Consider the following 72,089-nt stretch of genomic DNA (forward strand, 5'->3'; position numbering starts at 1 on the left):
TTAAAAATACTGTGTTCTACTAACTTCCAAACTAACTGTCCCCATCTCTTTCTAGAAAGGCAACAAAATGGTTCAGAAGACAGCAGTCACATCCCGCACACCTACGCCCACAGGCACACACAGCAGCAGTGCATATACTTAAGCTGTCTCTGACACATAATTTTCCTCTTTACTAAGTGCTCAGCTCTTCCCTTTTCAGCGCCTTTAAAATAAAAGATTTATATGTGCTTATGTACATGTAGGAGAAGCAAGGGAGGGAAGAAGTGTGGGAATTGATTTGTCTGCCTCCAGATCCCCCAAATGCATCTTGAGCAATCTCACCAGATTTGGGTCCAAATCCAAAGCCTGTGGAGGTTGTCGGTTACTGGTGTGGTGCACAGAATATTTTGGAGAGTAATAGCTGCCTGGATTTCTAGAGGGTTTAATGTACATCCGTAACAAGTGTGTCATGTGGCACAGGCATCTCCGTGAGGAGGTGCTTTACAGTTTGTCATGCAAACTGTGACATAGTTTTCTTCAGAAGGATGCATCCTATTTAACACATAAGCTAATAAAATTTACATTTCTCTGAAAAAAATGTATGCTGTTCTTTAGAGTTGTTATTTCTTTTTGCATGCAGTAATACCACCAAATCTTCAAGGAATATTAATCAATTCTTTTTCACGTAGTACCTTATGTCAAGTCCACGTGCTTTTCCCAACATGTGCTCTATCAAAACACCGGGTACTGAGTACGACCCGTGGTTTCTTTTTGTGTGTTTGTGTCAGCCTGGAAAACTGTAACCAGCTCTTTTGAGTATACAGTTGGTGAGTTTATGCTAATGTTGGGAAGCATCAACATCCTAAAGGCTTTACGGTTATTTCAGATAATCCTCCCTGATGTTATTTAGGTCTTTCTTTTTTTTTTCGTTTCTCACTGCTGACATCAGGCCAGGTATTTAATGAAGACAGTTTTTATGTACTCTTTATTACATTACTTATGTATTTTGTTCTGTTGAGGAATAATATTCAGGTATACTTTTGGGAGATTATTTTGATATTTCTATTTCTAGGAAAGGAGGGGAAAGCATGATATGAAAGAAGTTGTTAATTGTGCGCTTACTGAGCTCAACAGAGTCTGTATTACAGTTGGGCTTCAGTTTCAATTTAAGCAAGATTTTAAGTAATCCAGTTGGGTACTTCATTCAGCTATGGCATTTGAGAATATGAAAAAACAAACAAACAACATGAACATGAAAATTTGGCCGTGTTGTGCACAAACGTTTCATGAAATTGCATTGCAAGCTTACAATTAAATGATGGTTAATGGTTTTTTCAAGCGCCTTCATTCTTTCTTGTATCAAATTCGGCCTTCCAGATGGCACTCATACTACAGCAAAAGAAATTGCTGATCCGAAAATATATCCTGGTCAAAGGGACATTTCTTGCTGGTAAAAGATGGCTTTACCTTTGAGAAAAAAATCGGTATGTTTTGTTTCTGCAGTCAGCGTGACCTCTTTATCTTGCGGGAGCAAGATAAAGACCGTCCCCTCCCTCACAGGGAGCCCTGCCACTCCAGCAGGCAGACGTGGGGGAAGCCTGCATTGTACCATGGGGCAGCCGATCCCCCAGGGATGTGGCGTGTCAGAAACTTAATGAATGGAAATGGATTGGTCTAGGAGCAAACTGCGAAAGATCGAAGCTTTCTTTGAATTGTTTCAAGAACAATTAATCCTACAAAAGTCAATTCCAAAAACATCAGAGGAATGCAATGTATTACATTTACTTATTTAAGCCATTTCCAGCCATCTCCTCAGAGACCCCGCATACAGTGGGAGAGGATATGAAGATGAATGCAATTTAACATTCCAATATTTCTGTGCTTTAAACTTTGTTTGGCAAAAAACTCCAATAGCTTGGTTTTTCATCTTTGTTTGAGACTAAAACAGATGTCAAACCGTAGCGATTTCCTTCACTGCAACAGCTTATATTTTTGAGCAGCCAAAACATACTTTGGAAGTCTATTTTTCTACAGATATGGTGCTTTCATCATGCAGATGAGAGTACCTCTATTAAAATAATCATTGCATCCTTATATTTTCCTTACCCTTTTCAAATACCCTTGTATTTTTATGTTCTCATATCGACATGTTCTCCAGTACGATTACTGCCCTCCTTTCAGTAGTCTTTGACTGTGCAGAATGAGAGCGCTGTCACAAATACTGGAATCCCTGAATGAACAGAAATGGCCAGCAGATTAACAATATTTGTTTGAAGTTTACTCTTTGGTTTGAAGTAGTGGGGGAAAATATTTACATAAATGAATTTTTAATAGATGCTAAAAATAAAAAGCTGCTAAAGAAAATACAGCTTGTGTATACATTATCATGTGATTTTAATTATGCTAGCATTTATGTGATTTGTATATTTTGACTTAGGGCCATGTGAAACGCATGAGTGAACTGTCACTTGTGTAGAGTTAATTATAATTTGTCCATATAGGGGAAAAAAATAGGAAAATATGATAACACTTTTCATTGGCAGTAAGCATTAGTTGTTGTTAGTCCTTTGAGAAAATTATTCTTAGCAGACTGTATGAACTCTGTAGTTCAAAGTGTTCCCTGAAAAGGAGTATATTAACATGTGGCTGGATCCACTACAGGAATGAATTTTATTGACTAAAGAACTGTACCCTTTTGCACCACATCATTTATTTCATTTTCCTTTCCCTTGAACAAGAAAATATATTTTGATTCAGTGTTTGGCAATCCAAGCCAGGTTATTTAAAATAATATTCATTTTGTACTTAGTGAAAAATGCTATTTTTAGACAAGATACTTTTCCTCTTATACAGTATTGCAAACAGAAATTTCTCATAAAATTCTCATACAAAACCAGTTTGTAGAGAGTCTTTAGACCTCCTTGTGCTTCTCCTTTTCCCAGTAAGTGACAAATAACTGGGTCTCACTGACACGTAGAGTAACAAATGGATAAAGCAAGCGTGGATTCTGAGATCTATAATTTTTAATAATTTTTAAACTAGCTACAAAATGTCAATCACTTCACAAACTGACAGGAGACATAAGGAATTTCATATTACATGCTGTAAATGATATTTATCTCACAGTTTATCTAGAGTTCATTCATTTAGGTTTTTTATTATTTTTTAATTAAGTCAGCTACTAAACATCTCAGCGATTTGGTGTGCATAGCTCTAGGTAAGCAACAGAGAACTGTACCGATAACAAACCACATGGGGATAGCGACTAGTAAGAGAGAGCCTTATAAAAATTACATTTCTTTGCACCATTTCATATGGTAGTCGTTTCCTCCAAAAGATAGTCTTCAAAAGCAGCAGACAAACCCAATATATTACACTTATTTCTTTTTGTCTTTGACATATTTTCAGCCAAGCTTCTTTTGCTGGCAATGGCTAAATGGTGAGTGCCAAATCCCTCTTTTTTTCGTAATTAAAAAATAAATAAATGATCATGATTAATAACTATATATATCAACAAGAAAAAAGTGGCACGACTGCAAACTTGCTGGTATAACATAGTCCCAAAAGAGTCCGAATACTGAGCATGCTTTTGTTGTCATTGTTGGTGTGCTACTGCCATGGGAAAAAGTCTTGTTTAAGTAGGAGTCTAAAAGTCTATTTATTCCTCATGCATAAATGCATAAATCACATCACTTTGTAGTGCAATGCTTGTTATAGTAATATAATTCCACATTGTCTAATCATGAAATCATAACAACGGATAATGGCAATGAAGAACCGAAGACAGCAGGTTTAAGTGCTTAAACATCATGATACCCAAAGACAGGAGCATGGCAGTAGCTCTGTGGAATGTCACAGTTTTACAAGAACAATACTGTATATTTAAAGGTTAACAGCACGTTTAGCATTCCAACAATGTTGTCATTCAGCAAACATCATTTAAAAAAAAAAAAAAAAAAAAAAGAGGAGAGGAAAAAAGAAAAGGAATCCAAACAGAAACAAGGAAAGGAAAAATCCCAGAAAACATCATAGTGAGCTATAGCCATCAAATCAGCACTATGTACAACCTTTGGAAAGAAAGATATCTAGAAAAAAATAATTACAAGTATCATTTTTGGAAAGCTGACAAACTACACAGGACAACATTTACAATGGGGTTGATATGTGCATGTGTGCAAACCTAGTAGGTAAATACCATGATAAAAGCATGAAGGTACTGCCCTCTTGGACAGCATTAAAAGGAAATGCACTTTGCTGCATTTAACCACTGCCAAGCATCTTTGTTGCACGCTGGTTGGCTTCATCAATCCTGGTTTTATTGGAATCGGCCTAGGGAAAGACACAGGAGACAAATTAGTACGTGTCAGAGAGCAAATGTGTACAATGCTTTGAGGACACTCCTCTGGTGTTGGCTGCGTCAGCAGGAAAGAGAAGAGAAGAGAAGAGAAGAGAAGAGAAGAGAAGAGAAGAGAAGAGAAGAGAAGAGAAGAGAAGAGAAGAGAAGAGAAGAGAAGAGAAGAGAAGAGAAGAGAAGAGAAGAGAAGAGAAGAGAAGAGAAGAGAAGAGAAGAGAAGAGAAGAGAAGAGAAGAGAAGAGAAGAGAAGAGAAGAGAAGAGAAGAGAAGAGAAGAGAAGAGAAGAGAAGAGAAGAGAAGAGAAGAATAAAACAGAAGAAAACACCTTGCCAGCTCTGTAGCTGGTGCTAATTGCTTGCACCATTAACAGTGATGGCATGTAAACTGATGATGTGCCATGTGGACTTCACCAGTGAAAAGCTGCCAGTGCTCTGTAAGACTTAGATTCAGTGGACATGGGCTCCGTCTGGATCTCGTGGTTGCACACATGACAAGAAAGGAGTAGGTAGGAGTGGTGCCATTACTGCTTTCTCTCAACAATAAGCTCGGCCAGCGTAGTTGCAAAACAGTAACCTCTCATCAGGCAGCAGCACAGACAGGGATTAAGCAAAGGAAGGGAGTCTATCACCATTTGGGATTCTACCATTATTTGAAAGAATCAAACTGGAATTTAGTCCAGCACGGGCTGAGCTGTTAATTTAGCCGTCTTCCTTGTTGTAACACTTCCCATGCTTAAAAAACGCCGCTAATGAAGCAGCACACCTTGGAGGTTTAGGAGTGCTCTTCCAGTGGACAGAGCACTTTTCACCGTGGCTTTCTGTTGCTCTGCAGAAGGTAGTTTTGGAGACAAAGACATTGCTGCAGCTGACAAAAACTGGCAAAGCTCCCTTCAAGCCCATGTTGCTATGCCAATTTATGCTAGCAGAGGGACTAGACAGAAAATGCTTTCACTGTTTGAAATCAGACCTGTGGGAAAGGTGAGAGTTGTGTTACTGCTTTAAAAGCATGACATCAAACAGCAAGCTCTTTTCTGTGGTTTGATGTCTTCATTTTTTTAAACTTTGATGGTTATTCCCCCTTCTCTGGGGTGTATCCAAATTGTACAGATTTATTTTAAATCTCCAATTTGCCAAGGCAGAATGGTGAAGCAACTTTCCCACATACATTTCAAAACCTTTTAAAAATGGTTATACTGATGTGCAATAAATCATTCTTAAGCATCTTGGGCTTTTCTCCATAATAGATCTGGCAAATGCTATGTAGATGTGTATTTTTAGTACAGCAGCATGTGCCAGATCCTCAGCAAGCGTAAATCAGCATAACTACTCATTATGAACCACACTCCTTTATTTTAGCTATGAATTTGACCTTGTCTGTCATGGAATAGCTTCATGTGCTTTTGCCAAAAGACTATCTAAAAAATAACTTAATGGCTTGGAAGCAGTTAAGTTTGTCATGAAATGCATGCACATTGATTAGTAGTAAGTATTGATGAAACATAATGTTTCTAAATGGGAATCCTAAAGCCTAACTTTGCTGGATGATGTTTGGTCCAAGGCGGTGGGAGTCCTTGCCCAGACCTTCCCACCTGGGTCAACACAAAATGTTCTCAGACCCTTCTGCTTTCCTCCCAGCCTCCCAATAATGGCTTGTTTTAGGGGCCAGGTTGTCTTCTGGTGATGATGTCTGGCCCATTTGACCTACTTACCACATCATCATTTTAGTTTTTGTCTTTTTCTCTCCGATCTGAGGGAAGGATAAAGCCTTTCATTTACTGTGTCCCCCCGATTACCGTGGATAGATCAGATTACCTCTCTGCGTTATGACATTGCTCTGGTTTGGATGCACGCATCCAGTTTAACAATAAGTGCTTTAGAGGCATTTGGGCTAGCTTTGTGATGTACCCCAGCCTTTGCAATGTGTGCCAGTCTTTCTAATGATCACGGCTGATCAAAAGCACAGTGCTCCAGCTGGTCAGAAAAAGGAAGCCTCTCCGTCAGTGCCCCTATTGCCCGCCACCATATCGCACTGCAAAGTGGATGTGTATGCACTTGTCGCTTCAATATTACCCAGATATCATTCCTGTCTTTTATAGGAGGTTTTCCTAATTGTGTTTCTTTTTCTAGTATCTCATTACTGCTCAGGCCACATGTCCTTACTCGGAGAAATTCGGCATATCTTCATAGAGACTGAAGGCTGTCTTGTTTTTGTGCTGCTCTGTGTACACTGCCCGTCTTACAGAACTGTGTCACTGGTCTTCAATTCAACAAATGGCAATAGCTTGCAGTTTCCCTATGGCTGCATGAAATGCTGTACACGTGACGCTGCAGGAACACCACACAGATGTGGAAGGCCAGTCCCTCCGTTAGCCAGCTGCTCTCAGCATGCACTGCCTCGAGATTGAGCCCATGCGCTTCATGTGGGGGACCACAAAGGGCCTGGTCAGTGATTTCAATACCGAGATGTTTACAAGCACGAATTGATAGGAGAATTCAGGACGGCTGCATTCATGCATACACAAAGCTGTGTACTCTTCTGTGCTGTGTGAGATGAGTTTCCTGCCTTTAAGACAACTTATACTTCACCCAATTATTATTATTAGTAGTAGTAGTAATTATTATTACTCTTTGGTATCAAACCCCAGCAAGGAAAGTTATCTGAGTGAATCCCTGACTGCAATATTTTCTTTATTTTTTTTTTTGGTTTGCCAGGCTCTGATATAATTACTTGACATGAAAAACAGGCGTGGACATCCTGCTCATGTAAGAAGGTTTGCATGTGTCAGAAGGCTCAGGAGTAAAAGCTCTACCCCTTAAGGTCAGCATTAAGTCTAAGCAGCACATGTAAGTCCTTGGGTTAGATCCTCAGGTTGTGTAAATCTCAGCTGAAATCAAGTGTTGTATTGATTTTACACCAGATGAAGATCTAGCCTCTTATATCACTTCAGCCTGGCTGTGCCTGTGCCTGGAGCTCTGCCAGTGTGAATGCAGATGGCTTGCAGATCTTGGGATGTGAGGCCGGCAGTGAGTTCCCAGCCGGGTTTGGAGGGTGCTGCTATCTGCTTCAGAAATCTGCAGTGCAGCCTGGCACTGGCATGGTGCTCTCTGCCTTTTCAAATGGTGATTTCATGATAGAAAGACTGAGCTTTTGGACTTCATGGGGCCCGTGTAGGGTCCCGGTATGTGTAGTATGCTGAGAGAGCTGGTGGCTGCACCATTACCTTACCGCCTTGCTTAATATGTCCCCATTGTCTTTTTGGGACTGGTCCTCTAAACAAGTGATCCCCTTCTGAAACTCTTGGGGAGTTTCTGAGGGAAGTAAAGTCCAGGAAGGTTTAAAACTTGCCAGGAAGTGCCAGGGTCCAACCTCCACAGTTCTGCACAACTCAGGGTACTTCTCCTTTCCCAAAGCCCTTGCAGAAAGAGACTTTATTTGGAAGAGGTCTCGCCAGCTGCTGTCTTGCAAAGCCAACAATGCGGGTTCAACCCAGCCTGCAGGGAAGGTTACTGAAGATCCATAGCAGCAAGCTCTGCTTCGGCCCAGAGATAGGGAAGGAGAAGGGAAAGGAGCTCTAGGAGCTATTTCCATCCCCAGTCCTCCTCCAAGCTGAATTAAAACTACTACTCTGTGAGGGCAGGCTGGAAGACACACCTTCTGCCCCTCTTGGGCACAGCCTGTGCTTGCAGAAGGGAAAACACAGCACCTTTTGGGGTTCCCTAAGTTCTTACCTTCTCCATGATCCTGTCAATCTGGCGATTCTGTGTGTCGATCTCGTTGCCCATGTCCAGGGCCATGTGACGTAAGTTGCCAATGATGCCGCTGACCTGCTCGAGGTTTTCATCCATTTCGTTTTCCCGGGCATCATTTGTTACCCTGGGAACAAAAACCAATTATTTGAAGCAAAGAGAGAGGAAGTTCCCCCGAAAGTCTGATTCACCCAGAACCTCCTCTGCATCCTCCTTCGCTTGTCACCTGTGGAGCATGCTGCTATGCTCAGCTGTGAAGAAAAGGGATTAATAAGCAGCTAGCCTGAAAACCTTCACATGCTTATTTTTTAGATGCGGGGATTAATTGTCTCGGTTTGTCACTACTCATTCCTTCTGTTCCTAGACGTGTTTTTGTCTGAGTTTCTCTGTTCCACTTATTACACCTCTCTGCTAGCAATGGTCCTTCTCAAAGGATGAGGAAGAGTGGAAGGATGCTTCACATGGACCCGTGTGTGGTTCGAGCATGTGGAAGCGCCAGAGCATGATGGAATTGAAGCCGTACCAGCTCCCTGCGTTGACCTACACAGGATACCGTCCAGTCCTCGCAGACTTGGGGCTCACTGAAATATTGGGCAAGGACAGCCTCTTTTCTCTCTCCTCTTAGCCCTGTCTTTTACAGTTGCTTGTTTTTTAAAAGAAAAACTCACACGTGGACCAGGGCACAGTCCAGTGCTCCAGCAACTGGAGAGGCTTGTGGTGACTGGCACTTGAACAAGCAAGGCCATGGACCCCACTCAGAAAATCACTACTTTGAGCCTCTTGTGTAATTTGTGTTCATAGAGGTGCCAAGAGTGTGCTACAAGCTGGTCGTGAAAGAATTATGGGATGGCATAACTTTTCGTCACTTCTATTCTGTTAGCATGTCCCAGCCTTTGGTTTGATGGGGCTGCCATCCAGAAATTAAAAAAAAAAAAAAGTGACTGGCAGACCCAGCAAACTTAAATGGCAACTCCATCCCACGCTCCAGATTGCATGACAGCATTGTTTCTATCACACTGATTTCCCTTTATCACAGCAGCCAAAAAAATAAGTGGATAATAGTTTTTGGAAAGATAATTACTTATTAATCCAGTGTCCTTAATCTTCAGAGATCAAAGCTTTGCCTACTGGTATGCCTTTATCCATTCAGCTGATGGCATTGTCATCTAAATACATGCTCTATACACACTGTAATCGGTACGTGCTTATTGCGGGATCCCTACATGTTGCTGGAAGTTTACAGCTTGGTTGCCATTAGTATAGCTGTGTGTTTCAAACTGGCTTTCATCTGAGTGCACAGGGGTTGCCACTGAGGTGTTGATGTTTCCCCACAGTTGTGATTTTACAGCAGCTGAGGAATAGATCATCGTTCCCTGGTCAGTGAGGTTTTCTGGATAGTCATGAGCAGGGAAGTGGCTTTCTCAAAAACTATGTACCTCTGGTAGAAAGTGTGCTTCAGGTGCTGCGCTTGGCTCTGCTTTGGCAGAGAGCCCGAGGCTCTTCTCTTTTTGAAAAGGAAGAGGTGCTGGATGCTTTGGTACATTTTCTAGCAAGGATGGATAATGAGCTCTATGTATCTTGAGGCAGTAATCATAAACCAGTATTTATCTGGCACTTCATTTCTGAGATATTTGACAACTGTACATTGTTGCCTCCAGGGAGCTGGAGTGCAGCAGACAGGGCTGACCAGCTGTGAGAGTCTGCACCCTAACATTGCTGCTGTGCAGTATGCAACTAGGTATGATTTCTATTTTATTATTGCCCAGATCTGGTCAGTCTCAAGCAGGAAGTTTTAAGACTGCTTTTTGAAGCATCTTCTGATTCTTAGGGCTGAAACTCTGATATCCAGGACTCACGGCACATCACCACCCTCTGCGCTACCTCAAGTGCCAGCAGGGCTGGGGGGAGTCACTGGATGCAGTGGGTCCTCAGCACCTGTCCCAGTGTGTGTTGACCTGTATCTAAGTACCCACCACTCAGCGGAAAACACTGGCTGCACCTCATTACCCAGCACTGCTGAAGGAGTTAACGAGCATCACAGAACTCATGACCATATGGAAGAAATCTAAATATATCACTGACAAGGAAAATCGAGAGAAAACGGTGGAGAAAAAGGCTCACCTGCGGATAAAGCCACCACTGATGGCCATCTGCTCCCGTTCATCTACGACACGTGCAGGCTGGCTGGCTACAACACCGTCCTGATTATTGCCCCAGGCTTTTTTGTAAGCATCACTTGATTTAAGCCTATGCAAAAAAGATGATGAGTAACAAAGCATCGAGTGGACAAGGACAAATGCAAAACTCTTTACTTCTCCAAGCTAAAAGCTGAATCAAGCAAATGAGTTTTCAGATAGAGGGTCATTGATTATATACCGATATATCATAACCCTGAATAAAAGGATTTTTTTTAACTTTACTGCCACAGCAACTGTGATGGTCAGAGGTTTTGTTTCCAATAGGGTGAATTGCAATTGTCAAGTCTACAACACTTCAGACAGGTTTTTAGATGTTGACTTGGTTTCCAGAAAGGAAGAAAAAAAAAAAAAAAGAAGAAGAAAAAAGAAAAAAAGAAGAAGAGAAGAAATACAGATAACTAGAAAACATTATTTCATTTCAGTGACACATACGTTGTGACATCAAACACAGAGAACGTACTGGCAGACAGACATCAAAACAAAACTGCCAAGTATAGTGTGTACATCACATCACAGCAACACACCCTCTTAGAGAAAAATGGATTTGGCTAGATTTTAACATTTACCATGCAGAAGATTGAGCTTTTGCTGTTAACATTTATGTGGCATAATAGGCATTTAAAGCCACTAACCTTTTCCACGGTGGTTTGGGGATGATTTTATCATAAAATTCATAGGGTTCATTAGATTTTCAAATAATATATCGGTACTTGAAAATAGTAATCATACATCGACAGTTGATGTACAAACCTTTGTCCACAGAGACAAAAAGTAAAATAGGCAGAAGTGAAATGAGTGCAGGAGAAAAGAAAAGATACAAGCAATCTAGCATCAGAAAGGGAAATTTTTCTACATTTTCTTCATGCACCAGCTACAGGCATGAATAAGAAGTAAAGCATTCTCACTAAGCACAGTTGCCCCAATAGTTCATCATACTCTTAATGCATCAGCAGTAACAGCCTTCACAATAAGCAAGACACAGGCAAAAATGGATCATCACTTCCTTCAGGAGCTTTAAACCACAGGACTTTAAAATAGCCTAGCATGTCACTACGTTTATTATTTATGACGGTTAGAGTAGCTTTCAGAGAGCCATTTTTGACTGAGCTGCCGTGGACAGAAAATTAAAATCCAGGCATACCTTCAGTGGCAGATTAGCATGTGCAGCATATTTAGGGTTGCTGTCACTGGGGATGTCAGACTAGACCGAACACTGTGACAGGAGAGGGTGAGCGTTTGGGGTCTGTAGCTGTGAATTCTTGGTTTTATTTGAGAAGTGGAGCAGTTTCCACCACAGCTGTTGGGAACTGCCAGTCTCCATGGTTCCCCTGTTCTTCAGTCATATACATGTAAACAGCCCTGTGGCTTGGATTTGGGGGGAGATACTTGGCATGCTTCTGGGGGCTTTGGGAAAGGACACAACAAACCCATCTCTGGTGTTATGTTCTCTCCATGCCCCCTGAGGCAGCTCAGCATCTGTTGAGCCTGAAGTTGTGTTGCATGCTTTGATGTAGAATTAAAATACAGATGCAAAGAGGATCTTTCCCAAATATTCATCTGTTTTGTTGCTGACTTCCTATTACAATTTGTGAAGAGTGCTTGGCTTCCTTTTTCTTAGTTCTCTGAAACTACACATTGACGTTGGCATTTCTAGAAATGAGTGAAAGTGGTTCTCTTGCTGCATGCACATTTACAGATATTTGTCTGTTTTCGACCTGCACAACTCAAAGTGACACAGTCTCTGCATTTAACGTGAATGATTTTATACACCCAGAGCTTAATCTCTGTTTTCTTGTGGACTTCCAGTTAAAACAGGTGAAGTCTGGGCTTGCTCATGGTCAGCAGCAGTTGTACTTTGACTGCAGTCTGGACAAAGTTTCATGCCATGGGCTTTCTGGGTCTTTTAAGAATGTAGGATCGAACTTTGCCTTTTGGTATGGCTCACCGAGTTTCATTTACAAGTAGCGGCATATAGTTATACATGAAATGGTCAATCTTTTTGAAATATATGCATTTAATTTACCACTAGCCAGAAGAGCATTAGGGGATCACAGTGATAGTGATGCCCAGAGCTGTATGGGTTTCTCGCCTTCCTACACTCCACTTCTCAGAATATCACCTTATTTGTACCAGCTGGTTCCTGGCACAGCTCAAGGAACAGTCTCTCATAGCATTGTTCATCCATACTTTTTTTTCTAAACATGTTCACTGATTAGCAGTGCTAGTTTATGAAATCTGGCTGCAGTCTGCAAAAGTCAGAATACTGCCTTAAAGCAGGGAGGAGACACCTCTAAAAATGAACGTCGAATGCATGCAGTATTTTTCTGTTCTTGCACCTATTGATTTGGTGATGCTGCAATCACTGTGTAGTGGTAAATGCTTTAGGGCCACATGTCAGGTAGTAACCCCATCCACGCCACAGGTCTGACTGTCAGCTTAGCCTTTCCTACAGTACAGAATATTAAATCTGTTTTAAAAAGATAATAATAATAAAAAATCCTGCAAAATGCATGGGGATTTTTTTTTGTGTGTGTGCTTCAAGGAAGAACTTTTGATGTATGCTAGATTTCTCCAGGAGAAGCAAGCCAACTGCGTTGGCTTGCTCCTCTCTAAGCCGCAGCAGCTTTTAGAGTGTGGGAGTGTCAAAGTTTCTGCTGCATGCTCTTCTGCCTGCACCTCTTCTGCTCTTGGTCAGCCTCCTGCCATGGTGCAGAGGGAGGGCAGGACGCAGCCTGTGCCAGAGCTCATACGGCTGCAAGCAGGTCCTCTGACCAGGGCTGGGTCTGTGCATAGCTCTTCCAATTCCTCCTCACCTCTCCCATTCTGCACACCAGGCAGTAGTACGCATATTCTGGGCAGAATGTTTATCCCAGCAATGTACGTATGGCTGTGAACACAGGAGCAAAATGGATTTTGAAATCTAAGGCAGTGTCTGCATTGGGTCCCAAGGGAATTCACTTCAAAAGAAATGCTGCCTGATAAGCCCAGTCCTGCCCTTCCTACTCCAGGCCAAACTCCTACCCAACTGCACAACTGCTCTCTTTCATTTGGTCTTGATAGCTGTGGTAAGATCGCCTGTGAACAAAGTTTCTGTGCCACGCAGAAAGGGCGGATGATACTGCAGGACCCCTGCACTCTGCGCTGTTGTCTCTGGCCAACCATGTGTAAATGTTTTCACTGACACCTAGGTGGTAGCTGACTCACTGCATACTGGATTTGCTGTTCCACGAAGACTTCTGGTCAGTCCACTTTGTCCCCTGTTTCCTACACCCACGTAACAGCACATCACATTTTCATTTGGCACTTAAAACAAGCTTTGCATTACTTGGAGGACGGTTTCGTTCAAGAGTGATGGCATGCAAGCAAATTCGATGCATTTCAACATTTCTGCTTAGTGTACATGCTACCCAAATGAGAGAAATTTGGCATGACGTGTTTGGGTTTTCTCAAATTTGGTTGTCTATGGCAGGATGAAAACCATTTCAAGTTGGCTTCCAATCGTGAAACGTCATGTTTCGTTCAGGCTCTCATCAAGGACAATTTCTGTTGAACAATGAAAAGAAGTATGGTTTTCATCCATAATTTTGAGTAATGTTTATTATTGGCTCTTCTGCATTTTTGAGCTACAAATTTTGTTGCTGTTGTTGTTTTTTAAACTGTTTTTTTTTTTTTTTTTTTTTTTTGTGAGAATATGTTTTAAAATTTAGGGCCTCCAGGAATAAAGTAGCCCCAGTGGTTTTGTTTGCTGGAAAATGGAACCTCTTAGTACACTTTGTGTAAAATGTTGAAACTTTTACCATTAAAAGGTGTCGACAGTGAAGCTTTCACTGCAGTATGCCTGATTTTAATGCATCTACAGTAATTCCCAGTCAGTTGTCTATGCTATGAGATGAATGCATTTGAACCAGAATCGTTCTTTCTGCATGCCACATGCTCATCCTGTCCATGTGCCTAGCAAGGATGAGCTTCACAAGGCCTTTGGGATCAGCCTTAAGTGCTCAAAGAGATGAGGCAGGCAGCACCTACTTGTTACATGGACAGACACAAAGACCACAGAATTTTCCTAGGTCCGTCAAATTCTTTTCTGCTTCTTTCATGTCCTTATTGATTTGGTCCATTCCCTCTTCGATGCGTTCCAGTTGTTCTGATTAAACACAAGTATTTTATCCCCACAGAATGAAGCAGATGGAAAAGGACAAAGAAAAAAAAGACAAAAACTTCAGACATTCACTGTGACAAAAAACTGGACACCACATAGCAGAGCCGGTACCCAGTACCTACTTGTTACAAGGACATATGAAAAGGCCACAGCATTTCCCTAAATCTTTTAAATTTTTCTCGGCCTCCTTCATGTCTTGGTTGATATGGTTCATGCCTTCTTCAACACGATCGAGTTGTTCTGGTCAGGACAAAGGGATGACAGTGTGGAATGAATTGTATTTTTGTTTGTTTTTGTCTTCAACAGAATGTGAAAAATGGCCATGTAGAACTGAATCAATAATGACATTACAATGCATTAATCTGAGCTGATGCATTGTTAAAAGGATGTAAGCCGTACTGGATGCCGAAGATGTTTTTTACTAATATGGAAAGAATAAAACAAAGGAGGAAGATGTTTGAAATATATTAATTTAAACAAGATGTAATGATGTAAAAAGGAAGGGTTATAAAATTTAAAGTCCATTAACATATTACAATACATCCACTTACTAAGACACCAATGACATCCAAGAGAAAGAAAGATAAAGTGTTATTATCTTGCATTTATGCATGTTAATACAAGAGAAAATGTATCCTTCCATGGAAAATACCACAGTTACTTACACTTACAACTGCCTTGGAATTAGGTGAGGTGTGGCAGTGTAACTGCTCGGGTTAGTGGGTGCCTGAGTGAGGGAGCTGGTAGTAATGGGACCAGAGATGGTGTGAGCTGTAAAGAGCCATTTCAAAGTACTCCTTCTTCCCAGAGGCTGAGGAACCTGGGACCTGCTGCTCTGATTGGCGTGGGAGGTTAATCTCTGATCTGAGTGTGGCTTTGGGGCTGATTTTCCTTCTCACGTGGATGCTGCAAATCAGGCGTAACCCCAGCAAACACAGAGGGATTACAGCCACCAGAGGAGCCTGATGCTCACTGAAAGAGGACCACTGTGTGTGATGTACATTATCTCTCTCCCCAGGCCATTTTATGAAAAAAAAAAAATAGGTGAAGACTAAGGTTTTTCATTGGGGTCACTTCTGATTTGCTCTAGGGCAAGTGACCAAAGCATCAAGCCCAGTAACCAGCCTGATACAGGCACTGCCTCTGCCTGCTGGCATCAAACAGAATTTGTCTTCTTCACCTGAGGCAGACAATGATGTAGGGTTTTCTTAGTGACTTGGTAGATCAGAATAATGCAGTGTGTTAGAGGAGCAGAACACCACAGTGTAAAATTGTAGGACCAGATCCTCACTGGTGTAAACAGATGTGGATCCCAGGGGATCAGGGATCCAAGTCTGTGGTAGCTATGGCATTTTACACTAGTGGAAAGCTTCACCATTTCTTCCATGAAGGACAAACTTAAATAAGTATTACATGGGATGAGAAAGTTACTTGGAACAGCAGTAAAAAATTGTAAAAAATATACCTAAGGAGTCTCAGTAAAGCAATCCCAGTAAAAAACAATTACATTCCTTTTCCCTATATTCAAGTAGGGAAAATATAAACACAGGATTAGACTTGAGAGGAAAGGTACTAAGACAGCACTAGTTATAGGAGAAACCTAATGTCGTGCCTGATATTAACTGAGCCCAGCCAAGAAAAAAAAAAGACATTTTAGAAAAAAAATCATTGACGTCAGTGTGAAACTCTTCTTAACCTGTTTGGGAACATGAATAGGCCTAATTTCTTACTTGGGTTTCTACTAACAATTGAGGCTTACATTTTCAAAGCTGTTCAGGGGATTTGGATGCCCAATTCCCATTAAAATTAATTAAATAGAATTAATTTTAATGGGAATTGGGCATCTCACCCCTAGAGGGCCTTGATAATCCTGTCCTAAATTATTCAAGCTGAAATAATTCAACTACTGGACTTGTGCTGTTGTTTAATTCTTGCATGATGCTGGGCTGGGAGAAGGAGAGGTGCCATGTCAGTACTGCCAGCCGCATCTGCTCTTCAGCTGTCAGTCCTCATTCTCCTCAGCTGGATGTGCCTGTCTCCTGATACCACGGGCATTACGGATCCCAAACCCAGGGAAGGTCAGAGTTACCCGGCAGTGTCCTCTAAAAGGAGCACGTACAATGTGAGCAAAGGACCAGGAACCTAATAATGAAACCTGAGAGATTCCTCGCACGTGTTTTGCCAGATAGATAAACTGCTGAGCAAAGAACCAGAAGTGCAAGGCTGCATTGTTTTACTGCACATGGTAATTCTACATTTTGGCCTGGAGGCTTGAGCAGAAGCTTCGGTTCATGTTTGTACCCACAGATTGTGCATCTCAACAGAAATGTGAGCACATGGAAAAAGGCGATATTCCTCTAAGTGCTTGTGCTCCTCACTAGCTCAGAGCCCTGCCTGATCCTGCAGAGTTGGGCGATGCTCACCCTTGCTCTGGGAAGCAGCTGTGGCAGTGTCAGCTGGCTTTTCTGCTGGCTTATGCAGTGTGATGGGAATTGCTAATTTCCATTGCAGATTCCCTCTTTCTGCTTGTGGGAACTGTGTTTGTAGAGCCTGGCTGGTTTTCCAGGCTCTCAGCTAAAAGAAGGCAGTTTCCACACACATATTTCAACACTGGGAGGGACAAGAGGAACTGACCTTCCTTCCACCAGCTGTGCCACCTGCATTTTCCTAACCTGGGCTGTGCAATAGGAAATGCCACCTAAGACTGCAGGGATCAGTCCTAGATCAAGTACCACCGGTTGGCTTTCAGTCCTGGCTTCCTTGCTCAGGTCTCTGAGGCCAGGTCTGTAATAGGGCCTTCTGAACTTTCTTTTCCTGTTTCCTATTCTGCCTGAGTAGGTAAGTGTTAACTGAGGAGTAGATTTGATGTGATTTAAAGACTTTAGTTTAAGTTATAGCTCTCTCCAGGAATCTGGCTTAATATTTCCCGCTTCAGGATTTTTCTGTGTTGCTTATGGTATTTCTGAAGATAAAAGTGATCAGCAACTAATTTATCTTTCCTTACAGGAAACCTCATCAGTGTAAAAAGCCCATGTCATGTTTGTAGCCCAGAAGTCTAGACAGCCCTTAAAACCATTTGCTAGCTGTTAATATAGTGGGCAGGATCGTTAATGTGTTTAAATCAGCGTAGTTATGTTGGCTTCATGGAGCAACACCAATTTATACCTGCCAAAGATCTGGTCCCACAGGCAAGTAAATAGATTCATGAGTCTAACCACAATTATTGAGGCATAAATATTATAGAGGAATTAACTTATTGAGGTCGCTCTGAATTTGTTTTGGTATGAATGATATTAAAACCTGGCCTAGAAGGAATCATTGCTGGTAAGAAATTAGATGGCTATCAAAAGCTTAATTTATTGTTTTCAAAGATTTTTCCAGCTTTGTGTATTGTATTAGAGGTTTTAGGACAGACAGTCTGCTGGCATATACTGCCATGAATCTCTGTAAATTCTCACCAGCAAAGATCAAGTCCTTTATCTCTAATTTACAGAAGCATTTCTGTGTCAGAGCTTAAACATCTTTTGACAGTTTGTTGCAGTGGTCTTTAAACATACTGCGTCTATATCTATGTTTATATACATATATACCTTACACTTATATATAGGATATAAGGTAACTGGCATTGCCTCAGTCTGGAGGCAGAATACACCCTAGGGGTATGTTGATTCAAATTTCCTTTTTCTTTTTTTTCTTTTTTTTTTTTTTCCAGGTGGGTCTGCAAATTAGTAGCCCCTTTTGCATATTGATGCCATTTATGTCTGAGAATGTCACTTGAATTCAAACGTAGTGGCCATATATCTGCTTGGAGTTCTTACAGCAAACCAATGGCATGTTTTAGGGTATAAGCAGGGATATTTTTTTACTTGTCAATTACTTCTGTGTTCACACCACAGGTGACTGAGGGACCATAAGCTTTCTCTGTTGGTTCCATGGTAGCATTGTGGCCCTTTGTCAGGGAGCTTCTGTGACAGCTTGGCAAATCCCTTCTCTGTGACTGATCCGGGGAAGTGGCTGGGAGGGGGCAGCTGTGGCAAGGGCACCCCTGAACTCCTCCTGTGGTCTCTTGAGCAAACACATCTGTAAAAGCATCTGAGCACAATGTGGGATGCAAGACTAGGACAGGGCAAGTGTGTGTGCTCCACCTTTGCAGCCCACCTGCAATTTATAAGAAATATTCTTCAGCTAGTGGCCAGTACTGGGGCCTGGGCTTCTTGAATGTCAGCAAAATGCCTTTGGAGAAGGGAACATGCCCTTTGCCTGGTGTATGGTGCAATGAAGCAATTTCCAACAAGGATAATATTAATTAAAAAAAAAAAAAAGGACATTTAAGAGTACATTGTAATCATAATTGCATACAAGAGGGCTGAGCTTGAAAGAGAATCAGCAGATTAACTATTTCAAATGATAGCTGGTGATCCCATTTTCCATAAAGGAGAATCATATCGGAGTGAAGTACGTTTCTAGGACAGACTTTTCAGAAAGCCTGAGTCCTGACCTAGCTCTGCTCTGAAAGGCATTGCCAAGCATGCATACGAGTGGAAGGAAGCTGGGGGGGAGCCCACATCTAGTGCCGCTAAAAATAACAGTAGACGAGGCACAACCTGCTTTTGTGAGGGATTCGTTTGTCTTTTGTTCTGCACTACACTTTCAACATAATTAATGCCATTTTCCCTGTAGAATCTGGAATGGTTGATACCCACCTTTTTTTTTTTCATTAATTAGCAAACCAGCTCTGACTGTAATCAACTCAGCTCATAGGTGTTGCTGGAGCGCCTTTAGCAGCTCTGCTTCTGACATCTCACTGCCTATCAATTTTCGTGGTAGGTGTTAAATAGGAGATAAGCTGGGGAAAGGGCCTGCACATGAGGCCATGGCTTTTCTCTCAGGCAGAAAGAATTTGTAATTATGTTTGTATTTGCTGCAGTCATTTTTCCAGTGCCATAGAAACAGGTCAGCCATAACTCATGGAAAGCTGGAAAACTCAAAACTCGCACAATAGCTGTAGAGAGCTCAGCTGGCAAGGGCACTGTCAGCTGAGTTTTACGTCTGGTTATTCCTCGTTATTCCAAAGTTTTACCTCCACACCTCAACTTGATCTGGAGTACAGATCTGTTGGGTAGATTAAGCTCCTCTCTGTGGTTGCTGGCACTGCTGGTTGTGCACTTGCAGTTTCTCTGGTGCAGGGAGAAAATTTCAGTTGCACTGACACTTTTTTTTTCAGTTCAGCAGTTTTGGATACTCCTCTCTCTCTTCTTGGATGAAAAAGGGCTGTGTGGCTACTGTTATTGGAAATGTTTCTCCCCACACCTCATTTTGAATACAAGAAAAAAATTCATTTGTAATAAGCTGTGTGGAGATAACATCACACACATACAAAAAAAAACATTCTTGAAGGTCCAGATTGCTCTGCTTGCTGATACTCCCATGGGAGCTGGTGATGGGAGTTTCTGAGAAGGATATTCCCTCCCACTGGAGGAAAAAAGCTGCTGTTCTGGGACCACACCAGTTTTGCAGTCCAGGTTTATCTTCATATCCTCTCTGTGTACTGTCAGTTTCATTTCTACACTCTGCTTTTTACCAACATGAATCCAAATGTTAACATTTTTCTAAGCAAGCATGTTTTAAAGAAATTTAAATAAGGACAGCAATTGTTACTCCTCGATAATCCTTTGCAGCATAACGTTTTTAGTGTAGAATATAAATATTTTAGTTTAAATTGTTATGTGTATATTTCAGTAATTCAACAGGGGAGTTGGACTCAAGGCCAGGTTTAAGAAAGGTAAGCATTATGGACGCAGGTAGGCTCCAGGAAAGACTTTCTCACTGATGGATAAAACCTCATTCAGGAGCATCCAACCTCAGCTCCTCCCTATGGGCTCCCTCAGGGAATGACAGTGTGGAACAGCTTTGGGTGAGAATACCTGCCCCAAAAGGCGGTGACTCTTTGTTTTGCATAGGGACTGCTCCAAAAGCCCACTCAGATTCCCACTCGGTGACTTCAAAGGGTGCTGGAGGAGGTCTCTTTTAGTCTTGGCAGCCCCAACCTCTGGGAAAAAGGAGTAGTGAAATTGCTTGTGAAGCTCCGTGTTTCTGTAGGGTCACACCAGACTGCGGTCTGTTGCACCAAAGCGCTGGGCAGCAGGAGCTAGCCAGGCTGCCTTGGCTGCATGAGTACCAAGTTGTGTAGCATTATGTTGGCTGATTTCCTTTTATGATCCCACAGACTTCTGCTTGTGATGTCAAAAACTGAGTTCTGCTTTGTGCTACTGAGCCTTTGTGCTCTGCCTGAGGTTAGGTCAGAGAAGTTTTTCTGAGGTATGTTTAACTTAGCAAACAATTTTGTAAAGAAATCTAGAAACAGGGCTTCAAGCAACTGCAGCGATTAGATATTCTGCTTGCCGCCCACTGGAAAGATCAATGTCATGGTTTTTGTCTATTTAACACCTAATAATCTTAAGTGACTTGTGCACTCAGCCGAAAAGAGATCACATGGCAGTGTTAGCAAATGATTTCCTTAATCTGATAATCTGTTGAGACATCCATGAGTTGCACACATTGCACTAATTACAGAGGATTCAAGGTAATCATTAGTGTATTTTGCCCAATAATAGAAGTCTTTGGTCGCTAAAATAAAATAATAAAAGAAATAAGGAATTATTACAGCTATATATGGCTAAAATGGACAAAACATAATTAAACATTTAACATAGTACAGCAATTACAAAATTCCCAGGGTTTTGTTAGGCTGTTTTCTCTTGAGAAACCCATACTGTTATAATCACAAGCTTCATTTACTGAACCTCTTAAGGCATGACCATAACCAGTTTAAGGAGGCTTTTAAGTTGTCTGATTCCCTCCTGTAAGTATTGGCTATCCATGTCTCTGGGCATACAACATGATTCCAGTTTTCACTGTCGATACAAGTTTAATACTGAGCTTCCTGGCCTCCAGAGAGGTCAGCGCCTTGGCTCACAAGGACAGTCCTTCCTAGCATGACTAGGTGGGATGACTCGGGAGTGCAGGGGTTTACCAGCAGTGATCAAATAGAACTCCAAAGGAAATAACTAAATAAACAAGGGGTTAAAAAGAAAATAACCTCCCCTAGCAATCTGTGGAAAAACAACAGCTAGAGAAAAGAAACCTACTTTCCTAAGGCTAAACACAAGGGAAGCTAGAGGCACTGCTCAAGTTTCTGTGGATCTGCCCCTGACTTTTGTTACTGGATACAAGTGGACATTTGCAGACTTTCTCTGACAATATTTGTGATTTATTTCAAGCGTTAATACACTTCTGAAACAAAGCACATTATTTACACAGGTGCCGTATCTGTTTCAATATAAATGATCTGTTTTTCTGTATTCAGTGATAGCTCTGTTGCTGACATTATTCAGGAAATAAGAAACATCCATAGATAACATCTGTAATATTTTTCTTGTCAAGACAAATTGATGAGAAAAAATTGGTTAGTTTAATTTCTTTTCCTTAAAAGGAAAAAAAAATAAAATACAAGAAGCAATAATACATGTACCTAACAGCAAACAGAAAAAAAATATTTTCTGTTTAGGTCCTGTTATTACTTTTCATTCGTTTTCATGCCAGAGAAGCAGGGATGTAATAGATGAAAAGGGCTCGTCGGGTTATGCAGTCCATTTCCCAATAATGCCGTAACGTTGCCTTCAATGGTTGTTGGGGCTTGCTGAGCTACAGAGTGTCACCTCTGTAGAAAATGTTTCCTAACACAGTTTCACATTGTGCCACAAACTAAATAATAACACTGGCTTTTGGGGGGCTGGATTGATAGAGAGTAGCAGAAATTCGTACTCTGTTGATTAACTTCTCTTTGGAGGCTCCCTGTTGCTGTTGCTGTGGGTCTGCAGCAAATATTAGTTTATTCGGGGGGTAGGGGGGGGGTGGGGGGAAGGAGAAGCTACCTGCTGCTTTGTGATATTATGAAGGGCAAAAATGTAATTTCCTGGGATGCACTGAATACATCTAGCTCTGTCTGTGTCACTGTCATCCACAGGCAGGGACTTGTCAAAGTTTAAAGGCTCATATATGGTCACTTGTAATGAGATGGTTGTTCTGGAGCTTTTAATGTTAAGCTCCTGTTATCCTCACTGACATTTCTGTAAAAAAAAAAAAAAAAAAAAAAAAAAAACACCCTGAATTTTGCACAAGCCAAACCATTTTAGTTTCTCTTGGGATGCATATATTGCATGCCTTTCACTTGTAGCTAAACAAGTGAGAAAATTACATAGCACCTGCTTAAATAATGTTGGATTTTATATTGATGGAGGCAAATCTTCCCATCATGTAGCTGGATCTCGACCCAATGCTTGCTGAAAAAAAAGATGATTTTGATGAGTTCAGCCTGCAGCTCTCTTTGATATTAATGGGAAACAGATCAAAAGAAGTACAGACTCTTACACAGCTATTGTACGTTCCTTTGTCAGACAGTGAAGCTGAAGGCAAAGAGATTTTTGGGTTCTCATGCATAACCGTACATGTTTTATGGCCCTGGGTTTCAGGGTTGCACACAGTTAGTACAGCACTTTGAGAATGGTTTACGTCCTTACTGAAGCAATCTGAACTTACCTCCTTGCTCATCCAACATAACCAAAGTCCTGATACCAGCATCTTTACTCTACATCCCAATAGTGGTAGCAAGGTAAGGAGAGAGAAGGGGAGAAGAAAGAGAGAGAAAGAGAGATCAGTGAGGGAACTCTCAGTCCTCGGCACAGGACATAGGAAGACAAAAGAAAAACAGTGAGAGGAATGACAAGGTCATAAGGGGCTGGTGGCACGATCCAAAGCCCTTATGTGACTGGGCACCGTAAAGGGAACTGTGTAACCTAAACTGTACCATCAGCCCTTTAGGATTCACTGGGACACTGAACTACTGCAGAAACACAAAGTCCCAGACCGTGCAATTAAATAATCACCTTATGCGAGAGCCATTTCTATACAGCGGGTTTGTTCCCAAGTTCTCTGAGCAGGAGAAGGGAAGAAGGGGGTGTTGACACTGCAGATGTACACTCATCCCACAGGAGAAATAGATGGCACACAAACATGTTTGGTGATAAGCTGTAGCACTTTGTACACAGCCCTTGCAACACAGAAGTCAGAGAGCTTACCTCCTTAGGAAATCCATTTTAAGGCAGGCTAACATTTAGTAGGATTAAATCATATTTTTTGGCTCAGACACCTAAAATGGCTTTGAGCCAAGCTGTAATTCATTCAACAGTCACCTTTAGTGTCCATCAATGGACTTTGGACTAAGCTTGAAGGCAGGACTTTTAAACCGCTCCATGCCAATCCTATCTTGGTTCCCGCGAAGGCTAAATGGAGTCTTATCACCATCATCTTTGCTGGGAGCAGGGCTTAGGCAAAGATGAGCACTTCTGAGCTCCCTCCTGCCTGAGCCAGCAGCAGGCCACCTTTCACAAATACAGTTTTTGCATTCGTTATCACCACTCTGGGGTGCGACCAGGTGTCTCAGGTTTCTGGGTGCTGTGATACGAAGCTATATCACGGATTAGATTAGCTCCTTTTTAATTACAAAGGGAAAACTAGCTCCGTTCTGCTTAGAGCAGTGATAACATCTGTGAATAATTAATGGCCTGAACGATAGCCTGACTGTTGCATCTCAGTAACAGATGAAGTAAGTCCTCTGTGGCCTGACAGCTTGCCAAGGGAGTTACCCGGACATGTGTGGCAGTAATTTAGCTGCTTCCTTGAACAGAAAGCCACCCATGTCCCCGTGAAGCAGATAAAGTTGGTGGTGCTGATTTTGCAGGGGCCGGGGAGAGGCAGTTGCTTGCCCACAGTTACACAGCAACATGAGAAAAAGAAACCTCGTGTCCTGACCATCCCTCCTGTTTTTTTTCAGGCTGTCCCCCCCCTCCCAGAAGCATGTCCAGGGCTTCACATTATCCCTCCTGCCATCACTCCTCCTTCTGTCGGGGAGCAGTGGTGTCCCCCTGCCACTGGCACACTCCGGGGTGCCCGCAGGCCGGCCAGCAGCGCACTGCGTGCCACGGCTCAGCTGCCAGCCCGGCAGCACTCAAGGTGGCTGCAGCTGGAGCTTCTCTGCTCTGCTTCAAGAGCACCCCGCTCAGTTCAAGAGGGATGTGAGACGCCCCTTGTTGCGCTCTCGTCTGCCTCCCTCTGCACTCCTGCTCTTTTCTTTAGTGCCTGCGTCACTGTAGGAACGAGCATCAGATGTGTGCAGCCTGGTTTGCTCCCCCTTTTTCAAGCCCTGTGGGAATTGGCAGGTGGAGAGAAGCCTCCCGCCCTTCGGCCAGCTGTCTGCCAGGTGCTGCTGCTGCTCGCTCTCCTTTCAAGCTCACATTGCACTTGCTTGAGTCCCAGCCAGCTTTTATTTTCACAGCCTTTGCAAACTGAGAGTCCAAGGGTCATCGTAGATTTGCCTATATACAGTAAGGAAGCCGCCCTTAATGATCTTAAGTTTTCTGTGGGACGAGTATCAGATCTGCTGAGCAGTGGATGTTAGGTAGCTTGTTACGGTGCCCTCTCTGTGCTCTTGGTACCCAAGGTGGCTTACCCGGAATGATTATATGCATTTTAACAAAACATACATCATACAAACACAAGGAGGCTGCTTGGCTCCTGAGTCCTCTTGGGTTTGAGTAAATACAGCGCGGTGTGACATTACACCTTTCTGAATTAGAAAACCTGCAGCTGGTGGTGTGAGAGGCGTTGGCTTTCAGCGACTCCAACACAGCCAGGCTGAGAAATGCTTGATGCTTGTTAGCCCTCTGACCTTCTGTTTCTGCAGTTTTTGAGATCTGAGCAATCTGCCTTTACGCAGCTAAGCTGCCCAGTGACCTGAATGAGACCTATGCTGAGAGAGGAACTTGGCAATAGGACCTCATGGTTTGTGTTTCGTATTAAATCCTTGCACGGAGCTAAAGAGGTGCAATTTTCTGCTACTTACTTGGCCATCAATACCATTTCATTTCATCAGGCAATCCTCTGTCTCTTAAGAAAGTGACCTGTAGCTCAGCCTGCCACAGCATTAATCCTAATGTGAAAATATTAGAGAGTGTGCATTGAATACACTTGTCTGCATCTGAGATCTAATCCAAAGCACATTGAAGCTAATAAAAAGATGCTCACTGACAAAGACAAGAGGTGATTCAGACATCAAGTGACAATCTCCTCCTGTTCCAAGTTTTGATTAAGCATTAATTGTTTTCTTTTTCACAAAAAAATTAACCATGTGCAGCCAATTTGAAAATATATATATAAAACCACATTTCTACATTTAAAACAGATCCAGACTTTCCCAAGAGTTAATTATTTCCATTGTGACTGACTTTTTAGATAGCTCAAAACCAAACAGAGCTATTCGGCAAATGTGCTCATCATCCAGACATCTGAGCGGGAGAGAAACACTCTGGATATCTGACCCTCGGTGCAAACAGGCTGAGCCATCTTTAGAAATCTCAATCTTTCTTCATCTAAAGGAACACAGAGGAAGAAAGGTACCAAAGAAATGTATTTGGGGCTCACGGGCGAGATTTCCCAAGCACAGAACATGTTGGTGTTTCCTGCACTAAAACTACCACTGACACTGCCCTCGGTCAGTGGGAGCAGCTGTCGGCAGACACACGCAAACTGGTTGCTGAGAGGTGACGAAAGCTGTGTTTGCAAGTTGCCAGCCCAGAAGAATATGCTTTACAACGACCGATCATAAAACCTTGTTAACAGGTTCCCAGATGAGCCCATGTCACGGCAGCGGGTGGGTGCCGGCTTGGGATTTGTCCCATCCAGGGGCTCAGGAAAGGTTCCCACCCACACACGGCGCTCACCAACATCAAGATCCTACGTGGGAACCTGTGCATGGGCAGAGGTAGTGAGGTCTGTGGTGTTATGCAAATGTCTGCTAATGGTGTGCTTTCCCCAGGATTAGGGCGTTTCTGTCTTCCTGCGTAATGGAGGAATTAGTTAAGGCTCTCCAATCCTTGCACAGGCAATCCTCCATCTAGTTTGCAGAAAATAAGGGTTCTCAGAAAATGGGATGCTTAGGATAGTTCAGGCAGGAGAGAAGAAAAGTACATCTTTGATGGGGTCCTGCAAAGTTCATGGAGCACATGCCGCTTTAATCCATCTCTCAACAGCCTCGTCTCTTTGGGTTCACTTTTGACTCTCTTTCTCTTCCTGCTGCGCCTGAGAGGAGAATTTGGGCTGCTGGATTTTGCCACAGTACAGCAAACATCTCACACTCCTGTGGTTTCTGTGAAGCGCATACACAGTTTCTCCACTGGACCACAGGCTAAGCTACTAATCAGAAAGCTAGAATATATGATTTTAAAACTTTGGGCTTAATTCTGCTTTTAGATACATCATCTTAAGGCAGTGCGCTTCAGAGAAGCCAGTTTAACAGCATAATTTGGATCCCTGCTGCAGTCTTTAATATACATTATCCTCAATCTTCTGTAACAGCTTTATAAAACTTTTTTGTAGTAGGGTCTCACTCAAAGCCCATTAAATTAATCTACAAGGCATTCACTGTAATTTGCCCAGCACTTTGGAGGGGAAATGCATGGCTGTGTTTACTACTGATATGTCACTGAATTTCCCAAGGAAGGGAATTGGGAAGGCTTTTCAAAGGGCCCGCCAGTCCCTCCAGAAATACAATGTGTTTCCTATCCATGCCCCCTACAAAAGGCAGCTATGCCAACCGTGGTTAAGCCCAAGGTTTGGTTTTCCTGGCAATATAAGGGAAATCCCTTCATCTGTGTTTCAGGAAGTAGCCTGAAAAACAGGTATGTACTCTCATTTATGTGAAGAACACATAAACTTCCTCTTCAATGAAGAATTTTGCTTTAATCAATAATGGTTTATAGAGTTTGTTTTGAATAAATTAACGCAGGCAATTATAAATCAAGACAGGCTGAGAATGCTAGCAGTTCCCAGTGACACTAAAGAGGCATGTCAACACCCTAAAGACAAACCTGTGGTCAAAGAAACACTTTTAGTCATCCGTAGTAATGCGTTTCGTCAACTCCAGCTCCAGGTTCACTGTCACCCTGTTAACACTGTAATGTCTCTCCGTGCCTGACCGAAAAGCCTTGTTACTTTTCCAAGCCTGTTAATTCACCCTGGGGCTCAGATCCTCAGCCAATGCAGGTCTGCGTATAACCCCCTTTGAATCCTGCGTGCCTGGTTTTCATCTAGCGCAATGTCCCTGGCTCCAGTGCTACCCAGCTGACAGACCCAGCTACACGGGGTTTCATCCTGCATGGCAAGCACTGACACCAGAGTTATGAATCACCTTCCTCTGGGCCAGACATGTGTTTCTGTGGAATTACACAGACTAGAACACTTGTCTGAGTAAAACCATTCCAATAGCTAATGATGTCAAAGGGATTTTTCAAATCAGCTTTGACAAGACTTGGATCAAAATCTAAATTAATAGATTTTTTTAAAATTCTTTAGCCTGTAATTAAGGGGCATTTGACTGTGGTAATAATGTCACAGGAAACTTAACTTCCCCATCACAAATGAAGGAGGTAAGTAAAATGGTATACTGTATGTTCAGTGTCCTGTTCCGAGCAGCATCGTGGCATTATCAGACTTCCACAGCTTAGCATTTCAGCTCTGATATCTTAATAAACTTGACTCTAACCCTGCAGCATGTAAGAGGAGAAATAGTCCTGTCTGGATTTGGATGTACAAAACAACTCTTTTGTCTGTGCTCGTTGCTAAGTGCTTTCTTGCTGGGCTTTCTGCACTACTGATCTTGTTGATATTTTTTCCCTTGCTGCGTCAGAGCTAGAAACTATCTTCTTTCCACCTTACAATGATCGATTTTTTTAAAAGCGATGGTGGTTCCACTAGAATATGGTAGCAGACTCACGGCTTTTCTCCTACTGTGTTATTCTGCATTTAGTACAGCCAGCCCAGAGGTTAAAAGCTCGAACAAGAAGATAATGAGAAAGTCAGCTCCAAACTATGTTTCAGTCTTACTTCTCCCGCTTAAGTTCATTTTTGTTTTATGTTTTGGTGGAAACATTGCACAGCAATGTAATGAAGTGCAGGTGTTTATGGCAGCGAGTAGCGAGCAGTTCCAATGCCGTTGGTTAATGCGGATGTAGCTGTGTGCTGCATGGGTATGCCGAGCACCACAGAGCAAACTGATTTTTGTAATCCGCCATCCCAGTACGTAGCTGCCCTCGGGCAAAGCAGTGGCCACTTTACAATGTCCACTCACCACTTCTTCTGACTTCTCCTGTTGTGCTAGGGCTGAAACAATCAGCTCCTTGCAAAGCTGGGTTATAAAATAAGCCGCAGTAACAGATTTGGTCCTTCAGCAAGGAGAACAGCTCCGTTTTCCTCGCTGACATTCCCTGCAAACAGCAGCAGGGCTTAGTCTTCAGACTCAGTCGAGTCTTCTGGGGCAAGGAGGGCCCAGAAAATCCTTTGTGGACATCGGATTTGTCCCTCATGCTCTGGCCTCATTTCAGCATCGTACTGCTGTAGGCCTTCCCTGAGCAGACAGCACTCCTCTGGCCCTAGAGCGCAGCCAAGTCAGGCTGTTTACTCTGTATTTCCCCAGCATCCAGCAGAGCGGAGCCAACCCTGACAGGAATCCATATATATGTATATAGGAATAATGCTTAAACGTGGGGGCCTGCTCTTCCTCGTTAAGGAGTACTGGATTTGTTTTATCAAGAGAATAAAGTAAAAAGCATTCTTTCATTGAGGAAGAATATTTTCTCTCTCTACCCACTAGACAGGTTCTGCTAAGCAAGTGAGTCTAATCGGATTTCTTTTTTGTCTATTAAATCAGAACAGTGCAAGTTCAATTTCAAAGACACTCACCACTTGTCTTTTTAGTCTAAAATCTTTCACTCCCTAACTGCTGCGTGCTTTGTGAAGTACCTAGAAAATGGGGTCAGAGTAATCAACCAGCTGCTCAGAGCACAGGAGAATTTTAAAGGTCTTTTGTAGTCACATTAGTGAAAATAATATTCAGCTCATTGTAAATGAATTCCCTTGACTACTCAGGGCTAGTTTTAGAAACTTCTGTATTTGCACAGGAAGATATTGTAGCAGCTGAATAAAAGCCAGGTCCAGAGAGATGCCGCACTCCTCCAAGAAGCACTGGAGTCCTACACAAATTCATTGGTAAATGCAGCACTCCCAGTTCTCCTCCCACTTTGCCATTTGCTGTGATTTAATACTAAAATTCCAGTGGCATTCACAATATGCTCGTTCAATATGTTAGGAAAACTCAAGCAGTGCATAGGTCACACAAATACAGCTTGGGAGAGACAGGGCTGATATTTACCGATGGCTCGGCCCTGGGCAAATCACTTCCCTTTCCTGTGCCTCTTTTTCTTCCCACTCATCATCTGCGTTGTCTATTTCGATCGCAGGCATTTTGGGGCAGCGTGCTCTCCTGCCTTGTGTTTGTGGAGGTACACGTGTAAGACTTGTGCATGTCAGCGAAGTGAATTAAAGCAGGAGCTGCGTCCAGCCGGGAGGTGACGTGAAGCAAAGGTTGGAAATGGCACGTCCAGGGAGTTGAGCAGAGAAGAGGGGCAGATTGCTTGCAAGACAAGAGCGTGCCTTGGCTGCAAGGGGCCCAGATCTGAAGTGTTTGTGGCAGAGAAGTGATGCTGACTATGCTCAATGACCCATCTGCTCGTCTATCTGTACACGGAAATTTAATTTTGTCTCCACTGGGCTCCATTGATCTCCACAGTCCTGATTGATTTTGAGGCCGTGAAGCCTACGGCTGGGCTTGTGCTTGTTCCTGGACGTGGGACCTGATGTCATGTTCTGCCCATTGTCTCTGCTGGAGACTCCTCCAGCTGTCAGGAGTACCGGGACTGTCAGTACTGATGACCCTGATTAAAAATGTCACCGGTTCCAGAGCCACAGCTCGCACAGTGTCTGGAAATAACACAGCCTGTCAGGCAGGAGCAAAGTTTTCCACCGCCTGATGCCTGATTGCTCTAACCTGAACTGAGTTTGGTAGCACCCAGCTTTTAAAGCCCTTTATTACGAAGAGGGTGAAATGAGGGCAAATTGCTTTTTCCTTCTGGGGTTGACCCCTGCAGGTGGGTGCAGGCTGTGTTAGCCGTGGGGGCTGAGCCCAAGTCCCCTTCCCCAGCACCGTGGAAACAGAGAACTTCCTTCTCCAGAGCTGTCGATCTAGGACAGCTCATAAGCCTTGAAACCCTAATAAATGTTTCAGAGATGCGTGAAGTGGCACTTAACGTGTGGTGACTGATGCTCTATAAATAGCTGCAAGTGGTTTTGTAGAGGGAGGTACCAAAGAGGACAGGGCAAAGAGGCAGAGGGCCTTTCTCACCTTCCCCGCTTGCAGCGATATGGCAAGGACATCGGGGCGGTGCCAGCACGAGGCTCCAGGAGCTCTGCAGCAAACTCAGCTGTTTGTCCCTCACTGCGGGTCACCTTCAGAAGCTGTTCCCTTGCCTTATCTCGAGCAGCCTGTCTCTATGGGTACTCAGATATGGGCAAAACATCGTGCCTCAGCAGCTGGCCTGCAGCTCGACGCTGGGCAGCTGAGGCACGGTGTCTCAAATGAGCTTCCTGCCTGGGGTAGGGTGAGGAGGGACGGAGTGGTACAAAAAGCCATGGCCGCGCCCTAGCACTGCGAGTAAGAGGGAAAAAGGAACCTCCCAATGTGTCAGTCTCCATCGCTTTTGCTCACAACAGAAGCTCAAATAAAATGCAGTCCTTACCTCTTCAACAAGCTGCAGCATTCGGCGGGTGCTCTCAAGGGACTGGAAAAAAACAGGAAAAGCCACTTAGATTTGGCAAGACACAGTTTCCCTCACTAATGTTCAGGCTCACGCTGACAGCATGTTTCTCCTGTGCTCTTTGCCTTCCCCCCAAATCAGGCCATCGGCGGGTGACAGCAATCTCCTCATCCTCAGCCCCCAGGAGGGCTCACGATGCAGTGCTTCCCACCGCATCCCGGGGCAGCTGCGGGCTCTAACGCCTGCGCTCCCCTCACCCGTGCGGTGCCACAGTGGTGCTGGGAGCTGCTGGTGTTCCACTTTAGAAACACAGCCCGCAGTGTTCAGCTACTCTGCAATCACCTAACTGGTGACATTTAATGTTGCATGGGCTTGGCAGATTGAAGGGATGCTCAGACAATATCATATTGCTGGGTTTTGCTCTAAGGTCAGTCAAACTGCTGCATGTCCTAGTACCTAAACCATGTTCATGATCAATAAATATCTGAATCTAAACTACTTAATCTGGACCAAACACGATGCTGAATTGTTTCATCTCTTTTCCAGTTCTGCTTTCCATGTTAAGATAACAGAAAACAGAATCAGTCCCAGAACTCCTCTGCCAGACCAGCTCCTGTCTCTGGCCGTGCCTGTCACCCACACCCAGCCCCAGGGTTCCTGCTTAGCCCTCGGCCTCACTTCATCAGCAAGCTGGTCGGCGCGCCGCTGCATCTCTTCCAGCTCATTGCGCATATCCGCGTCTTCCGCCATTTTAGCTGTGGGTGTGTTTGTGGAAGCTGCAGATCAAGGAGTTGTGCTCAGCTGCCTGCGAGCCTGGAAGACAGCGAAAAGGGAAAGAAACGGAGTGGTTAGGCTCCCTGAAGCACCGAGATGTGCTTAAATGCCAGTCCCCCAGAAGTGTTTTTATTACGAGTGCCCTCACCCAAACGCTTTCATTCTGGATAGTCATTCCTACACAGAGCACACAGGATTTTTCAAGGTGGTGCTTTACTCCTTCGCTCTTGAGGAACAAGGATCTATTCTTACTACATTCGCTGAGGAAAAACAAATCCTTCTTTTTTCGTTAATGATTCAAAAGCTATACACACCACATCTGGAGATTCAGGGGGCACTGCTCGGTACCAGAAGTGGGCTTCAGACCCGTTTGTTCTGCCCTAGAATTAAAAGCCTTAATTTGAAGGAGGTCAAGGTCAAGCCTATACCGCTCGCATCCTATATTTCAACTGCATCGCTTGGAGGGCTGGGCACTCAGCTAATGTATCTCTAGTGAAATCAAAGACAATGAAACTTCAGATTTTTATCAGCTAACGACTTGCCCAGGATGCTCTAGTTCAGACTCTGAAGCAGTGTTTACAGCTGGATCGGGTGAAGGTATCTACCTGGGCGAATCTTTCATTTCAGGTGAAAAGACTGCAGGACTTATCTGGCGTTGTCAACGCCACTGAGCTCATCCTAACCCAAGATCAGGATGCAGCCCACTAATCTTCATTTGGTTAGGGCTTCTTTTTTGTTATAAATTCGAGCTAGCTCTGATTACTGAGCATGACTTGATTAAGAAAGGCGGGTCCTCCTACCATCTGTCAGGTCTTTATAACAACAACACTGGCTTATTTCTCTGCTCGATTCAAGCATGCCACATTGCAAATTACTGCTCACTGAATGTTAGATTTGTTCATTGCAGAAAAACCTAATCCCAGGTGCAGAGGAGGTGGGGAAGTTGTGGGGGACTGAGAATAAACAGCCATAAAGCACATGCCATCGTGCTCAATTACAGAAAGAGGACAAAAACAGCCTCTTTCAGTAAAGCTGCTGTAGGAAAGCAAAATCCCAGGGGCTATCTTCAGTCCTGTCTTCGTGATATGTGTAGCCTTTATAAAACAAGATAAGCCAGGGCAGAGTTTGGCTCTAAAATTTTAACAATAATAGCTCTGTTTAAAAGCAAATTATTTTCTATCTGAGATGAACCCACTTCTTGCTTTGACAGCACTTTCCATCAGCACAACAGGAGTATGAGCTGAACAGGTACAGCTGTGTGGCAGGGATATTTCCTGGATCACACCCTGTTTACTTAGAAATGTGTAAGGAAAGCAGACCACTCCTTGCATTTGTTCTGCAGCTCCAGCAACAAATTTACTGTTTTTCTTATCTATGAAGGAATATGTGACCTTCATGCTTTCACATTAGCCCTGCCCTCACTCGTGGCTGCTTTTCCTCTTTGAAGCTACAGCAGGAAGAAATCCATCTCGGAGAGCCAGCCCTGAAGCTACTGGCACGGCATCCTACTTTCATCACTGAGCGCATCGCTACGTCCTTGTCAGAAGGAGGCTGACATTCTGTGAAGGGTCACACAACATTTAGGAGCCCAAATATATGCTGGAAAAGAAGCCCACCCGGTTCTGCCAGCTGCATGGTCACAGTGGTGTGAAGGACCAAGCTTAAGCAACTCATCTGCAGCCCCAGATGATGCTAATGTGGAGCTTAATTTCATGGCTAATATTTAGACTGATATCAGGCACTTCAAGGATGCTCACAAACAGCAGTAAATAAGCTTTGCAAAACTGTCACACTCCGAGGATTAGGAGGAAAAATTGAATTAGGAACTGGTGTCCTCCTGAAGGGCACGTGAAAGAGTGGGTAGGTTTTCAAGGCTACCCCAACCTTCCCACCCCACTGCTGCACGCACGTTGCTTTTTGTGGCACATCATGCAGCTTCATGAAGAAGCTGCTCCTGATCAGCAAATGGAGCCAGCTTGACTGGGATAAAAATAAGTTATTTTGATAAAGAACCACTGTCCAAACTCCTGTCCCACCTGGCACAGGCTGGCACTAGAGCAGTCACTGCTTCACAAATAGTGGTTTTTCCCAGATCGAGGCAAAACTCAGCATTAACATAGCTCTGGCACAGCAATAAAACATTCTCCTCTGCCTGGATTCCTCACGACAGTTGTGCTGGCAGAAGAGCAGCACTGATCTTTAGCAAAAGTCACAAAGATTTAGACACGATTTTGAAGCTGATCTAATTGGTGTATACATCTCACTGTGAGGAGCAGAAAACTGGTTTATGTCCTGGTTTATGTCTATTTGGTAGTGTTTTCCTCACTGTAAACGGGGGATTTGGTTCAATCTCTAAGCATATCCCATGTGAGCTCAATGATTACAGACTTGTAAGCAAGTGCAGGTGAGATGAGTGCTTCTCCTGACAATAGCTAATAATGCTGTCTGCTTCTCAGTCACCACAGATAGTAAAAAATGTGCAGAAAACTCAGTTCTCAAGTAGATTCCAGCCTGACTTTGGATCTTTTACTTGTTAAATTCTGATCACAAACCAGCAAGTGTTGGGTGGTGCAAAAAAGTAACAAAGGGGTGGAACTTCTTGATTTTTCTTTGGAGTTTTCCTTTTTGGTTAATTAGAAGCATCAGTTGACATTTTAGTGACAGATGCATCCTTTTTTTTGCATCAAACTGAAAAAAATGTCAGAGGTTGTAACCAGAGAGATGTTCTGGAGCAAGTGATTGAATTTGACAGGTTTATTGAGCTTGTTTGGTATTTGTAAAGCACTTAGAATGGGTTGAGAAATAGCAAAAAGCATTCTTCCAGACAAGTCATTTTACATCAAGTTTTAGTCATAAACAAAAGTACCCTGCAGCAGTGCTGATTCAACTTTACTTAATAGAAAACCATGCGCAAGAATCAATAAAGGTTACTCATTTGCAGACAGTATGATAAACTCCATATATGTTGCAGGTGACTAGGAATGGGTTTCATTTTTTTTCAGATTTTGCAGTTCTAAAGGTGGACTAGGACAGATTAGAGATAAGAGAAGCCCCGTATGTGCTTAAGTTCAGTTCCAATTTCATGAAATTCCAGCAACAAACCCTGTTATCTATAAAGTCCCGTAGAGAACATATTCGTATGTTCTAAAGGGAATTACATCACTACAGTACAAATTAGGTTTTCCCTCTAAGACTTTTTTTTTTTTAAATGTGGGGCCTATATATGGTCCGCTTGATTTATCAGAACATTGAAACCAAGGGATGAGAGAAATGGCCAAGCAAATGTGAGCGGTAGTGGAGCTGCACTCACTGACTGCCGGATGGGCTTTCAAGATGTGAAGTAGTGGTCTGGTTTTGTCTGTTACGACAACCTGCTGCTGTTTTAGTTACATGGGAACTGACCAAGGATTCTACTGGGGACCTCGGGGAATAAATTCCTTGTGATATTTTGTGTTCTGTTCTCATTCAAGCCGATTTGAATCAAGTATCAAAAGCCTATAATGATTTAAAAATCCCCAATATGACTGGGCATAACCTCTCCAAAAAGTGCTCTTTAATTTTCTCTACATTTTATTTTGTCTATGGTTACTGCGGAGGTGACAGATCATCAAAACAAAGTGATGAACTATGTTAAGGATCTTAAGCTTTGATAAAGAAGTTGCTACAGAAGCTACAGCCACTTGCACGCACTCAGTCACTTTGTGTTTATACTTGCAGTAATTGCATACGCAGATGCAGTTGCAAAATTTTGCAAGGATCTTGGGCTCTCTGTTTCAAAAAAGGGAAACCCTCTGGGATCACAGACAAACATACGTAATGCTCTCTTAAAAGAAGACAGAAGTCCAAATGTTGTTACAAAAAATATCACGTGCCAAGCCGAGGGAACGGGGCAACTTACATCAAATTCCCTGTGAGCCAGTCTTGCGTGTTACACCAGGGCTGGCAGAGGAGCACAACAGGAGACTGAGGGTTACAGAAAAGCGTAGAGACTGGCTAATGGAAACGCATTGCCTATTATACTTTGAATTCTACATCTGCTAGTTTAGTAGTGCTCGGGTGCAATAAAGGATCTCATGGCCAGAACATTGTATATCCTTACGGAATCATAGTGAAGTCTAAGAGAGACCTACATATATCCCCAGAGGGAGAGAGAGACAATGAGTGACCTTTGAAAGCAAATATTTGCTTCACAGTGATATAAACACTTCAGTGCAATAAATACAGGAAAATGAAAATGCTGCAATTTACTGTGGTGAAGGCAACACTGCAATAAAGTGTTCTTTTTTAAGCACTCTCCTTGTTATTAAAGGACACATCTATTCTTCCCGTGGATATTTGTAGCCAGGGGATGACTGCACTGGCGTATTCTTCTAAAAAAGTCAGAGTCGGTCAATACCCCACTTTATGCTTCTTTCGTGTAAGATGGAAATAAATTACCACAGCGCCGTGGCATTAGCAGAGCTGCTGAAAAGCCAAAGAGAGATGTTGGTCATCAAGCATCCTGGGAAGGATGTTGAGTTATTAAAAGCTGGATGCTTGCGTTACAGCTACTCCCCTTTCAGTTTTAATTTGGTCATTGGCAGAAGGAGAAACGCACACTGCCAAAGGGAGAGACAAAGTTCAGCTGTGGAGAAAAGGGGTCATCCTTTCTCCCCAGGGCTGCCTTGCAGCAACTCAGGAGACTCCCTGGGTCCTGCACAAGACAGGTTCAGCCACGGGATATGGCCGGGAGCAAGGCAGCTTTGGGGATTTATAGGATCCTTCTCTCAAGGCACCCATCCTCTTCCCTGCTCAGCTGCCGGTACTTTGGTCGTGCCTTTCACCGCCTCCTCCAGCCTTCCCTAGATGGGCTGGCTCTTTGCAGCTGACTTATAAGAAATGTCCCAGCATTAACCATGAAGATCAGTCTAGACCAGGAAGTGCCTACTAACACCAGTAGGGAACAAAATAGCATCAGAAGTGCAAATATGCTGTGGAAAGACACATAAATACCCATATCTGCATGTTGCTTATGGTTCCCCCTGAAACTATGTTGGGGATACAGTGTTGAAAGGCAGCTCCCAGCAAAAAGCCCTTACTCAGTCTGACAAACAACAGGTGGTGAGAAATTATTTGGGTTGGGAGCTTATTTGGGTTGGGAGCACGGCTTTTATAGATTGCGGGCTTTCAGAAATGTCCCTTACAAGCTCTAATTCTTCTGGGTTTTGACTTCTGTCATCTCCATTGCACCCAGAGCTCACCACAATTAATACTGTCTCTAACAGAAATATTTCCTGCATTTGCTCTTATTGTATTTTAATTGATCTGAAAGCACTTGAAGAACAAATCAGCTACTTTTGCAATGAGGAATCCTATTTAAAGATTTTTTGCTATTGTATAAAACACGGCAATGAAAATTTACTCTGTTGTTTGGATTTTAATTTTAAATAGCTCCGAAACAAAACCTTGAGGAAAGACTGCTTTTTGCATCCCTTCTGCAGCACAGCCTATTGCCTGGCTGTAAGTCACCCCAAGAGTTTCAGCAGTTACCATTTCCAAAGAAACACCTTTGTCACGTCCGTGCTGCCTGTTAAGTCACAGAGCAGCCTCTGCCTGTGGGTACGGCAAGGTCCCAGCTCCCTCCTGGTGCTCTCGCACAGCGGCTCGCTGGCCGGCCTTTGGCACAGCTCCACCCCCCAGCTGACAGAGTATGGTGACAGCCTTTCCCTCTCCTCTTTTTGCTGCATATTCAGGAGAGAATAATGCCTACCGGTGAGGGCTTAACAGGGAGTGACTTTGGAAAAGACAGGCACGGAGATCTTGCACATTTGAATTCAGGAGAAACCAGCAATTCCTAGTTTGTCCCTGTCTTCCTGCTTCGCTTTAGACAACTTATTTTACTGTCAGGGCTTGCTTGCATTGCCTAAAGACACGTCTCTGGAGCTATGTCAGATGCTCTAGGTGTTTGGTTGCCTGCTGCTGGCTGTATCTGTCAGCCTCATGCAGATGTCTTGGATACCCTCTGATGGGACTGCTTGTCCGTGTTTAACAACTGAATCTGTCTCCCATCTGCACGATGCGGGCAGCATCCTTCCTACCCTGTCTTTTTTTTTTTAGCTATGGAATTGCAGGTGTTTCAGGGCATGGACTGGCACTCGGGTTGGGGATGTTTGTGCTACCGCACGAGGGCTTTGGGGTAAATGCTACCAGGCGTGATGTGCACCACTGCGTCAGAGCTTGCATCTGGCTGGAGCGAGAACACCCCCGCCAAAGGCCAAGCTGAAGATATTGAAGTATAATTAGACAAAATTATGATTCCTGACTGCTGAATGTGTTGGAAAAATAAATAAATAAATAAATAAATAAATAAATAAATAAATAAATAAATAACTGGAAAGCAGTTTTCCTACGGGCTTTTGATGCTGTAATGCCAAAAAGCCCAATACAATGATTTGTTAGTGCGAATGCAGCTGCGCACCGTAAATGCGCTACCAGGGGAATCACTTTTTCCGGTAAGCGTGGGCACCCCTGTCCCTGGCAAACCCTGATCATCGGTGGGTAAATGAGCGTGACTGCGCACGTACACGGTTGCAGTGCGGCAGACAAGTTGTGTTGACACAACCACTCCGTGCCTCCGGTTTCTGCAAATCGGGAGGTTCTGAGCAATACATCCCACACTTCCCCCGGGCGCTGCAACCGGTGGCAACGGCAGGTGGAAAAAGTTGCCGTTGAGATCTCGGAGAACAACAGGAGGTCATAAAAGAAATGCCTGGAGCCACCCTATCCCACACAAAGCAAGACATTGTTGTCCTGTCGGTTGTCAGACAACACTGCTGTTTTATACAGCTCCAGCATGTGCATGTCGCTTTATCAGGCTCCTGCACTGAAAAAAAAAAAAAAATTAAAATACCACAGAGCAGCCGTTTTGTAACCATTTCACTTCAGGAAAATAAGAACTTGACTTTTTACCCATTTTACTGCTAAAAAAAACACTTTAGAAAATAAACTTTGCAAGGTGTTATCTCTCTGCAGTCATTTCCAGAGCTATGTACCCACACATTCTTTCTCTTTTTTTTCCTCTCTTTTTTTTTTTTCCTTTTAATTTCCAACAGCTACAGAAAAACATTGCAGGCAAAAATGCTTATTCTTTCCATTTGGGAAGGCAACCACTCGGAGTGGTGGAGGTTGAAGAGAGAAACCCTCATACCAGGAGTGGGCATCACATCTGGAGGGAGCTGCTGGCAGTGCGGAGGACACCGAACAGAGACCTGGACTGAACAGGCTGCAGTGAGTCTAATTCCCTGCTCTCGCAGGTGACTGCCTCAAACAGCTTCATTCATAATTTAGCAGGGTCCTGTGATTCCCAAAGTTTGTTGTGATCCCACTAGTCCTGCTAGCAGGCCAGCCTCTGTTAGTCCTTCCTTGGCAGATGGACTGTTTGTTGCCCTGACCATCCCGGGAGTTGCTGGTTCCAGTTTGAATTGGTCATCTCTGGAAATGAGTGGCCAGCACTTCACAGAGTTTTAAATGGGGACATGAGCATTGCTCAAAGGGCTTAGTGCTTCCCCTTCCCTCCAGGAGATACCTGCTCCAAAATATCCTCCAACCTCACTTGCCATTGCATAGCTGGATCTTGCTGGTGGCTCAGAACAAGAAATCCAGGTATTAGTAGAGAGGATTAAAGAAAATGTCTTGATTCCTGACAAAGCTATTTACATTCTGTGGCCAGAATCTGTGAGAAAAATAAAAGGAATCTGCTCAGCTGCAGGATGAGATTTCCAACTGTCACGATTTTCAGTGACACTGACACCCTAAATTTGCTCAGGTGCTCCTCAAAATCCTCACCCTCACTGCAGCGATGACAAGCAGCCAGTCTCTCTTCCCTTTGATTATAGTCCAACCTGGATTTCTTTATGCTGTTCCTAAGCCACTAAATCTGATTAATGGCCAATTTTAGAAGCTAGGGGTGACAGTCACGCCCCATTTCAAGTTGGAAGAAGTTTCACTGCTGCCATGAGCAGGGTCAGGCTTGCAGGTGGGGCTACCAGCTGGCAGCGTGCGCCTAGATCCCAGCAGTGTGCAGAGGGTGAACAGGGGAGCATGTGCATGGGGGTCTGCGTGCAAACATAACACTGCTGTGTCTGGAGTCCTAAATGCTTCTGAGACAGATTTTCCTGAGACGTTACTTGTCCCCTTCTGTTTCTCTTCAAGAGGTATGAGGTAGGTGGATAGACAGATTGATAGATGAAATATATATAAATGTATAGAATTGAATTATTGCAAGACATTTACTGAAAGATTCAAGAGACAGTGAGAAGTAGGAAAATTCTGTGGCAGATTTTCCTGGGGAGCACAGGGGGAGTTCCCACCAGGCTGCATGAGGCCCGCTGCATTTTTTCTTCCTGGGTTTCTGGAAAGAATGACACTGCTCCCTCTGCACAGTCTTCTCAGGAGCGCACAGTGCCCCTGGCCCAGCCCCCTGCCTCCATCTACACATCCAAGCCTCTTTTGAGTCTCCTGGTTTAAATTAATCATTGCCTCCACTGAGCATCCCAAACCCAAATGATCCTTTGGTGCAAGGGCTGGAATCAAACCTGGTGAGTGGCAGAGAAATCAGTGCAGGACGCAAGGCAGGCACACGTTTCCTGGGAAGCCAAGCACGACCGGCATCCACCCTTGTCTTGTGGCACCAGCGCCCACGTGCACCAAAGCATTATTGCCCCTTTTCCTCGTTATTTTAAGAGTTGTTTACTGTCCGTGACTGCTAAGTGCCAAGGTTTGGCAGGTTGTATGAAACACCTGCTTGCAGTGGGCTCAAGGAAAGGGGCTGGTCACAGCGTGGGATGGTGGTGGGCAGTGAGAAACAATCTGTTCGCTCACAGCTCCCACGGAGGCCAGAGCAATCTGATTCAACCTTATAAAGTCACAGCAATACAGACGACGAACCGTGCCTGTGCCTATTAACTACCCCCTGGTGCTGCAGTTAGCGTCTGAGTCAGGAGCACTCAGCTACATAACATGTAATGCGGCGCGAGAGAATTACAGCAGCTCAGCCCTGTCTGCTCATTCTTTTGCTCTCAGTCCAGCCAGTGGGGATGTCTGTCAGATCTGCGTGGTGCAACCAGCTGGCTGCTGGGGGTTTGTGTTCCTGGGTGAAGGGTCTCCCTCTGCATCTTCATACATCAAGGAGCGGACTCTGTGGCAATGGAGAAAGCAAGCAGAGCTTCTGCAAGAGAGCACTCAACGTGAGTGTTGTTCAAAAGGCTTCACTCTTCATTGCCTCAACCCATTCTAAGTTTGCCCTGACTTTGCAAAGTCTATGTAAAATACCACTGTGTTGGAAGCGTTACACATCCTTACACTATGTGCAGTTCGAATCAATGGCAGAAAATGGAAGACCGCAGAAATCATCCTCAAATTTCTTATAATGACCCGAGAAAGCAGACAGACAACTGGAAAAAGAAATTATAAGCTAAATGGGTGATAGAAAGGAAGTCCTTAAGTATTGCAGGAAGAGAAAAGAGCACATTTGCATTGGCCTCCATCAAGAAGCAGTGATGAATTCTGCTGAATTTTGTGGAAGCCAGCAAGTCAGGGGGAAATTTTGTGGTAATTTTATTTAATTAAAAAGTGATTTTTTAGATTAATTGGATGGAACAATTAATAACCCAGTCATTAAAACAGTCACAGAATTCTTAATTTGTTTGTTAAAAAATGATTAATTTGGTGCTGTTCCTTCATTACAAACCTTGGTGCTTTTAGGCTGAGACAAGCTGTGAGTGAAACTAATTTTTTCAAGCTTGGTAGGGAATGGCTGGTGATTTTGGTAACTGGGAAAATATGGAAAGAAATTTAGTGAAAAAAAAAAAAAAAAAGCTTGGCAGTGAAATAATTAACACCATCAGCATCAGTGTTGCTGTAGCTTTGATTTCAAAGCAATAGACGGGAGTGAGGCGGTGACAGTGTTTGTCACAGGCTGTCAGCAGACTCAGGAAGACAACATTTAATTTCTTTCTGTGTGGTTCATATCTGTAAGGTTGTTTTGCAGTCCAGCACTCACACCTAACCCGCGCCCTGAACTGTATTATACCAGTAAGGAGTTACTTGTCTTATGCTGAACAGGGCTTGATAACTGTGTGTTGGTTGAACTGAGTGCTGCAGAAGCCCTACTCCTTCACTGCTCAGCATTCAGTCTTCATTATACGCCATTATATGCTCTTTGTGCCTTCCCAGTGCCATTGGCACCTTGTAAGTGCAATCTTACTTTGCCAGTGAAGCACTCGTGCACTTGGCTGCAGGGCCAACAGGCTGTGGCCTCGCTATGGCTTTTGTGGGGAGGTTTCACTGGCTTGCATCGCCTTTGGGTGGGCATTGAAGCACAGCTGCGATGCCAAGGGGCACCTTCCTCTAGCAAGAGCTGGTCATGTAGGCTCTGGGCTGTGCAGATGTAGCTTTAACTTGAACAGAAATGAATGAAAGGCAACTAATGCCTCTATTGCTACATATAAGCATTGTAACCGGGGAATGCAATTCTGCGTGCTTCGATCAGAAGGGTATTAGGAATGTAAATAGACAAATTTCCCCTACAGGCTTATACTTGTGGCAAACAAACCAATTCATCGTGTTTATGATATTCATTCCTTCCCTTCATTTCTCCCTGATGGTAAATGGGTGGCCATGTTTCAGCCAAAGATCCGATATATTTTTAGCAGAAAGACTAAATCTTCTTTAACTAAGTCGTCAGAGTCAAATCAGCAGCTGACAAAATATAAGCATTATGAAACCAGGCTGATGATATCTGTAGAATGGGATGTTTGTCTGGGGAAGGGTGATTTTTTAAAGCTCCGATGGATTCAAAGAAGATGTTGAAGAAAAGATCCCATTCTCTCCGTGTCCCTAGGCTATAGCTGATTATTCATGTGCTTTTCTTTTTCAAATGAAAGAGACAGAGCCTCATCTTCAATGACATGATTTCATTGTCCATCCATCAATTCGTCTGTCTGTCCATCCTTCTGTTCTTTACATCACATGGCATTTGGAGCAGGTAGCAAGAAGGAAGAGAGCTTGACAACTTGAGTCTTTCCCTTGAGGCACGTAGCCATTTGTGGTAAAGGCACTGTCCTGTGCAAATGCAGTGCCATAAGTGAAATAGAAAAGACACAAGAGATTATAGGCCTGAAGCAAAGCCCTATCATGTCCAAGGGACTACTATCCAAAATATATCTGAGATCTCCTGAGAGTCCAGGAGATTTGTACCTCTCCAGTACTGACAGAGGATTTTCTCTAAAGCAACAGAGCTGTAAGAATGGACAAAAAAAAAAAAAAAAAAAAAAAAAAAAAAAGGAAAAAAAGGGAAAAAAGGGATTGGTCTTTCCCAGGGCGCTCCGAACTACCCCTGAGTATGTTTATGCTTTGCAGACCAACAGCCATGCTCTTGGCTCAGGATTCATCTCCTGCCATGCCCAGGGCAGCCCAGCCCTAACCCCCTCTCTGCTCTCCTCTACTTCACACAGTAGTCCCCACTGGGGACTTACATGTGGAGGTAGAAGTTAAAGTCCAAGAGCTCTGAAAACTTACTCCCTTTCAAGAAAGAAAAAGCAGTAGCTACAGCCACATTATAAAAAGCAAGGACCCTACTTGTTTTTTAACAACCCCTGTTCTCTCTTTACGTATAGGTGATACATAGGTAAACACATGAGTATGAAAAACACAGCTGGCACAACATAAGGACACAACACAGTACCTTTTGTAAATGCATTTTATGTGGTAAATAGGCTCGGGAGCCCAATTTTAAACCAATAAACCTTTTACAGATCTATATATTGTTATTTTGAGGCTCTATTACAAGGTCACAAGGACTAGAAATTCTGATACCATTAGACAGCTCATCTCCCTGAAGCAAAGCTGGACCCCTGACCATCGCCGACCCCTCCAAAAGTCTGTAGTTTTGCAGATGCCGTTCAGACAAGGGAGAGGAGCTGCTGCTGCCTTCACTGGGCGTGATTGGGAGATGAAATGGGGACATCCTAGTGTCATATCCACTGTGCGTTGCTGGTGAATATTCATACCAAAAACAATAAATTGGGAATGACTGTTTAAAACGTATACTTCCAATGCACTTGCAATTGTACAAGTCAAATATTGAAAGCATCTGACATTTCTAGGCTAAGCAACAAATTATATTAGCCACAGGAATGCATAATAGCACCCCACGGATATGCAAAACTTATTCACTCATTTTCAAAGGCCACTGCTGCTTTCTGATTCACACCTACAACTAATGCCTGGCTGCTACTCATTTCCCAAGAATCAGTAATATAAATTCAAAGAGGCCAAGGGCACCTGCACACACTAGCTTTCCCCAATGCAGGCTATGAGAACTCCTCATTATTTATTACAGGCTTGTGAGGCTGATTTAGAAACCTCTCTCTCCTCTGAAGTCCATTTCAGCCTTCACAGGTTGATGAAAAAATCCAGCACGCTCCTCCAGTGCGCCGAAGATTACCCAGACTTGCAGGCGAGGATTTAGCCATGCTAATACAGGAGCACAACTTCTATCCTTTTTTTTTCCCTTTCTTTTTTTGTTGACCAATCAACTCCACAACAGGCTAGATTGTGCCTCAAGGGCATCGCTTTCAGCCACGTGATCAGCAGATTAACAGAGAGGCTGCAAAATCCTTTCCGAACAGAGGATCAAAATCTTTCTCTCTGTGTGGGGATTTTTATTTAGCTAGTTCTTTTTATTCGGTTTGCACATGTTTGTGAGGGAATTAAGGTCTGCAAAGGCATGTAAGATGGTCTGTTCTGGTTTCTAGCCTTTTCTCTTCAATCTGTATTTAGGAGTAGAAAGTTTTCCAGTTCCATGTGGGAATATTACCCCTCCCCCGAGTCTTATGGCTGCGTTGTTATCGGTTGAATCTAGTAAGCCCACAGATGATGGCCCTGAAAGGTCACAGCTTAAAAATGTTTTGCAAAACTCCCCCTTTTCCCCACTGAAGTTCATATGTTCATTAAGGGAGATGGATATATTGAAATAGGCAGTGATACAATCTGTGGGGGAAAGGCTTGGGCAAGGTGTGAGCTGGGTGAGTCCTAAGGAGATGCATGAGACTCAGAGGGTTCTGCTGAGCAATAAACCACAGGATTAAATTTGATCATGTAAATAAAATAAATGACAATTGACTGGTTGTTGGCTCCGGCAGCCTGGCTATCAGGAAGCCGATGTGCCAACTACTTTGCAGCATGGAGATATATGGGGAAACCTTTAATATTCAAAGCACAGATCTCCTCCAAGGTATGCAGATACAGCTACTGCTGACGGTAAGAGAGGACTCGGCTGCATTCACCATTGTAGCACAGAAACAGAAGTGTTTTTACTGGGGTAAGAGTCCTTAAAAAAAAAAAAAAAAAGCAGACTGCCTTACATTCATCTAAGGCGTGAAAGCACTGAAAGCACACCTGGAGCTACGCAGAGTGAGGATCACATGGGAAGGTGTACACACAGCATAGCCAAGCAGTTTCTTTGGCTACAGCATTTGTTGAAACAAAACTAACCCACTTGCTCAGCTGACAGATGACGAACCACAGCAGCATGCTGGGCTGAGAGCAGTTCACGTACAACCAACAGCAATGGCGAGAACAAACTCAGCACAAAAATAAGTGTTGGCATTTGAGAGCAATCACAGTCTGGTCACGAACAAGTCACAGAATTCAGCAAATAGAGAATTTCCCCTGCATTGTGCTTGGTTATTCCCACAGTCTCACTGTCAATATCCTACAGCTCCAGATTTCAAGCTGGGGAGCAGAGTGTGTGCAACACTGCTAAGGGCAGAGGGATTTTGCTTCACTGCTTGGCAATGAAAACTCCAATTCTTTTTCGCTTAAATCCATAAACCTTTTTCTGCCACCACTGGGAGCTGCATAGGGTGACTTTGGGCCTTTAAGACCAGAGGCTTTTAAATAGCCATGCCGAAATGAAGGAATAAAATATTCCTTGCAATGGATAAATAGTCACAGATGATCTGTATTTTTTTCTAAACATTTAAATGATCCAACCTCGACCTTTGTAAGCCTCACACCTATTGAGGCACACCTGCACTCATTCACCTGAGCATAAACCCAGAGAAGTTCTGAGTTTCAGCTGAGACAGCCTGCTTTTCTGGCCTTCTAAATGAGAGCAGAGCTTTTCCCAAGGACAGGCGACTGTCAGCAGTGCTTCCTCCAGAGCATTGCAGAGATGACTCACCCAGACTCAGCCCCCAGCAGCCTGGGAGCGAGAGGCACTGTTGCTTGCAAAACTGCAGCATGACAAGGACCACAGGGCAAAGTGAGACGGAGCTGGGGGTGTACAGGTCATAACTCTGAGCACATCTGGCCCAGCACGGTCTGTGAAATGAGGAAATGTCTAAGCAAGAGGGACGGCAGCAGATGTCCTCCCGAAAGGTGCATCCAGCATCAGTAAGTGACTTCTAGTTACATCCCCAAATGGGGATCTGGGGATTGGTACAGTGTCTGAGAGCAAACATTGGAAAATAAGGAAACTCTGCCCTGCGAGGTGCTTTTCCCCTTTCAAGTGGCCATGCGGTCAGTGTTCAGTGCAAGGCAACATAAGCAGATGGTGCACTCAAGTGATTTGCTGGAACTGATCGGGATGTGGTGTGTGTCTCTCCTCTGAGGCCCACTCAGAGAAAGCCCTCTTCTCAGGTTTTGATAGGGATGCACTTTTCTTTCGCTACAGCCAAAACCCCTTCTGTGGATATGTTTGAGGATTTTTAAAAACAGGAATGTTTTGAAGACATGAACAGTACTTGCTAATGAAATCATTCTTCAGTAAAATAAGTTCTAATCAAGAATATTGACCTCATTTACCATATATTTATAGATACTACTCCTGTGAGTAAAGGCAGTAGGATGGGGCATGAACTCCACTTGAATGTAAGCCAATTTCAACCTAAAGCAATCATTGCTTTCTTGTGTTTTATTTAATGTACATTTCTGGATGAAGAATCAGCAAATCTTCATCCTGGACCGAAGAATAACGTGGGAACAATTTCACATTGGATACAGAGCTTGATTTCTGTAAGCAACATTGCTCAGATTACATATTTCAGACTGAACTGCTTTCACAGGACTGACACATATTTCTCAATAAGGGAATGCAAAGAGGGAGATGGCTTCTTCCTTCACAAATCCCCAATGACACATACTGCAGAAAATCCATGCAGTCTAAGAGATTGTGTAGTGCAGCTGCTGCCTGCACACTTAACCCACAGGTAAATTGAAGACCACAGTTTTAAATGAAGTTACCCTCTCAAGCTTTGAAAATGCATCTAAACAGCACATCTCGAGGACATCTCGCCTGGACACATCTGGTAGGATAAAAGTCCTTTGTTCAAGCAAATGAAAAACAAAATCCATTGTTGAGACAAAAATACATAATTTATGTCTCTTAAAACAATTTATGCCTTAAGACAACTCTGTAACTGTATTTCAGCCCCTGTAAGCATAGAGGCCAGTGACTGAGAGCCAAACCATTGTCTGAAATGCCCCAGGCTTAGTCCTTAGCCCAGATAAGATGTGCAACGGGCAAAGACAGCAAGCATGGCCATGGTCACAGCCCTCAGGCTCTCTGCCCTCCTCCCCTGTGTGATGAGCTACCTACATGCTAGAGAAAGAGCTGTACTTCCAAGTGACCTTGAGCTCAAGAGAAGAACAGGAGCAAGAGATTTATTTAAGGAGCTTGTGGGAGGGGCATGCTCTATTTTTAAAGAAAAATAATCTATTTGTGGAGTTTATTACACTCCTGGACCTGGATGACTGCCAAAGAAAAAGGAGCACCCTCCTCCTCAGAGGGATATATTGCAAACCCTTCATCAGCCTTCACGTTGTCTGCAGCACCTACCTGTTCTCGCTGCTAGTTCAGGCTCCGTATTGATTAATCATGGTGTGTTTGCTGCATTTCTTGACCCTCTTTTGCTGGGAGCTGCCGTGTCAGCCTGGGGGATGAATACAGGCCGTGCAGAGACTCACCCCAAAGGGTGCCAGGCCCAGGAGCTGTGCTGGAGGTGGTTGCAGTCTGCCTCAATCAACTTTGCACTTGAAATCACAGCCAGCTCCTGAGCTGCCCTTGGGGCTCCTCTGCTCCCCAGCAGCCCCACCAGCAGCCGGATGCCTTTCCCCTGTCCCACTGCTCGCAGCCATACCCACAAATCCTCCCTGCAAATACTGCTTCTGAGGTTGCAGTGAAGAGGCTGAGAAGGAGGATTACTCTGTGTTGAACACAGGCAGGAGTAAAGCAGGGAGGGCATACTGCAGTATCCATCTTAATATTTGATGCAACGAAGCCCTCTGCCTTGGGGATTTGCTCTCAGCTGCCGCAGCCTGTGCAAACTGCTGCAGGAGCTGGCGCTGGAGCCCTGTGGGACCCAGATGGCCTCGCTGGGCAGCAGAGGGGGTAGCAGGCAGTGGGCAGGGAGAGGGGGCAGGGTTGGCAGCCCCCGTCTCCTTGGGAGAGGAGCCCTGCAGCTGTTAGTGAGGTTTTGTGTTCTGTCCTGCTTCTGTTCAGAGCCCAGATGCAGAGAGGAACAACGGCAGGCTGACTAATTATTTATTTTCTTCCCTTTTCCCTACATCCTCCTTTCCTTGCCATGAAGCTGCCTAGAATCCAGGTTAAGTAACACAAAAGAGCAGAGTCACAAAAAAGACTAATTACATTCTCGGGTTTCATTAGACATTGAGGGTAATCTCTGTCAGAAACTTCAGACAGGCCCTAGATGGACACAAACCATCATCAATGCCCAGTAGACATCTGGCAGCAGTTTGTGAGGCAACCTTAGCTTCACTCTCAGCATTTTAGGCACCTCAGAAATAGAGGCCATGATTTAAAACTTCGTCCTGGCATACGGAAACAGCCGTATCTGTGGCTGATACTGGCAAATGAGGAAAATTACTTTTAGATGAATTCTGTATTTAAGAAAGCAAAGCCAGCTTGCAAGGAAGCGTTCTGTACTCTCCTCTTTTTTTCTTCACTGCTGGAAAGCAGGGAAGTGCCTTGGGCTGAGTGAACTAAGCCATTGCTGGGTTCATTGAGGGAAGCATTTAAAGCAGCAGATCTCTTCTGAGGACTTGGCATAAGAGGCTGGAACAAGGCTCTCCCATTGTAATGAAAAACTCTAAAGATCATTCCCCTGTCAAGCTAAGGTGAAAAATAAACTCCTGCAGACCTTTTCTCAGAGGATTTGATCTCACTTCTGCTGAAGCAACAAAGTCTTTCTTATGAACCAAGTGGTCGCGGATTCTAGCTCATAAATCTCACATCTTAGTAGATCCTTGTCTAACTACAGATACTTATTCATAATGAAAATGATCAATATTTATTCATATTTAATAAGCATTCTTTGAAAGCAGATACTTTCCCTGTTCAGCAATATCAAATAATTTCCCCCTTTGGTAAAAGGGGAGCAAGTTCTCAGAAAGAGAGCTTTCTGCTGAACCGTGTGGCACTCCCTGGGCAGCAGCACAACAGGAGCCTGCCTGTCTCCATCATAACCCATGTCATCTTCTGAGGAATGCATAGCATTCTCTGAGGAGGAAAACAATAGACCAGCCCGTCAGTCCTTGGTAAGAAGTTGATTAATGTCAGGAGTGAGATCATCCACTAGATTTCTCCTAGTTATTTTAGGTAGGTTAGTGAAATTTCTGATGCTATAGGAATCCTAGTCTTTGGCAAGCTTTCCTGCTCCAAATCTCCGCTGACTCAAAACAGGATCAAGAATTAAAAATATACCCCAAAGCTTAAAGGGTCTATTGTATTTCCAGGACATTTCAATAGGCCTTAAGCTAAGCACGAAGCACAAGCTCACCAATAACACAAGCACAACAAACACAATGCTTTATAGCACGGATATGGAGATCGGAGTAGAAGCCATATATCTTGACCTTATTGTATCCCAGTGTAACAACAAAATTCATGTGAAGGCTTGTTGCTAGAATTAATAAACATGCTGGACTGCAGAGCTGGGAGCATTAGGTCAGGAGCAAATTAACGTAATTGAGGCAGTGAAGCTTGACCAGGTAAGGCACGTGCCATGTCTGGACTGCTGAGAAGGCTCCTTCATTCACTGCTGAGGAGCACTTGGCCTTGGCTGGCAAAGGTAGTACTGGTGAGACATGGAGATGGCCTGTCAGACAGGCTGCCTCCTGAGCCATCACTGAACTATTAGGAAAGCCCTAGGTGTCCCTGCCCAAGCTACCAAACCCAGAGCCACCCCAAAACTGGTGTTGTGTCACTTAGACCCACTTCAGAAGAAAAACAACGAGTTATAGGATTTACTGCCTTACTTCTTCAGACATAAAGACCATAACCACCTGGGAACACTATCGGCCAGTGGCTAAAGGCCTATTGGCAAATCCATGGAAATTCATGGCATGAACAGCTTCTTGCCCAGACCCAGGAAAGAAAACAAGGAAGGAGGGAAGGCAGGAAGGCAGGAAGGAAGGAAGGAAGGAAGAAAGGAAGGAAGGAAGGAAGGAACCCGTCCTCTCAGCCTCAGTAGTTATCCATTCCTAGAGAGAAAGGGCAATCTCAAACCACGATCAACTCAAAAACTAGATGGAAGAAGATCCTAAAACAAGAGGCATTTCAGGTATTCCCAAAATCACCTCCCTGCAAGAACCTTGGCAATCTTTCCTGACTAATATGTAGCCTTGGACCCTTGATGGACCTGTTTACAGCCTTTGCAGTGGGTGCTTTTCTCCTTTGAGAGCCTAAGACCAGAGCAGGTACCCAGAAGGCAACATGAGGGATCAACTACAAATGTGTATCTTGATACAAGTAAAATAAACAATTCATTAGGACCATCAGTATTAAAATATGATTTCTCCAACTGTTTGTCTTTTTAAGGAAGTATGGGCCTTTTTGAAATGTGGCACAGCATTCACTACTTCAGCCTATAAAACGTTCAAGGCCATGCATCTTCATGCTTAATGCTCTTTCCAGAAGAGACGGGAACATGTATTAGAGGCTGCCAAGCACAGCTTCCATATTATTCCAGACATCTGATGTGTCATCTCCAGAAATGGCTCATCCATGGGAAGTCCAATCAGTCTTCATCTGCTTGATACCGTCTAAACATGAGATGTAAACATTTCCCACTTTGACTACATTTCCAGCTCCAAAGCTATGAGACTAGAAAAGCTTTTTTAACATCTCCGAAGTGCAAGCTACAAAACTTTGTCCTCTTCTCTCTCCAGTTCTGATTGTATATCAGTATTTCTTGGCTCTGCAGTCTATAATCAGTCTAAATGCTTTAAGGGGGCTGGACTAAACAACAGTACAAATGTCATTCAGCAGTGTAGACTCTTTGGCAGGAGTTAAACTAGACTCCTGCCAGATACATAGACAGGCACGAGTAAGCAAAGAAACTAACAAAAAAAAAAAGTTTTCAATTTTGTTCAAAATGTGCAATACACCAATTTTATAAACTCATCAAATAATGATCAAAAATCTCACTAAGAAGATTAAAGCTCTTAATTTCGTAGATAAATGGAAGCTTTGCAGAAAATGAAATAAAGCACAAGTACTAAAATTATCCTTAGCCTTTTTGCAGCATTGACAAAAATGGTTCCTTTTCTATCTACTAGCAAAGCAAATGTGCATTTTCAGTGGCTAGACTTCTGACTGCTTTGTCACACTTTATGTACACATGCTTGCTAATCAGCTACTAAAATAAATGCCATAGTATTACCTCTGGAGGGAAGTTGTGTTCTCTTTGGTATTGGATTAGGTAGAAAGTGGGTTAAACTTCTCATTTAAAATGTTGAATTTCTCCCAGTACTTCACATTCTGAGCTTTCAAGTGTTAACATATAATGGAAATGTCCTCATTTTGGAAATGCCAACTAGTTAAGCAGTAATGGAGATACACACAGAGTGAGTAAATGAATTATGAAATAAATTAATTTCAGCAGCACTAGTTGAAGAATGTTTCTATTTTCTTTGCTGGTCTGAGTTATTAAGCAAACAATTTTTCTGCATTATATTTGCTTGTCTCTTGGTTACCTACAGATAACATCTATACTAAAATATAATGCCACAGGACACAGCAACAGTACAGATTAGTAAACTTGACTGGTAGTTTACTCAAAAATCTAATTAATCACAAGCAATAATTTTATCTACAAGAACAAATGCTTTCTTTTTCACATATGCAAAACCGACAGTATTGCTTTTCACAGAGGCAAGAAATGTTTGCAACTATTTTCTTCAATTTATCTTTTTATTAAGTATTAGAAAATCTCATCCTTTAATATCTTACTCCCTTCATTGTTAAACTTTATAAAGTTAATTCTTCACATGGTTTTACAATGTGCTTTTCATAAAAAATGGTGCTTATCTTTTGCGCTTTTTTTGTGAGTTCTAAGCAGAAAACTTCAAGAACAGTCAGAGATGTTTGCAGTAATGGCCAACTAAACTGTCATCTGACCTAGAAAGAGAACTTCTTGAATCACAAACACAAGTGAATGGCTTAATTTCCTATGACATCTGCAGTTACATCTGGACATTTCCCTTCGGTCCATCTGTATTTGGCAGTCCTGCAGTGTGTTTAATTTGCTCAAAGAATGCCAGATTGCTGCTGACCGTTACAAGTCCACATGCACACATCTTCTCTTCCTGTGAAGAGAAACAGGTCCTGACAATTTCAATAACAAATTTTACATAGCGGATCCCAAATCTCTATCTCAGGTCAATGCAGCTCACCTCTGGCTTGAGAGGTGTGCTTTTTGATCTCATGCTTCTGTGTGTCATGTCCCATCTGTGATTCTTGGGCATGAGTTTGTGAAAATGAACTTGTCAACCAGGCAACAAAAACTTTTTCTACCTCAATGGTTCAAAGCCAGTTTTGCAGTTCTTCCCCATATTAAAACACACGGCAGCAGAGAAAGCGATTTCCTAAAATTCAGATTGAATGCTTTTGTTCCAGTATCCCCAGCAACTTAGAATATTTCATATAACAGCGTCATCCTGTAATGCAGCCTGCCTGCACTTGCCATTTGTTGCTCTGTTTCACTCATGGCAGACCTGAATAGCCTGTCTTCTTCCTTTAGGAGGCCTTTTAACAATGGTAAAGCTTCTGTGAGGGAAGTTATAATCCAGACAAGCTAAATCGCTGTCCTGGATATTCTTTGCTCAGTGTGATTCTTTGGGGGCAGCATCTCTTGTGACTGTTGCTGGAGACGGTTGCTATTTCTGCATAGCTGGATGTGATAGCTCAGCTGAGAAAATGTGACCAACATACCTACAACTGCAGAGCTGCGTTTTTAATAGCATCCTCCTGGTGCCTCAAAATATCATTTCACCTGACCCTTTTAGGACTTTTAGGGCTCCTATCAAAAATCTTGTGGACCAAATTACACAAAGTAATACTCGCCAAAGCATCATTTTTTAAAAACTGTTTAATTAAGAATATTCACAGTGAGCAAATTCTGGACTGAAACTTAGGCTTTACACTGTTGCCACATCTGCAGACTTTGCACATGCAGTAAGGGAGCAGGAAGCCCTTGTGCTCTGCACATGAAATTGAAGAAATGCAGCACTGGTGGAGCTTCAAATGTGTGCAAAGAGCAGGCTGAATATCTAGAAATGATTTTCTCTGAAATGATTCAACAAATAATTTCAAATGAGAAGGAAGTCAAGAAAAAAACACAATTTGTTGTGAGCAATCCCCAAAGTCAGAAAGATAATGGGGGCTTCACTATATAATTTATACACTGCAAATTCTTCTCTTGCTTCTTCAGCTGCGATGTGCCTTAAGAGTATCTCAGCTGTGTGATTACCAAGGTGCTGATGAGACATTTTTCTCAGCTTTGCTCCTGCTCTGGACTGAAAGAACTGATTCAGTAGAGGTGACTCAGTTCTGCTTTGCCATTTTGGAGAGAGGACCTGGCCAAGTTCTCCTTCAGACAAGTGATTCATAGCGAAATTCCTAGTGAGCTCAACCAGATGAGAATAGGCTCTGTTCCTGCCTTGTATAATCCACTGCATGCCTGTGTGTATGTAGCTCTTTGCCTAGTTGCTCAGTCAGTGAATTAAATTGTTATAAACCCTGAGATTTAGGCAGGGGATGTACATAGTGGCATGCAGAAGACAACAAGTGCACGTGAGACATGGTGATCAATGCTTCCTGAACCTCCACCCCACACCGTGTGCTTGGGCTCACACTGCTCTTGCCTTGGAAAGGAGGAGCAGCTCCACAGCTTGTCTTCTGCGTGCTGCAGCTATGCATTATTAATGCTTTTGCACTTGAGAGGCTTGCTTTGGGAATAGGCCCCTTTGTTGTTGTGTCCATAGAGTTAAAAAGTGCTTAATTACTGCCAGAAAGACCTTCCTCTTCCTCCTAAAGTGTGTTTTTAAGTCAGTTGTTGTCAGGATCTCCACACAGTGCCAAGGAGGTTTGCTCTCCTGATTGCAGTGGTGCTGTGCTGGTTTACCCCAGCTAAGCCTCTGGGACTATATGCTCGGTTGAAATGGGAAGTGCCCTGCCTCTGAAACAATTTCCTTTTCTTGTAGCTATTGTTCTGGCTCTTTCAGCTCTGCAGGATGTCTCATTCCAGGCATGGTCTGTCAGACGAAGAAGGGCTAATTCTGGCTGAGAGGACCTGCCCGCGGCAGGTTTGCAGCCCTCTGGTTGCTAACAGTCTACACAAGTATTTCTGGGGCATTCCTGTAGGCCTTTATGCCATAGGACACTGATATTCCAAATTCTCATCTAAAAGCCTGAAAAAGTGTCCTTACTTGTTTTTAGGAATGTTCTTTTTGTGAACATTCAGTATGTTCACAAAACATACTCAGTATCAGAACATTTTTCTGTGATGCTTCCTCATTTTTTCCCTTGCCCTGTACATAGTTAGCAGGAGTATTCTTTCTCTTACCCACTGGAAGTGAGGATGAGGTAGGAAAAAACATTCTTCCTAGTCTACGTGAGCTACTTCCTCTTCCTACGTGAGCTTTCAAATTACTGTAACTTTTTTTCCTGTCTCTCCTGCACTCTGGCCTGTAAACCCATTCATCTGAGCAACTGCTTACAAGCATGAGCATGGCATTCACAAATCCCACCTCACAGTGGGATCTCATCACTTCTGGTGATGCCCTTTTTATAGTCTACCACTTTCGTTCTGTCTCATGACTTCAGCTGTGAGGCAGTAATTTAACCCCCCATCTGGCGCTATTAATTTGCACTGATAACTTCATGTCTCTTCTAAAATAGGCTTCTATTTCTAACACACTTGAAAAGAGTGCCTTTTTTTAGGCTTTCTAGCTAAATGAGAAAGTCTGGGCTCTGCCTTGTGATATCACAAACAGTGGTTTGCTTTTATTTTTGATGTAAGCGCTGCAGAATGAGTGTGCTTGTCTCAAATACTGCAGTGAGTAGATAGCAGTCATTAATGTTTTGCTCAGCTTTGTGTCTCTGAAACACTAACCTGATGATAACGGAAAACTTGATTAAATTTTGAAGGCACTCTGACTTCTTACAGAAAGTAGATTGTTTTGAGAAATAAATTCTGGTTGCAGGCATGAATGGAAGAGTATTTTGTCTGGAGATCATCTACACGTACAACTTACCTCTTGGAGATGTCACCACATAAACAGGCTAGACCTTGAAAAGAAGATAAAGAAACTGAAATCTGTAAACAGCTCTGGAGTCCCACATTCTGTACTTGAAGGTCTAATCTCCCAGCATCACAGAATTTGGCCTGGCCACTGGATCCCTGCTTTACCTCATCACCTGCCAAGCTGGGGAATCTTTTAAAAGCTTTGTTTGTAATCTCTTAAGTGCAAGAAAAGACTTTCTGAGAGCAAGGAACAGAACTATAATGAGATCCTGACTGGGAAAGAACAGAGCTCTCCAGAATATGAACAGTAAAGAGGAAGGTAAGTATTATTCCATAAAGAAATAGGAGTGAAAGTGGGAAAATCATAGCAGAGCAGCAGTAGCTTCTCATCAATCTAAGTAGCAATTTAATAACTTTGCGGACAAATGGTTGCATCCACAATGAAAAACTTGTGGGATTTCACTGTTCAATTAAAAAGCATGCATTGTCACATTCTCCACCAGTGGCATTCTTGAAATCAAGACTGGATAGTTGTACTGCTGCAGAAGCAGTTAATTTGGAGAAGCCCCATAGCCTTTGGGGGGCTACTGGTAAGTAACCTCTTGTGGCCTCTTATTGAAAGGGCCAGGCAAAGGAGAAGGAAGCACCGATGGTGTTGATGTAGTGAGGAGCCCAGTTGGATCTTCATCTCCACCTGCACTGTTTCTGTCTTGCTACTCTTTCCCTGCTTGCCGCTTCATGTTACATGAGCCCTGTGGTGTATAAACCCTCCTCTGTCCATACTAGCACTCTGACCCCCCTGTCCTGAATGGGGCTGTTAGGGACCACGCTGCTTGCTGAGACTGCTGCTCAATATGACCTAGAGAAATGAAGATAGGGTTGAGCAACGCAGTGTTGTTTTCATCACTGAATCTCCCTCTGGCTTCCCTGACTCTACTTTTGTTAAAGCGCTAAAACAGAGGGAGGCTGTGTCCAGGTGGCTATGTCTCAAGGAGACTAGATTTTGATTCAAGTCCCTGCTGCGCTTTGACCATGTAAACCATATCCTGGCTGTAAATTCTTTCCTTGCATCTCCATCTCCTGGCAGGGTGGTTTCCCTCACGGCATTTGGGAAATAAAAAGAGAGCAGAAAGCTGAGGTTGGGTGAGGTGAGGTGGGACTGGGAAGAGACCACAAACTCCCAAGAAACAAAAAGGCAGCAGAGTTACTGAGGCCTCCAAGAGGGCAAGAGGTGCTGCTAGGCTCTTCTGTCACATGCTACCACCTATCATCCGGCTTAATACTGTCACATTAAGCGCCCTGGGCACTAATCTGGGAATTGGGATACTACCATAGCTAACCCTGGTCTTGTGGTGCCTGCAGCTCCTTTGCATTATTATTTGTCAGCCTGTCAAAAATGCACGTCAGTTATTTTTTACCAGGCTCAGAAAATCATCTTTGGAGTCTAGAAGTTGTTCCAGGAGCATTTGGTACCATTCAGAACAGTTAATTAAGAAAAAAGGAAGTAGACAATGCAATGATTTAAAAATACCTTGCTAATATTTAAAATTGGAGGCATGCAGATGGCCCTACAGTTGCGTTACAAAAGTGGTCTAGAACATTATAAATGATACTCAGTGCATTCCTGGCGCCTCCAGGGTTTTTTCCACTGTCTCTTTCTTGCTGTGCTCAACCCTAAAATGAGCTAAACTGACAAGCCTCCACCAGAGCAGAGAGCCATCTTTCTTTTTCTTTCTTTCTTTCTTTCTTGCTTGCTTGCTTGCTTTTTCCCTCTTTTTTTCCCCTCTCTTTCTCTCTCTCCTCTCTTTTTTTTTTTTTTTTTTGAATAAGGAAAACCTCTGAGGAAAATCAGACTTGAAGGGACTTGCTGCCTTTTCTGGGCTAGTCTCTTGTGACCACCAACATGTAATCCCCTTCATGAATTCATCAAGAGGCATTTTAAAACCATTTGCTGCCGTTGGCCTTTCTGTCCCCACTACTCTTGTTCGTATAATAAAAGATGTATATTATCAAGAACCGGAAAAATGGGTGCCATATCTCAAGAACATGTTTTTAATGGCAAAAACCTGTAGGAAATCCTTCAAAAGGTTAGGCAACCAATACATGTTCCCATACAGCTGAGCAAATAAAACAAATGCTTCTCTGGGGAGAAGGGCTGTTAGAAGTCAGCAGTGAATTCTGGTTTAATTGGCTTCGCATACCTCGGTTTGTTTCTTGAGGGCTTTTCACATACTTGAGTGTCACTTAGGTGAATGCTCTCCGGAAAAGCAAATGTTTGGCTGAAACGCTCAAATATTCACGAAACATGTCCAGGTTGTATATTCAGCTGTCGCCTTGCCAGTTTGGCACCGGCACTGTTGAACAAAAAGGGCTCAGCCCCACTCTTTGTTGTGTTACGTCTGGCCACAGAAGCACAACCAAATGTGTGACTGTTCCACCTGCCCTCTGGCCTGAGATTGTTTTCTCCTCTTGCTGCCACGAATGTGGTACGAATGCTCTGGGACTATCTGGCACCTTCCAGCCAAGCCTTCCACCCACCTGTAGGGGACAATCATTTGTACCATCCCCTTCAAGGCAAAAGAAGTGATACACACCCACGTTGGGAGAATGTTGCATGGATCAATTTTTGGGTCACCAACATGAGGCAGTGGAGACTGCTGTGCTCCAACACACATAAAAATATCCTTCAAAAGGTATGGGATGCTTGTCCTGCACCTGAAGCTGTGGAATGCAAACTAGAAGTTGTTTTCATCTCAGTTCTTTCTTCTGTAAGTGAAGGTAATTGAGGCACTCGACAAAGGTTTTATTTATCTAGTGTGTGATACTTCCATCTGAATCCCAGCTTTCTATGTGCAGACCCTGTGCTTGAATCACTAAACAACGATATCTGAAGCTAAAATGACTGAACATCCCTAGTCTACACAAACTGTGACAGCTTTCTCAGTGCTTCCTGCAAGAACAAATCGTTCCTGAGAGATGGCTGGGCCTAACACATAGAGAACAGAAACTTCACACTGAACAATGTGGGTCACCTACGGGGTCAGCACTGCTTGAGCTCTGCAAGGTGCGTCCCCATGTGCGCAGGTGGAACAGAGGCCAGCCAGGCAGGAGCAACGCAGGGCTGAATCAAACAGCGACTCCCTCATGCCTACAGAAATGACAGCTCGTCTGAGGCCCTGTGAGGTAAATGGTGAGGTGTCTAAGGATGTGAATGGGAACCAGACTGAACCAAAAATACTGACACGGAGGGGGGAAAGAAAACTTTCATTTGCATCTGAAGCGTGGTGAAGTTAATTTTAGTACCTTTTCTTTTAAAAGATACTTAAATATGCATGGAAGACTTCTGTTCCTGTTTTAAAAAAATCAGTGAATGGCAACGCTATTCTGACAGATCAGCTCTTCTGAAGTATACTTTTGTTTCGTGACATTTTTTAGAGTAGCTGGAGGAAATGTTTACCTCTGTAGGGCAGATCAATGAACTGGTGTGTGTGCAGTTCCACCGTGAGCTATAATTTCCAGAAGAGGGAAGGAACCAAAGGAACAATTGGCACATCTTCCAAATTGCTGGTTTATATGAAAAACAAATCTACTTTGTCTGGTAAAAATGTTTTGCAACGAAGAAACAGAGTTCCTCTATTGGGGTGGAGAGTAATATAACAAGTGAAGAACTCGTGACAAACACCATAGCTGCGATGTGATCAGAGCCTTCATTTTTCAGCCCACTCTGCAGTAGACTTCTAGTCTCTTTTGCAGGCCAGTGACTGCAAAAGCATTTGGAGATTTGCAGCCTGGGATTTTTAGTGAGAATACAGAACTGAGAAAATTTAGGAGATGAAAGAAAATGTAGGAGATGAAAGTGATCAATGGGGAATTGCAAACATGCCCCGGCAAACACTCTGTAGGGCCTTTGTATGTGTACCTCCCTGTCATTTGGTAGGTTTTGAATAAAAAAGAGGAAATCTTGCAATAATTTTTTAAAATCACATACATGAAGCATCCTGCTATAATCATGGTCTAGGATATATGTTTTAGTTATTAGCACCAACGCAGGCTCTGATAATTATAATTTTGCTAGTGAATTCTGACAGTAAACTCTGGTAGAATAACTCCATCATATTAAAAGCACAAGGTATACTATAATGTATACAAATGTATAAAAACAGTTCTCCTCTTTCTGATTTAGAAATGTGTACAGTAAAGACTTTGCTTTGACTTTGTTTTTTGTATACTTCTACTACACCAGTAATGTGGCTGAGTAGCCAAAGAGTTAAAAATACTGCCTTAAAGGACTTGGGGGAAGGTGCATAATTTTCCAGTGCATTTATTGGAATGCACAAAAACTTCCCATTACTTCCCAATGGGGAAAGAATGAATGAGTGCTGCTAGGAAATGCAGTCTGTGAAATCAGACCACATCAATTCACCTGAAAGTGCAGGTTTCATTTTATTACGCATTCATTTATACAGTTCTGACTTTTTCTGCACACAAATGTGCACCTGGGGAAAACTCGACTCTGTTCCTGGGTTTTACGCCATCGAAAAAGTTCTGCTGAAGTTATACACCAGCAGAGTGCAGCAGAACCCAACCTGAAATAAAGCCAGAACGTGCAGTATTCCCGCTCCACTGCTTCATCATTGCTTGCTGTCAGCATTCGTGAGGCAGACAGCTACTTGAATGTTGCCTGAGAATCTGCGACAACAAAAAAACAGACTGGTACAAATAGGGTTTTGGGGAAAGCATTTCGAGATACTTCTGTTCCCAGAAAAAAAGCATTCCTTCAGCAAGTACACGGCTTTCTGTTTTAAAACATGAATGGTGAGCCCCAGCTCAGGAACTCATCAGCCTGCAGTGTAACGCAGCACTCACCTATGCCAATGCACACCAATCGACAGTGTGACCCAATCCCATGTAAAAAGAGAAATGGAGCATTGTTTAAAAAAAAAAAAAAAAAAAAAAAAAAAAAAAAAAAAAGCTTTAAAAGCTTTCAAAGGCCAGAAACAGCCATGAAGCCATCATGATTAATTACTCGGTATTTCTTTCTTCTCCCCATGCTTGTACTAGAATACAGCTTTCTTCAGTGAATGAGATACCTTATCTCTCAAGAAAGAAAGAAAGAAAGAGAGAGAGAGAGAGAGAGGAAGAAAGAAATGAGAAAGAAAAGGAAAAATACGTAATGCAATGACTGAATTATCTTTAATGTTACAGTGTGCCACTATATTTCAGAGGGGATATATCCACATCATTTTTTTCCCTTTGAAAAACCTAAACTACTAAATATGGTCTCTGTTACAAGTCCCACAAAAGGACATGCAGGATTTCCTCTTGGACTGCAGGGCTAATCAATATGTACCCATTGCTGGGAGCAGGATGCTTTCCATACCCTGCGCTTATCTCTAGCACCACGCAGCCTGACTGACGAGCTTATTCAGAGCCTCATCCAAAGTCACCACTGGAAGTAGTTTCCTTGATTTCATCTAACTTTGGATAAGACGCCTTGGAATAATCAAAATCAGAAGTCCACACTCAGCTCTCTGCCCATCAGGGTCGTAATGCTTTGTCCAAGTTTGTTTCTTTCATCATGGTGCTCTTTAAAACAAGGAAGAGAAGATTGCAGATGGGGACAAAGATGAGGTAAGAGAGGAGGAAATAGCAAGCAAAAACAATGAAAGATGTAAAGACAAATCTAAATTTCATTCTTGAATAACAGGACAAATGGTCCAAACACTTCCTCTATGCCACTGCAAGCCACTAATGCTCTAGCCACTTTGAGTCTCACAACATCAGCCATAGGATGATCGTAAAGCAGGAAGGAACAACTGTGAGCCTATGGAGTTGCATTCTGTTTGTACCCTGTAGAAAGCAAAGTCCTAGAAAATGCAGTGGGATGTGGAACAGCATATTGACAATTATCATCTGATGAGAGGCAGATTTTGCTGGTGGGAGTGCGTAGCTGTGTATTTGTGGAGGGAGTAACAAAGGGGCGATAGACGAGAGCTAGGAACACAATTTGTTTATTTCGGTGTTTGTTGTAATTCGATGCAGGAGCTGAATCTGCAAAGTCAGTAAGGAAGAAAGCCAGAGTTTATCAAAACTAAGGGCACAGATATCTGTTAAGGCTCAAAAATGATGAGGCAAAAGAAATTAACTATTCTCTGACAACTGATGGCCTCGACAAACTATATTCAATGCTTCCAGGAGTAGATATGTGAGCCCTTGTGCCTGCTCCAAAGTCCAGCTTCCTGGAGGTAACTGTGATCTGCCTGAGCCCTGCATCCTGCTGCAGTTCTCAAGCAATGCGTTTTTCTTCTCTCCATTAGATGCTCTCAAAAGCTCAAACAATTCTACTGTTACAGATTACCTGGCACTCGCCCAGCCCAAAGGTGACTGCATTTGTAGTGGTGGAGGAAACCTCACGGGTAGAAAAACAGTGAAGGTCAAAGTCAGTCTACATTTCTTGTGGTTTTACCTGGCTTCTAACCCTAGAAATCTCTGAAATGCATGTATGCGTGCCTGTGTTTAAATATGTATAAATGAAAGTACTGTGATTATGTTATAAAGACTTCTGAGAGATTCAGGAAAATCTATCAGAAAAAGAGTAATTGTGTGAAGAGCTAGGGTAAATGTAAACCAATTTCTTCTCTTCCTAGGCTTTCCTACATTCCTCAGAAAATAAACTGTTAACAAAGTGAGCTCTGCACTCTGCAATATACTTCCCTTTTTTCCCCGAGGGTTGCTATATATGCAGAAGCTGTAGCCTTGTGACACAAAAGCCTAAAAATTGCTTAAGTTGTTAATACCAAGAGGGAAGTATGTTGATTAGTTACCTTGCTCAGTTAAAGCAGTGCAAGCATTAGGCATAGACCGTGCTTTATTTGCCTTAGCAATTTAATCGTGCTATTTGTTGCCATGCCCAAAGCGTATGGAAATGAATGAAAAGCTTTCTGTTGACCTGAAAAGCAGCTCCCACCTCCAGTGCAATAAATCTGCAAATTGGAGCTGTGTCTCATTAGATGTATTTTGAGGGCTCAGTGCCGGCTGGATTCTGCTGTTCTTTATTTTCCTGCCCCCGTGAGTGCAATGGTCACAGAGCCTGGTCCTGACTGCTCTTGGATATCCCACTCTAATTTTCTAGTTAGTTGTAGAAAGAAAGTTAAACTGCATTTATTTGGGGGTTGCTATTTAGCTGCATTTTGTTTCATAACACGCTGAGTTTCTGCATGTCCTCTTGACTTCAGTGGCAGTCTCAAGCTCTTGTTTTTCCAATCGGGCCTGCTTGCACCTTTTTTTTTTTTCTTTTTTTTTCTTTTTTTTTGGTGGCTTCTGCAGGCTTTTTGTCACTCACCCTAGGTATCAAACTCTTCAGCGGTGTCCTCCTGGCTGACCCCTTCTGCACTACGCAGAAGCAACAGAAAACCGCTGCTGCTTTTCCCCTAGCCTGGCATCTCTGGCCATGATGCAGCGACATGCAGGGAGACGGGAGCCCTGGGACAGAGCTGCTTCCCCAGCCGTACCCTCTGGAGCACTTGCGCCCTCCCGACTGGTCCCAGCCCTTCCCTGGCACCCCACAGAAGTGGCTGCCCCACACCAGCCTCTCATTGTCGCGGTGCTGGGAGACTTGCTACACGCCTAGAGCCAGGACGGCGCAGAGAGGAGAGGGACAGGCACGTCCTTGTGGATGCTGCAGCCAGGTACGGTTTGCGGGGCTGCTCCGCCACCCCCGGGCTCCACCGCAGACCAGCCTTCCCCCCCCCCTTCCCCCCCTCCCGCCCCCTTTTCAGCTGGGAATGAAACCAGCAGCAATTACTCAAGCCGAGCACGTAAATCTGGCAGATCCCGCGGCCCTCGTTTGACGCAGCTACGCGGCGCAATGTCTGGACGCCCAGCCCGCTCCCCCCTTTCTCCCCTTGTTTATTCGCCCCGCAGCAAGCAGCAAAGTTCCCAACTTTGCCAGCAGCGAGCTGCGCCCAGGGGAACGGGAAAACTGGGCAGCGGGAAGGACGGAGGGGAGAGGGCCGGGGGAGCTGGGGGCGCCGCGTTGTGTAGGGGGCTCAGTGCCCCTGTCCCAAGGCTGCAGAGCCCCCAGACCGAGGGTTATGTAACCCCGCTGCCCTTAGGCCACCTGCCAGCGGGCTGGGAGAGCGGCCGAACGCCGTGCCATTCCGCCATCCCGCCCTATACGCGTTTTATTATCATCATTATTAATTAAAAAAAAAATAAAATATCGCGCCGAGGCACCGTCAGACCATAAAACCCACAACGCTTCGTGCCCGAGGTCCCGTCCGAGGAAGAGCTGGCTGGGGGCGGTACGGGGTGTGTGTGTGGGGGGTTGTGGGGTGTGTGTGTGTCTGTGTGTGTGTCTGTGTCTTTGGGGGGGTGTCGGAGCCGCAGGGCTCTGCAGCGCGCCCGCCTCCGCCTGCGCTCTGCCTGCGGCGGGCCCCGCGCGGGGCTGCCCGGGAGCTGTCCGCGGTGCTGAACGGGGCCGGCCCCGGAGCTGTCCGCGGTGCTGAAGGGACAGAGCCCGGCGGGAGCTGGGGGGCGAGCCCCGGAGCTGTCCGTGGTGCTGAAGGGGTCGGCGCCCGGCGCTGTCCGTGGTGCTGAAGCCCCCTCCCCGCTGTCCGCGCTGCGGGCAGGGCGCTGCAGTGCCCGCGCGGCCGCAGCGCAGCCTCCGGGAGCCCGCAGCCCGCTCTCCTCCCGCAACAAACGGAGATTTATTTGTTCCCCTTCTCCTCCGGCCTCCCGGCGCCCCCGCGGCAGCCCGGCACGGCGGAGAAGCAGAGCTCGGCTCCCTCCCCCCCTGTGCCAGCCGTGGATGAGGCTGGCGGCGTCGCGCCCTCGCCTTCCTCCAGCCCTGCGGCAGTCGAGAGGCTGCGGACAAAACGCCGCGCGGATTCCTCCTTAAATCCCCCCTTTTCTCGCTTCGTTTTCACGGCCCCCACCCCCTCCCCTTCCCCCCTGCGCAGCCGGTGCCCCCGGTGCCCCCCCCGCCCGTACCTGTGTCCGTGCAGCGCTCCGCCGGGGCCGGTGCTGGGTGCCGCAGCTGGGAGGCAAGGACAACGCTGCTGACCTGCGGGGCTCCTTCTTCAATGGACCGGGAGCCGTGCCCTCATCAAAGATGGCCGTCCGCTCCTACGTCAGCAGCTTTTAATAGCCCTCCCCGGCGGGGGGGTCGGGGGGGGGGGAAGAGAAGCGGAGAGGGGAGGAGGGAGCGGGCGGGGGGCAGAGCGGGGCCCGGGCGGCTTTGAGTCATCGCCGCCGCCGCCGCACCGCGCTCCGGCGGCCAGGAGGCCCCGCCGCCCCTCCGCCGCCCCTGCACGGCCCCGGCCCCGGCCCCGGCCCCGGCCCCGGCCCCGACCCCATGGCCAGGGGCTGAACCGCCCGGGGAGGGGGGAAGGGGGCCTCCCGCTGCAGCCATTTCCTCCGCCAAAGGGGTGGTCCGAAGAGGGTATCCCTCCGAAGTCCCCGGTACTCCATATATGGCCAGTCTACGTGGGCTTCTATTTTTATGTGCAAATTCTTCCTTCTCTCCCTCTTTTTTATTTCTCGGAGCATCCTTCCGGGGGTCTGAGTGCGTTGGTCTGGTTGTTCCCCCTCACCTCCCCCCACTCCCCCCCCCCCCCCCGAGTAAGAGCAGCCAAACACAAGGAAATCCACGGTTAAGGACATGTGCTGTAACCGATCATTTGAGGGACAAGTTCAAAAATAAGAGAGAGAAAGATAAGACCAAAAAAAAAAAAAAAATAAAAGCCCAGGCACAGAGACGTGCGTGCACACGGCAGAGAGAGAACATCCCACTGCCGCCGAGGAGGAAAACGGTAATTCTGTTCCAGGAAAGAGCCTGGCTTATTTATCACGGATTAATTAAAATATTCGCTCAGAGCGTACCTAATTTGGAGCAAATGGAGCTGTCTCTAGTGTGATTTCTAATGGGGAGGAAATCGTTTAATTTCACACAAAACGCTGTCTTTTTGTAAAAGGTATCTCTTAATGGGGATTTTAATGAAGGATGGGGATTGCATCTGAAGTGCGACACTCTTTCGTAACCTCCGCTATCCCTGCCTTTCCATTCCACGAGCCTTCGTGCGTTTGCTTGTGGAACCATCCAGACCTACAGACAAGCAGAGATGCCTCCGTCTTCCCCGCCTGAGCCTCTGTTGTGAGCAATCACTGAGCACTGGCTATGTTTAACTCTGACACCCTGCTAAAGGCTTTTCTAAATAGTCTGTGGATGACAGAGAGTCAAAACATCGGTCCCACATTAGCGATAATTCTACCCTAATCATTTTTTTTTTTTTTCTCCCTTTTGCCATGGCAGGGAAAACCGGAAGAGAGGGAAGGCAATGCAGCTGTATTTTGGAGCGCGTTCATCTCGTGTTATGGTTGTACGGGGGTGGGGGCGGGACGGGAGGGAAGGCGCGGGGGGGAAGGAGAGAGCTGCGGTGATTCCTCCTCCCCTGCTCTGTAGTTCCCCACAGAAAAACGTGATTGCAGATCGTGCTTTGCAATTCTCACCCTCTCCTACGAAAATATGTCCTTCAGTCTCATTTGGAAGGAAACAGTCAAAAGTTTGCTAAATATACGACAAAGGAATTCTCAGGCAAGAGGGGCTCCCTGCTGCATTAGAGTATCTAATGAGCTGTGCACATGAAAACCGCAGGGAAGGAGAGAACCTGTCAGGTTTAAGGGCTGTAAAGGCAGCCTGGCAGCCTAAGATTAACGCTCTGCAGACACCCCCTCTCCTAGGCGAGGGATCTGGAACAGCAGCCCTCTTCAGCCTGACGAGGGCACAGATTTAGCACCAGAAATGGCAGTTTGGGAAAGCAAACCTTTCCCGGCCGGCTCATGGGGTAAGAGTACCCAGCACTTCAGTTCGGCATGCAGTGCAGATGGCAGGAGGAATCCCAGAGCACAGCTCGGTCTGAAATCCAGGCTGTCCATGTGCATGCGTTGTGCCTTGAGAGTTCCTAGTGCACACAGAAAGTTCAGAAGAAATTTTCAGACAGCTTGTCTGATAGGTGGTTTTGAAATGAAGTACGATTTTCAAGAGAGCAGTACTAGGTCTTATTAATTATTCATATTGATGGGAGATAAGGGAAGCGAAAGAGAAATTATAAACTGTTGTTCTGACTAAGCCACCAGCACTGCAAAATCCTGGCTGCGTCTGGATTCAGCTGAATAATACCTTTGAGAAGAATTTCAGTCCATTGGATACCAGCAGGGATGAATTTGGCTCCTGGTGTCAAAAGCCTGGGAGGAAAATGCAGTGAAGGCAAAGTAAAATGCAGCATAACTTCGGGAAAGAGGGCTAAGGGATGGCAAAAGGAAGACAGAGAAAGGAGGGGGTGGGAGGAGGAGAGGTAGGTTTCCAGTGAGAAAACTGGGTTCCATTTCAGATTAATTTTCAAGCTCTGCTGCAGCAGAAATCAGGTATTTTAATAAAACAACAGAAGGCAGAATCATTAAATGGATCACGAACATTGCCCATTAAGCTTAGCAGGAACAGCTACCTTTCCTACAGTTATTTTTAAGCTGAGAGAGTCTATGCCTCTACCCCGGGAGATGCAGAGGGGGGCAGCCTTTTGCACCGCAGCGCTGGGATTTCTGTCGCAATAAGTGCTACTAAGCAATTTTAGCTGATTCGCTAACATCATTGGAGGATGGTATTAAAAAAAAAAAAAAAAAAAAAAAAAAAAAACCACACATCGGGAGTTTATTGACTCTATCTGATAGTATTTAAACACTCATTTCACGCTGGGTACAGGAGAGCTGTGAGAAGTGAAGCCTGAAAATGAAGTAGGAAGAGAGAGAAAACTGGAATTTGCTCTAAGAATGATTCAGCTCCCTCCCAGTTATTCAGGCAAATGTTCAGGAAGCTGAACAACCAGTACCTGTGGGCACAGCCCATGAATAATGAGACAGGGAACATGCTTTGCTGTGTGTGAGTGCCATGCTGTGGGTTCCCGTCTTCCCAGCCAGGAGCCAGCGAAGGGCAGAGCCTGCAGCACGTTAGCAGGGAGGAAACAACAGCCCTTTTTTTTGTCCACAGTCCGAGGTCTGATCGCAGTGGAAGCTCACTGGCTGCTCATAGAATCACCTTCAGCCTCCAGCCCGCATGCCTGCATGCTGCAGAGCTGTGCAGTGAGGCAGAAAGCAAGCGCAATGCCAAAATGCTGAGCAGTGCCACCAGGTCCTGGATGTTCATTCCCGAGCTCTCCCCAAGTCAGATGTAACACTGAGACTGCCTCGGTCCCCTCCACCTGCCCCAGGCGTTTCCATTTTCTCTAAGCAGAGGGAAATACCCTCTTTATCCAGTGCTGCTCATCTGTGCCTCAAGTATGTGGATGGGAAATAAATCCTAATTGATCTAGTCAGAGAAGGAGAGGAGAAAAATGTGCCTGCTTTGGCAGTGAACATTTCACAGCCTCTCTGATTTCTGCATTTTCCCGGACTTAGACTCTAAAAGGCTGGGCAATGGGAGCAGTTTGAGGATTGAGCCCTTTATGCCCAGTTTCTAATCATTTTGTGGAATTTACTCCTGTTTATGTAACCAGTGAATTCTGGCCATCAGTGGCAGGTGCATCCGTGTGCCCCAGGCTACTTCTAGTCAAGTCTGAGCGAGTAGCTAGGCCCAAGTTACTTTTTTTTCCTCTGCATTTTCAGATTCTCCAGATATACAGTTAATCTGTGGCCTTTTCTAAGGACCTGTCGATAATAGGGTGCTCCAATTCAAACCAAGCCAAGATTCCTCTGAGGCTTCTGTTCAAAAGTAGAGAGATTGAAAATAAGATTTTAACATAAACCTTTGGAGACGAGTCCCCACTGATTTCTTGCTTACTCTTTCAGACATGCAGAGCCATATCCCAAAGTGCTTTGGTATCTGATTCCTGATGAGCTGCTTGATGAACAATTAGGACTTAAGTATTCAGCGGATCTGAGTGCCCACTGCTGACCCCACGTCGCGCAGCCCTGGCTGGGTGCCTTCCCACAGCTACGCAGCCTGCTTTGACCGAGGCATTTCCCACCATGCCAGTCGTTAACATCTATTATCCAACGCGTAAAGGGGAAATAGCCACAGCATAATCAAATCTCTGGGGATTATGATTTGGCAAGGAGGTGTGACTGGCCTGAGGTCTCCAGGAGCCTTGCCAATGGGGGTTTTAGGCCAGGCCCAACAGCAAGGCATGGGAAGCAGCTGAAAAGGAGGCTGCTGTCCTCAGGCTCAGAGGGATGAGCTGTAGACCCTCAGGTGACAGAAGGGAAACATCCCCGCCAACTGGGTAACTCCAGCAAGCATGGCAGGGAGGGACAGAGAGCCTTCCTTCTCCTAGGAAGGTGTCTTGTAGCATGAGGAAGCTCCACAGTCAGAATCAGCCCCATAGTGGAGTGCTACCAGGACGCATGATAAAACTTCAACTTATTCCTGATGTGAGAAGAAGGCTCTGTGAAAGTCACACCAGGCTCAGAGAGAGTGACAAGGGTATGGGATGCGAGGAAGGGGCAATAGGACCTTTTGTTTTGTGATTTATGGACAAAAGTGGGTATACACACAAGTGTGCCAGTGCCTGTGAGAGAGACAGCAGGTAAGGGTTCAACTCCGTTTTTCATTAAAGCAGTCTTTGCTTTAATAAAATAATTCCTCACTGGATTTGAATTCCCCTCCTGTGTGTGTGACTTTAGCTTGGGAACCATTTCAAAACCTGTCTAACAGCCGATTAAAGAAAGGACAGAAAGCTGCACTGAGAGCTGTGAACGTTGAGCCTGGGATAAAGCCCCTCCTAGCTGCTGTGCAGACCTGAAGCCACCTAAAGGCACAAAGCATTTCTGTTTGCTGCTCCCTCGGCTGCACTGCCAGGCATTGGCAGCACCACACAGGTAAGGCCTGTTTGGGTAAAGCTTTTCCCAAACGGGGCTTACCTCCAAGCCTGGGAAAAGGAGGGAGATGCCAGGTGCTTGGAGTCCAGCTCTGACTGCCTCAAGCCGTGAGCTGCAGGGACAAACTCTCAACATTCAGCTGAAACCCAGCCAGTGACTGGAGCAGGGACCCTGAGCTCCCAGCAGCCGTGGCAGGCCGGTGCCTCGTGCACTCACTGCCCTACAGCATCGTGGGCAGTTTCTGCCTCTGGAAACAACAACACAGATGTGGGATAGCAGCTGGAAAACAAATATTCAAATTTGTCCTTTGAAGGCTTCTTTAAGGTCCCATCACTGTTAAATTTAACAGTCTACTGAGTAAAACAGTTCTGTTTCTTTTGCCTAATTTTTCCGTGAGGACAGAAATACAGTAAAGCAATGCTAATTTATTTGCAGTTCCCCACATAATTGTGTCCATATACTGTGTTTGACCACTAAGCTTAAAGTGAGTGCAAGTTAAGCCACTGGTTTATTGTATACTTAAAACGTGGTTATACTTTTGGGAATATTGCTTGCTTGCAGGAAACACCAGCTATTTCAAACTGTGAGCAGACTTACAGAACAGAGGAGTGCAATTCGTGGTGTGTAGCCTTTGAAAGCGGTGGAGCTGTGGTGGGTTCAGCAAGCTGGCTGGTGACACTCACCTGGAGATGAGGGGAGGGATAATCCTTCCTTTCTGGTTATAATTGCCACCCAACGAATACGTGTATTTACTACGTTATCTATTTCACCAGTTTTAGCTGGCGTGAACTGGTGCAGCACTACTGACTGCACCTGGTCATACTGTGTGAGGTTTTAAGGGAGGGAACGGAGACCTCGCCTTTGGAATTTGCAACCAGCAGATAAAAAAGGCTGATGGGAGCAGTCCCCTCTTTTGCTGTGGAGTTTCCCCTGTGCAAGACTTGTCCTGGAGTAATGAGCTTGTAGCACAAAAAAGTGTTATGAGCAATAGGTTTGTTCCTCTCCCTTGCTGTTTCCTTTCCTTGGAGCGTGTGGGAAGGTGTTGACTGTTAGTAGGTCTAGTTCCTGCTCTTCCTTTAAACTGGGTCATCACAATTTACCCTCCTACCTTCTGCAAGTTTCTTTTCCTCTCTCTCCCCTTTGATATTCTCCTTCTGCAACTCTTCCTCTCCTCCCCTTCTTCCCCTTCCCCCCATTTCCTCTTTACGCTAAACAGGAGGAAAGTGGGTCACTTCATAATTGCTCTTCTCCATTTCAGAGAAACCCAGAGGCATAAAACAGAACAAACAGGTAAGTGTCACCGATTCAGGGGAGCTTTAAAGATGTTTTCCTCTTGGCTGTCTCCTGGGCTTGCTTCACCTCCTCCCTTCCCTTTGCTTCCAAAGCCCTGATGTAACAGCTAGTGCTGCTGTCTGACTGTGTAGTTAAAATTCAAGTTGAGGCTAAATGACTCAGGAAGCTGAAAGTGAGGTTGTTGGATGGTTTCCCTCTCCCTATTATTTGTATTTTTGGTTCAATGGAACGACAAAACGTTACAAAGGGGATAGGCTGTACTTAGATATGCATGGGGAGGAATGGCACAGTGTTGATGCAATAGTTTGCAGTCATTTCAGGCACCTGTAGAAATAATACAGGAAAAAAAAAAAAAAAAGTAAAGGCTTCCCCACATATTAGCAATATTTATCTGAGAGCTGTTGATTGCCATGCAACAGTATTTCAGATCACCCTCAGACTAAATGACACAAGATGTGTAGTCCAGATGAGCACGCTGATGTGATTTTTAATGCAGGCACTGCCCCAGGGACTGTTTTGCCCAGGAGCCCGTGCTGCTCTAGGGCTGCCTAAGCCATCCCCTGCTGCTGCTTTCAGTGGAAAGCGTGATGGTGAGCTGAGGCCCTCTGAGGAGGAAATTGGAGCCCAGTTCCAGGTGAGCTGTTCAAGGACTTCAGGCCTAGGGGGTTCAAAAGCTGAGGGCTTGGACTGATGGGCCTCATCTGTTTCCTGAGTGTACACAGACACAGGCTGTGTGGCTCGCTGGTAGCTGTTGCTCCAGATTAGATTAATTAATGCTGTTGTATATGTCAGACAGGCTGAGTTACTGTTCCTTACGGAGCCCACAGGTGTCTGCTGCACATCAGAACAAGGTTATTGTACATACCCAGGTGGGTAACTCCTCTGGTTTTCATTTGCACTTGTCTGTGCAAGAAATGGTGCTTTCTCCTTGGCCAAGCCTCATGCTAACGGCTGTGCAGAGCAGTGGAAGAGGCCAAGCTCTAGGAGAAGGGCAGGGACCTGAGGCTTTTTCTTAGCCTTTCTGTGCCATTCTGGAAAAAGTCACTTCCACCCTGAAAGTTAGAGCTCTGGGCTGAGGTATGGCAGCGTTACCTCCCCTTGTAAAGGCTAAGCAGCACAGGCCTTGGTGCTGGTCTACAGAACGCACTGTGCTGCTGTGGTTGTATTTGTCCCTCCTCCTTTTTAAACTGGGGCTGCGTCTGTCTCAGAGCCTCTGCTCCCACTGCTTTTTCTCCCCCCATTAAGCCAGTAGGTATTTTCTCTTAATCTGTTTACTATATTTCTGGCCCGTGCTCAGTGAGGTGGGACTTGGTGCAGTCTCTGTAACTTACCTCTCCGAGGAGAGCCCGGAAAGCAACAGGGCAAT

The 72,089-nt window shown here is 44.4% G+C and overlaps 1 protein-coding gene across 2 annotated transcripts; it reads right to left on the reverse strand.

Annotated features, from left to right (window-relative positions):
- Window positions 1-4,239: 4,239 nt before the first annotated feature.
- On the reverse strand, window positions 4,240-31,949 carry SNAP25 (synaptosome associated protein 25; the record flags this gene model as incomplete). Of its 2 annotated transcripts, none has more annotated exons than XM_084283659.1 (7): window positions 4,240-4,308; window positions 8,062-8,206; window positions 10,201-10,326; window positions 14,304-14,421; window positions 23,035-23,083; window positions 31,182-31,223; window positions 31,878-31,949. In XM_084283659.1, 7 exons carry the CDS (start codon window positions 31,947-31,949, stop codon window positions 4,240-4,242), a joined length of 621 nt encoding a protein of 206 aa, XP_084139785.1. The 2 variants fall into 2 exon arrangements, with proteins under 2 accessions (XP_084139785.1, XP_084139786.1); XM_084283660.1 differs by lacking the exon at window positions 14,304-14,421 and adding an exon at window positions 14,559-14,676.
- Between the last annotated feature and the right edge of the window lie 40,140 nt (window positions 31,950-72,089).

The sequence above is a fragment of the Netta rufina genome (assembly GCF_964035555.1).
Source record: "Netta rufina genome assembly, chromosome: 3".
NCBI classification, from domain to species: domain Eukaryota; kingdom Metazoa; phylum Chordata; class Aves; order Anseriformes; family Anatidae; genus Netta; species Netta rufina.